This window comes from Alosa sapidissima, chromosome 6, assembly GCF_018492685.1.
Source record: "Alosa sapidissima isolate fAloSap1 chromosome 6, fAloSap1.pri, whole genome shotgun sequence".
In the NCBI taxonomy this organism is placed as follows: Eukaryota; Metazoa; Chordata; class Actinopteri; order Clupeiformes; family Clupeidae; genus Alosa; species Alosa sapidissima.
Genome location: NC_055962.1, coordinates 10,246,271 through 10,318,359, shown reverse-complemented (window position 1 = coordinate 10,318,359; position 72,089 = coordinate 10,246,271). Strand labels below are relative to the sequence as shown.

The following is a 72,089-nucleotide window of genomic DNA, read 5'->3' as shown; positions in this document are numbered from 1 at the left end:
GTTTTTGGAACCTTTTTCCTGGATCTTCTGAGAGTTGCCCTGGACTTTATTTGACTGGATCTTTTGTGCTTTTTGTCTGTTTTTGGAACTTTTTTCCTGGATCTTCTGAGTTGTCTTTGGACTTTAACAACAGTACAACTGTTCACCTGTTATACTGTCATTTGTGGTGTTTTCTACTGACTGGGATCTTCAATAAAACCTGCTTGATTGCATTTGGTCTGCGTTTGGGTCTTGGTCTGCAATCCGTAATACACCTGGGCCCTAGCCACCTGCCACAAACAGGGAAAGAGAAGCAGCACAGGCATCCAAGGCCAGGGTCGTTACAATATATACATATGGTCTACATTTTTTTGTGTTTTATTGTACACTCTCACATCTGTACTTGTGTTGGTATGTACTACAGCAGTGCCCTCTGAAGCAGATAAATGCCGTTTTAAATATTACAGCAAGCATATTCTACCTAGAGCCATAAAACCAGAGATGGCAAAAGTACTCACTTCCCGTACTCAAGTAGAAGTACAAATACTTGTGTTAAAAAATACTCTGGTAAAAGTAGAAGTACTGATTTAACTTCTTTCCTCAAGTAAAAGTAACAAAGTACAGGCTTGGAAATTTACTTAAAGTATAAAAGTAAAAGTAGTCTTGTGAATGACAACCATTTTTTATGCAACGGTACCTGGACCACACAATTAGGCTACTAGAGTGCAAGAGTGCAAGCTTCTCTCTTTTAAATTTTATCATTGTAACCCCCCCCCCCACACACACACACACACACACACACATTGCACCACCTACTTCAGAGGGCAGTGTGTTCTTTTGGCCTACCATCAAATGCTGGACATCTTTAGAAAGCTAAGATCCTGTAGTTTCTTATGAAGCACTGGCACAAAGTTACAGAGCCTAGAATATTGTTTTTTCTTTCTGCCGGATAACAAGCATATCTGAACTAACCACATTTCAGCCCTCTAGGTCACTTGATATGATTTTAGAAACACAACTGAGCCCTAGCACCAGGTATAGAATGACTACACAAAATGGAATAATTACACAAATTACACTATTTTTGCATTTTCTTAGTTGGCTTCATGGGTGTGTATAAGATGGACTATACATCTGCACAACTAATATTGGATAAAACAACATGAATATTTAATTCCTATGGATTCCTGTGAATATTTCAAGACCAGGAATGTAGTGGTAAAATAAGCGGTGGGTGAACTATGAATTCTGTGATCACGAGGTGGACTGCTCCATGTGGCATCAGATTTTTTGAAAAGGCATTCAGAACTCGTTTGATGATGGTGGAGGTTATTGTCCAATGTTTATAACAAAAGTGACATTAAGTGGTTCATAGAGTGTTGATGAGTGCACATATTGTTATATTATTGTGGATAATACAGTGTGATTTTTAAATGTTAACAGTTGTAATTGGTGAACAAACTCTTTTGAGAGGTGGATAAACTCTAATAAGAGGTGGATAAATTATTTCTGAAATTTCAGAGGTGGGTAAACTTTTAGGCCTACTTGTGTGTAGCCACAACTACATCCCTGTTCAAGACCCAATGCTGCATCTACTTATTGCTAAGGATATAGGCTACACTGCAGCTAGAAGGGAAGCACTAAAGGCGAGGAGAGGAGGAGGGCATTTTTGACTAAATTTAATTGAGACATAGCCTACTACTATGTGCTAATGTTAACGTTACTGCCATCAAGCTGCAATGATTTGCCGCAAATGAATGCCACCCAAATCTGTCGAGTCATCTTGTAGTGGTGCGTCAAGTACAACGTATAGCCTATTCCCATCCACTATTGATGACACGAAAAATAATAACAGTAACTCATTAACTATTTGAAACTAAAGCAACGAGTAGAAAGTACTGATATTCGTGTTAAAATGTAAGGAGTAAAAGTAAAAAGTCCCCAGAAAAAAAATAAGGGTAAGGCTATTTGCACCCCTGGTACAATTAGCAGTGTATGCTATTCGTACCCTGGTGCAATAAGAAGTGAATTCTATTCGTACCCCGGTGCACACAGCAATGTGTCCTATTAGTACCCTGTCTGGTACAAATATCACTGTATGCTATTCGTACCCCGGTGCACACAGCAATGTGTTCTATTAGTACCTCGTCTGGTACAAATATTACCATATATTTAAATACAAATATAATGTACTCTGAATAAGGTATGCTGTTTGCATCAATGTATAGTTAGAAGTGGATGCTATTCATACCCTGGTGTATATAGTACTGTATGCTATTTACACCCTGGTGAATGAACTAGCTACTGTATGCCTGAGATGCACAGTAGAGAGACAACCGTATTGTTTGGATAAGAAGCTGAGAATAAGATAAGAAGTCCTGCCAGCACGGAAACTCATGAACAAAGCTATGTAGCCTACAATACCATATGTTAAGGTAAAGCATTACATAGAGGCAAGTAAACCTAAAAAAAAATTCTGTGGATTGACTGTAGGTCGGAAAGGTGGAAAGATGAAGGCTATAACTTTTTTGTTTTATTTTACCATGATTGTGTTTGAAGATGATCATGTGTGGTAGTTTCAACATTAACATGACTTGATATCACTTGTTAGCATGATATTAATAATAATACATAAATAAATGTTTAACTTTGATGACTTTGAAGGTGAAGGAAGTGTGAGAAGAATTTCTATGTGAACCATCTACGAGTTACAAGATTCAGTTCGATGGCTAACGTCACAAAGTTAAGTGCGAGTCTGCGCAGTACGATGGTAAGCCAACTGAAAAAAACTAATCTTTAGGCCATCTGATGTACAGTATAGGCTACCCTAGGCCTTCTCGTGTTCAAGGGATTTCCAGAGAATGTCTAATACGGGGAGAACTGCCACTCTCGGAAAACTTCCGGTTTCTGAACTGGTTGCAGTTCCTTCTGTGGTTCCACATGAGGGCGCTCGTCCACGAGTGCAGAATGCATGGAGGTCTATGGAGCTGTACCCCTCAAAATCCACTTTTCTCGGGATATAATTTTTTTTCAAGTAATTTGAGTATTGTATTCGAAAGGGGAGGCAAAGAAAATACACTTGGTTGAGTATTATATTTTTTAAAGTCACTTAATTGTTCTAAAAAGCCTTTAAAATGTGTCAATGACGTCATTCATTAGCACAATGCTAGCGTGTTATGTGCAACAACGACCCAACCTGTAAGAAATCAAAAGGACATAAGTACTCGTTCATTCAACTTTTGACCTATAACCCATGTTGAAGTTATACAAACTACAATCAAATCTGAGATTTGTAAACGACAATCAGGTGAAAGAGACAAATTTAGCCGTCTAGCTCCATTGACTCCCATTCATTCTGCACTCATGGCGATCGCCCCCAGTGGAACTCTGGTGGAACTGCATCCAAAATTCGGTACAATGGGACTTAATACGGAGTGGCAAGGCTCTCCGTAGACGGGCTCTGGGATTTCTTTGACAGTTGCAAAGGGAAAAATGTGAGGATAGTCTTGTGCCCAGTGTACAAGTACGACGTTCCAACCACTCAGGTCTTCGTCAGATAGGCCTACCATTACCTGTTGCAATATATCTGTGTGCATTCCTACATTGCGTCCATTTCTTTGATAACATGATTTTCTACCACGTAACAATAAGCCGCTATTTTTACTCAACATGTAGCCTACGGTGATAATATGCTGTGGGCTTTAATTAGCGCATTTCGGGTAGCCTATCCATCATCTGGGCAATAATTATTGAACAAATTGCAGTCTACATGCCATGACAAATATTACCAGTAGTACTGACCGAACATGAAATAGATTGTTTACAAGTTATGGTAATGATATTCCGGCGTGAACGTTGCGCTTTCATCACATTAGCACCCTATGATTAGGCTACAGCAGCTCGTGATGTCTCATCAAAATTAATGACCTCGTTATGTCTCGTCAAAATTCATTGATGAAGGAAGGTTCGCTTTATCCCAGAGAACCATAGGCCTACTCGTTTCACTTAGGCTAGACTAAAACAAAAGAGAAGAACTTGGCACTAACCATGTAGTCGTGTTTTCTATAGCATATTCGTTAACCTGTCGTTCTTTGAACTCTTTAAAAGTGTTGGGATATGTCTGCGAGGTGTTTAGCCATGCGTAGCCTAGGCTACAGCTTATAAATGACTTTCACACATATTTTACAAACGGGCCTCTGTGTACCTGATGACTTACCTTCACTATATTCCCGATGTATCCCATATAGTTCCAGATTTCACTTCACCTTTTGTTTTATCCACAAGGCAGAGGACTGTCGGCAAAGAACTTTGTGGATGATAGCTGCCACTCACTCACTCAGAGATGCCTGCTTGACACGCCCTCTTGCCTAGATGCGTGCAAGGAGCAGAGAGCAGCAGTTCACACAGACGCATGAACGTTATTATTTTATACTAAAGTAATCGTTTTACTAAAGTATCGATTCTAAAAACGTCGGAAATCGTATCGTTTTTTGCGTGAAGGCATCGTGATACCTTTTTGGTATCGATACACCGTGCAACACTAGTCCCGTCGGGCTCGGGTCGGGTAGCCACACTCTAATGGACACACACATCCACACTGAAAATGCTGTGAACTACCTGTTCAGAGTAGCCTAACTGCAGCTCACAGTCTGGCAACTGCACCATGTGGTCAGTCTCCTCTAAAATGAACTTCTAACATACAGTACATTCCCTACTCATAAAGTGCAATACACCAACTGGCCTCATACTGCACTATTCTACAAATGTCCATATATTATTGTGATCTCCACAACACAATGATTTCCTCATGACATCACCCAAATAGCTGACTTGAGTCACCTATTGTGTGCATACTCTTGTATTACTTGGGCCTCTTGTGTCATGTACGGTAGCCTACTCTTTTTTGCACTACGTATATTACTCCGGTATGACCTTATTATCTTACATCAAATCTTAGATATGAAAAATGTATCTTACTGTGTCCTGTATGTAAATATGTACATTTTCTGTATGATATTCTATGCAAAATGACCAATGTAGTGCGGGTATTTATGTTAACCAGTGTGTACATTATGTGTTTGGGTGGTGGGTAGCCTATGTCAGGTTCTTGGTTAAGTGTGGTCTCTCCCACCCCCACCATGTGTGCTGTGAGCTTTAAAAACATAAAAGGGCTGTGTTGTTGTTACTGTATGTATGTATCTGACTTGTTAAATAAACGGTAGAGAGCGAATCAACAATCATGGTGTGATCATTTGATACCCACGTCACAGTATGTTGCGTATTTGTACTGCTGGATAGATACCAATGGTCGGAAGCTAATTCCTTCTCTGTGTCAACATACTGTACTGATTCTGATTCTGAAAACTTTTTTCAGGCCATAAATTAATACGTTGTTCATATCTACCTATAGAGATAGCACCCCTTTTGCGGTCGCGACCTATTGGTTTTTAATGTACAAAAAGACGCAAACAGCAAAATAAAGAGAGTATTCGCCTTATTCACACGGCGGCCATTGTTTAAACCAAAACGAGGCTACAGGGGACACTTACTATATAATTAATGCAACCTACAGGTGAATGCATAGATCATAACAATCCTATGGGTTGTGTACCCTGTAGCCTCGTTTTAGCCGCCAATGGCCACCATGTGAATAAGGCGAATTGAGAGTGTTCTTGATTGAGATTGAGTTTTCCTGATGAACAAAAATATATTTTAGTACCATCCCTGACCATTGCTGATTAGCCATTGCTGTTCTTTTCTACTGCAGCAATATTGTAGAAAGGCTTTAACTTACACTCTTATTTAATTACTTCAGGCCAAAAGTGTTTAAAGGGGAGATTTTTTTCTTGTTAATATGCAAATCAACACAAGTAAAATCTATAAAATCAAGTTTGCAAGACTTCCAATTTCCTCATCAAAGTAACGAATCAGAACATTCATTGTTCATATTTCCATTTGTTGCCTCATCCGCATTTAATGAAAATATGGTAATTTTGAGTTTTACAGACAACTCAGTTTTCCAATGAGCAGCAATACTGTGTGTGCTCATGCAGGCGGTCTGCACATTTGATAACGACAATCTGGAGAGGGCGCTTTTGTCTTCAGCAACAGATTGTATAAGGTTGACAAGAGGTTGCGATATGGTGAGGGACAGGTCGTGTTGCGCTATGAAAGAACATGCATAGCCTACTTTCTAAACGTAAAAACGGTCAGTAGATAAACGTAGCTGTTGTGGTGGCTAGTTGCACCAGGTGGGGAAGATGTCCTGAAATGCACGAACGTTAATCTTATGGCGGTCTTCTGATTGGTGGCGTACTAAAACGTTTTCCTATTGCATCCATAAACAATTTTCTTGCAGCAAACCGCGCAAAAGCAAACCCCTGGCACTTTAATTTCTTTACACCATGGCTTGTTTGTTCTCCCCCATTTCCAACAGCCGCCCATCTCCATTTATTTTTTAACTTTTGACACCTGCCTTCCTTTAGCAACAACGCATCCATGACAGCTAGTGGCCTTGCCAAATAGACACACACAAATTACACTAATATGCAAGGTTCTGGTAGGCCTACTGGTTATGGTTTTGTGCTATAAATTAATAATATTTTATAGCAAAGTTTTAAGTTGACTATTTTAATTGCATGGTTATTTTTTGTCAACATACACTCACAACCTACTGTCGTTAAAAGTGAGGCCTAAGCAAAATAGGCTACAAGGCTGTCTGTGCGTCACAAACACGACTGACCCCCTTACTAAACAGTTTGCGATGATGACAATATTATTATTATTTTATGTTAACACACTCAGTCAAAACCTTCCGTTCCGTTCAAGTCATAGGTGACACCCAAAATGAATGACCTCCCCTGACAAGAGTTCGCGATAGTAAGAAATTGTCTACATTGATGCACGGAAAGAACACAGCCTACGCTTCTTTTCCGAATTCGCACATAGAGCTCACAATATCATATCCAAAAAAGTTAAACGCAACCTCATCAGCTGTCTCAACTGTGTCACTATAATCCAACTTTTAGACCGTTATTAGTCCTCCATACGTGTTCTTTTTTTAAGCAAACGCCCCAGGCCAATGAGACAAGCGTGTAGCTACAACATAAACAAAGCGAAACTCATGGCTGACGTAGGCTATCTTCTTGAGCGGTCACTGATTGAGACACAGAAAGTTCTCAAGAACACTATTAGGTCTTTAAACATTTACCATCACACACATTAATTCATCGGACCTAATATTTGTAGTTGGAAAGAAGGAAAAGAAAAGGTGATAGTCTCCCCCCCCCCCCCCTCTTATTTTTTTTTCTCATCGGATCTGCCTCGATCTCAAATATGACATTTCTAAAAATCAAATTGACGGAAATCCGTCGTATGACGGAAAACTTTAATCCTTGAATAATCCAATAATCTAAAACTGTTGCTGAAACATGTGCCACAGTTACTTCCTCTTCAATGGTAACAAATAGGCTAATGTTTTGGTAAAGGTTTAAGTAGGCTGTCCTATTTAGCAGAACTCATCCACAAGTGAAAAGTCAACTAAGGCCACGTACATCCAACACTGGTCAACTGTAGATGCTGGACAGCTGGAAAAGTCAATAGGAAATATAGAGTCTGTATACCAGATATTGCCCCCCAAAAAATCCATGTTGAATGTTGTACTACTTTGCAGTGGTTCATACAGTAGATAGTAAAACAATTCAGGAGCAATATTTGGCGGGCAGGCTCGATCCTTTTAAACCCAACCACAGCCATTACCTTTACTGGCCTAGTTGTGGTACTCTGATCCCAAGCACTAAGCTAGAATAGTTTATAGTTTAGAATTTATAGTTTAAGTTTATCATAATAATTGTGACAAGAGGGGTACCCCAGGGGTCTGTGTTGGGCCCTCTGTTGTTTATTATCTACCTCCTCCCACTTGGCACTATCCTCCGACAACATGGTGTTCAATTTCACTGCTATGCTGACGACACCCAGCTCTACTTATCTACAAAACCTACTGCCACTCTTCCTCCAGCTGCAATTACTGCCTGCCTGCATGACATAAACTTGTGGATGACACAAAACTACCTGAAGCTGAATAGCAGTAAGACTGAGCTCTTAGTGGTTGGCTCCAAATCAGCTTTTGCTAAGATGGAACCTTTCACCCTTTGTATAGATGGCAGCACCATCCCTTGCTCCAACCCGGTCAAGAGCCTTGGTGTCATACTGGACAACACACTTTCATTTAGTGCGCACATAAAGTCTCGAAGTGCTTTTTTCCATCTAAGGAACATTGCACGGCTTCGCCCAGCGGTCACCCAGCAGAGTGCAGAAGTCCTTGTAAATGCGTATGTGACATTGCGCCTTGATTACTGTAATTCCGTCTTGTCCGGAATCCCTAACAAGCTACTCCATCGGCTCCAACTAATTCAGAATTCTGCAGCAAGGATTATTATAGGCTCCAAATCCACTAGTCATGTAACACCATTACTGATGCAACTGCACTGGCTTCCAGTTGCCTACAGAATACATTTCAAAGTCCTACTCCTGGCATACAAGGCCCTACACAATTATACCCCCACCTACCTCACTGAACTCCTAGAAGTCTACACTCCTGTCCGCTCACTGAGATCCTCCTCAGCAGGCCTACTGCATGTCCCTAATGTGAACCTCAGCACCCAGGGAGAGAGGGCTTTCAGCTACATAGCCCCCAAGCTGTGGAATTCACTGCCAGACTACATGAGACATTGTGACTCAATTACTGACTTTAAAAGCACACTTAAAACATATCTCTTTAAGATGGCTTATGGACTGACTGAGTGACTGACTGATTTTTACTTTTTTATTTTTACTTTTAATTTATTTTTTTGAGATGACTATAATTTTACAACCTTTTTGTTTTTGTTTATTTGTGAAGTGACCTTGGGTGACATGAAAGGCGCTCTAAATAAAATGTATTATTATTATTATTATTATTATTATTATTATAAAAACATGTCCAGCAGGCCCAAAGGCATTTCCAGCATGCCCCAAAACAGGAGACATTGACTTGAGAGAGTAGCAGCTGAGAGAGTAGCAAGTTTGTGTTTGGACACTCAATTGGTTTATATTTAGGTTCTAGGTTTTTTTCTTTCAAGGTTTTATATTTTCCCTTCAGATATTTCTCTAGTTCCTCGATTTTGTTATCAAAATGTTCATCTCAAAATAGCCTAATTCTTGGTACAAGCGAAAGTAGGCTGTTGTATTTCGCAGAACTCAACCAAAACCACTAACTGTGCTGACCTTGTAGTGGCACTCTGATCCCAGGTACAAGTTTTTAGAAATATGCTGTCATGCTGGAACACCAGAAGATTTACAGGATCTACCTTCATCGTGCCCTGGAGCAAGGCACTTAATCACAAGTTGTTCCAAGGAGATTGTCCCAGGTAAATGACAATTAATGATTTGTAATGGTGTATCTTAAAGCTGATGTGTTCAGGCAGGAAAATAAGCCACCAGAGGGAGCTCTGTATGAACACTCCAGGCTCTGACCTGTACCGGCATTGGGGCCAATCTCAATTCTCTGTTTTACCCCTTCCCCTATCCCTTCATCTTACCCCTAGCCCTTGTCCCTCGAAACCGAGTGGCAAGACATAGGGGTGAAGAATATTCCCCTTGGAAATGAGATACCACTAGCCAACCATAAGGGAGAGCTGGATGATTGAAACACTTGAATTAACGTAATTTACAGAGATCGTACCACACTGAAAGCTAATATTTTGTCACTAGCAACCTGTCTTCTGTCAAATAAGCTATAATTGCATTTTCAGCTCGGAATAAAACCGTTCAGGAATTATTTCAACAACAGCTGAACGTGCCTATGTTCGTTCGCAGCCTACCTTGGTCCGGGTGAATGAAACAGGGATAGGGGACAAAATAAACATGCAGTTTGCTATGTAAACATCCCACAACTCCTTTGATATTTTACAATAATATCCAAATGGTCGTTACTTGACATCAGAAGCAATCGCTACCTGCGAAAACTAAGGGGAAGGGGTAAAATACAGAATTGAGATTGGCCCTAAATTCACAAGGTCCACTTTGAACATGTCTCTCGTTCTGTGAAATCTACAGTATGTTGCCCTAACACTTTTTTTTTTTAAAGCTTATGTAAAATGAAAGTTTTTTTTTTTTTCAATTCAATGAAATTAACATGAAAAAAAAAATGTGAATTAATGTGAAAAAATTCAGTTCCTACTCAGACATGTGAACTTAACATTTTGGCTATGCAGAATGTGGGGAGGAGTTCTAGGACCTAGAAGACTCCCTAAAGCATACTTGTATACTATAGCATGGCATAAGCAACACAGTACTTATAGTACTTGTATACAGTACTATAGCATGACATAAGCAACACAGCTGCTTTTTCACAAACAGTAACCGGGCAAGGAAGGTTACGTTTCAAGGAAGGTTACGTCTTACCAGGAAGCAATCATGCTTATATCAACCTCCAAATCAGACTCAGTCTCAGTCCAGGGCCTTTCCAAGGACATGGACCGACTCCAACACACTTCCGGGAGCAACGGGATATTCCTTTGTGACGTGATCTTTTCCGTCCCTTCGACTCTCCAGAAAACCCCATCACTAAAGCACTGGGTCAGTAGAGCAGCTTTGTTTTCAAGAAAGAGGACAGTCAGCCCATATAAAAAAAATCAATTGTATAACCATCCAATTTTCTTTTGTTTTTTTTTCAAAATTTTAACTATGACATACACTGTAAAAAAAACTCTGTGTTTACTTCAAAAAACAAGTCAACACATTTCACTAGCTTTTTTGAGTAATTTCAACTTGACAGTGAAGAACTCAAATAATCAAGTTAAATCAACAAATGCTCCCAACTTGAAATATCTAGTAATGCAAACTTAGTATTGTGAGTAAGGTGGACTTACATTAGGTTGGCAACTCAAAAATTCAAGTTGAATCAAAAGTTCTTCCAACTTAAAAACACAAGTCAACACATTTCACTAGCTTTTTTGAGTAAGTTGTACTTGACAGTAAAGAACTTAAATAATCAAGTTGAATCAACAAATGCTCCCAACTTGAAAATATTAATTCCAACTAATACATTGACTCTAACCAAAAACAAGTCTAAATAACAACTCAAAAATCCAAATAGATCAAACAATGTTTTTATTTTTAGCCAGTTTGAACACCCCTGACCTACAGTACCCTCCAGAATTATTGGCACCTCTGCTAACGCTGACTAAAAAGAGGAATATTAAATCATCTTTTAGAAATTGATCTTAATGCCTTAAGTTAAAAAATGAGGGAAATATCCAACATTTAATCCAACAAGAATAATGTATCATAAATAAATAAATGTTTTTCCTTAAAATACAGGGGTCATAAGTATTGGCACCCCATGTCATGCAGGAGTCCGCATAGGTAGGCCAGTGCAGATGGCAGATCCTTGATGTCCTGTAGAACAACAGTCTCTTCCAGGACGATGGCGATATTGGTGACAGTGTCCGGTGCTTTCATGGCGAGGTCGTCTTCAATGACGGTCAAGATTCCAATTTTCATGCCTCTAGTCCTCCTCAGCATCTGCATCCTTGGTGGAAAAGCACAGAACTACATCACTAAATTTGCAAAAAAATAAATTAAAAGACAATGGTTCTCCACACGTGTGCCTTTTAGCGACCATCTGGTGCAACCAGGCCAGGACAGAAAATGTAAAGAGAAGGAGAGGAATGCTGGTGCAGCTCAGATGTCTTCTTAATTCTTTTTTTACTTAAGGCGAGACACTACAGGTGAATAGGGTAAAAATTTTAACTAGCAGATATCACTATGAAACTTTCCCAGTAGATAACTTACATTAATATGAGAAAATAATGTATTACAAGTTTTCTGTAATTTAGTGTTTACATATGCAAATTAGGCAGTATCTAATTAAATAATTTGCATACATTTTAAAACACGTTGAGTTCATCATTAACTGGTGCACCTACTGCATTTTCGAGTTCCCTAATTGTGAAGTGTTTGTGCTTCCTACTTTTGTGTGTCACAAAGTTTTGTACATTGCCAATGCTATGGTCGCAGCCTACAAATGGACAAGTTATAACTTCACCACGACGTAAATATCCTCCAAGATGTTTAAAAAAGTCCACTGCACTACAATCACATTAGAATGTACACTATTGACAACTGAATGTAGTTTCGACCTGAGGTGATTTGTCTTTTGCATGGTACCGTGCCAAATTAAATTTTAATGTAAGCTTACCTTAAGTCTTAAAGATGCACATGCACTTGGGGTGAAGGCAGAGCCAGTTTTTTCCCTGGTGACCGTGATGAAGCCTGTAATGGGTCAGGAGGGTGAGAAAATGGACACTCCTTACATTGCATTGCAACAGAAGAGTCTGCAACAACAAACAAGAGTAGAAAATTATTTATTTTTTTATATAGGTTTGTAGTGCAGTGGACTTTTTTAAACATCTTGGAGGACATTTACATGGTGATGAAGCTATAACTTGTCCATTTGTTGGCTCTGATCAAGCATTTTTTAAGGGACCGCGATCGGCGAATGTGGGGTTGCCATTGTTTTATGTGCCTGCATTCTATTGACATATGTTGCATTAAAAATTACATTGCCATTTAATTTTTTTCAACCTATATGCAGCGCCTCCGCAAATCGAGTGGCAGCAGTTGCAAGACATTGCTAAAAACTTTGGGCGGGAGTGAGGTTTAATCAGGGGTTTAGCTTACTCCACAGTGAGCTAGCTATCCTCGCTGGCATCCAATACAAAGGTCTTTCTATAAAGGTGAATATTTTAGGAACATACATGTTTTCGGCAAAACAGGGAAATAGCTAACCAGATAATTATACTGATAATTGAACTGTAGCAGCTACGGCTATCACTAGTTGTGGAATTAAGCCACTAAGATTAGCTAGCAGGCTAGCTTAGCCTAATAGCCACTATTTCAACAACACCACACTATTTCCAAGAACGTTCCTTGCTGACATCCATTTTACACAAAATTGTTCCTGAAAGTGAATGTTTTAGGAACATCCTTGTTCAGCATTACCGGTTATGTCTTCCCAGAACATTGCAAGCTTCTACCATTCAGAGTCATAGACATCACTAACGTTAGCTAGTGATAGCTGCTAACGGAATGTGGGCAGTCAGATCAGCTTAGCTAAAGCAACACGACACCGAGAAAGACTGACTATCATAACAATTGGATATTGGATAAAACTAAATGCCTTACTTACCTTTGACAATGCTGTTGTCATTTGCTCCACGCTGCATACAGGTAGGGAAGGTGACTGGCTTCTGTCCTCCTGACAAATTCAAGCTGCAGCCCACAGGTCGCCTTGATACGTTAGGAAACAATGCGCTTGTGCCAACTTCACTAAGAAGTTCAGTGAACTTTGGGAAACTTATCTCTTATAGATAGAGAAGTTTCCCAAAGTTCACTGAACTTCTTAGTGAGTGTGGGGCTATATTTAAGGCTGTAGGTTACACTGATTTTAGAAAAGCTGTAAAACCCCCCTTAGCTGTTCTAAAATCTGTGTAACCTACGGACTCGAGGGGCTCATTGCTTAATATTGCTTGCTCACACTGCAATACCCTTCACCCTCTACATGCATGTATCAATGTACCCTCCCTCTGTCAGGCTTGACCGCATAGACCAGCGTTTCTCAAACTGTGGGTCGCACATGCCAGGTGGGGCGCGAACTGACGTGAAAAACAAGAGTTTATTTCTTTATTTTATCTGTAGCCTGGGCCCAGGTAGCACCCGATGCGCAATGGACGCACTCTGTTATTCACAGGGAAGGGCTCGTGTCAAGGCAGCTTAGTTAGTTACGACCTACATGAGATTTTGAACGTTGTAGTGAGAGTGGTGAATTTCATCAAAACCCGGCCCTTAAAAGCGTGTCTATTCTCCGCACTTTGCGAAGAGATGGTAGCTGACCAAAAGGCTGTACTGTTTCACAGCGAGGCAAGGTGGCTTTCCCGAAGTAAAGTGCTGTCGCGCGTGTTTGAGCTCGCCTCTTCTTGGAGGAATAGCGCATGTTTCAATCTGCAAGCACGTTCACTAATGAACATTTCTTGACGAAGCTGGCCTATCTTAGCGATATATTTGATATCTTAGCGATACTTTTGAGTTAAATGTCCAGTTACAAGGCAAAGACAAGCACCTACCTCACCTAGCAAATAAGATTACTGCATTCACCAAAAAAACTTGAGTATGGGACAGGCGCCTCGATCGCGACAGTATTATGCCTTTGATATTTCTGAGTGAAATAGCAAAACGTCTGATTGGGAGGCACTCTTGTGATCCCATGTATTAAACAGTAGGCCTACATCACATCCCTGCAAGTTTATTTCAAAAATATTTCCCAACCAGCAGTGCTCAGTATGACTGGATTATGGATCCATTTAATGCAGCATGTTGGTATTTCATTGAATATATTGTAGGCCTACAATGCTGTAAAATGGCCTATAGGCTACTTCCTAATATGTTGCTGGAAAACAGAAATATGTGTGTTATGTATTTATTTATTATTATATCTGCAGCACCAGCTGGTTTTAACTCTGTTGAAGAGGATATATTTAGAACTTGTCATTATTTCAATAAATTTGACAATTTTAAGCTTGACCGGTATACCACTTTCTTAGAGCGATGAGGGACAGGTGGGGCTCGATAATGCCCCCCTTGATCAAAGTGGGGAATGAAAGAAAAAGTTTGAGAACCACTGGCATAGACGAAGTAATGGAAGGAGGGGGGAGCCATAGTACAAGTGTTCAAGACAACATTCGTGTCCAGTGCTCAAGTGTTCTGACCTATAGGCCTATTCAAATCCTATCTGAGGTAATTTCCTGATCCAATTTGTTATCTCTCCCACACATTTCCCCCACATGTCATGTCCAATTCTCCTCTGTCCTGTCAGTAAAGACAAGAAAACGAATACTTCTGTTTAGTATATGACACTATCATCATATCCTGTCATTTGCAATTCATGACTCACTTTATGGCCCAGTCCAGCCCAAGTCCAGAACCCCCCCCCCCCCCCCCCCAAGCGCGCCGGAAGCACCGGTGCAGGGGGTGCGAACGCACTTTTCGGGAGTGAAAAAAAAAGGGCAGTTGTTGACCACAACACCGACACGGCATCGCATTGATTAGAGCAGTGGTTCCCAAATGGGGGTACGTGAAATTGTAACCCTTCGAAGCCGATGCAAAGTGCGTCAAAAAACACACCCTTTCTTCTCTGTTACATTGCTCCGCAACTGTTCATAGCAGCGAGAAGCCTTTATCCTGTGACAGAGCAGCAGTAGGGCTTTCCAACGAGACCACGCACTTGTCTGTACGTTAAAGTATGAAGATAAAAAAAAAACATGAAATTAAATCAAATTGCATCATATTTACAGTCTCTGCGTTCACCTGCGCACCCACTCTCGTTTGAATTACTCGCGAACCCGTGAACGCATAGATATGGCAAGCATATCAGATGAAAGAGGGGACACAGGGCTATCCATTGGTACCAAGTATGTCGATCCTTCTGGCTTGTGACAACAGACAAAGTGACTGCAAAATAATAACGTCATGTACAAAAACCAACTGCACACCCATTACTCTCGTTTGAATTACTCGCGGACCTGTCATCGGATAGATAGCCTATACCACGCATGTCAGATGAAAGAGGAGACACAGAGCTATCATTTGATACCAAGTACATCCTTCTGGGTTATAAAACAGACGAAGTGACAGCAAAATAATAACTTCATATAGCTCGACTTACCTAACGTTTTTCTCGTATTTTCTCGTATATTTCTCGTTTTCTTTTGGTATATCAAGGCCCACATTGCATCCCGATTTGTTCGACAAAGAAACACCTTTTTTGCCTTTACTTCATGGCAATGCAGTAAAAAGTTGTAGAGAATCACGAGTGCAGACAGGCACACACGTAAACTCGGGTCAGATCAGTTCGTGTTACAAGTATGGAGCGCAGAAAGGTCATTTTTAATCACTAATTAATGTATAACATGATTACAGTCAAACACAAAGGGAACAGGCACAGTTGGGTAACTGATTCTAGTGTCGTTTTCTTACGGGGATAAACAGTGACAGGTTACCTTTTACGCTAACCTTCAAAATGTAGCAAGTAGGTTACGTGCAGATCTTTTCATCACAGTCATTAACAAGGCTTGGCTGCGTGCACAGGACAGAAAATGGAGATTGTGATTATTATTATTGTAGACTATAGACTACCTCCTTTATTCCTTGAATGGAAATCCAGGTTATGCTGGTGTGTCTGTGTCTGTCAATATCAGGCGCAGTTTATTTTAGCAGATTATTCATTTAGAACTTGTAGCCTAGACTAAATCACTCTGTGCGTAAAAAGACGCTACTTGCAGTCCAATCAGCTTGAATGAAACCACAGCACCTAACCACGCACCTTAAAAATTATTATTAGACTATCTTATATCGTAATATCCCACGTGAAAACGTGCGTGAATAGTTGGCCTCTGGAATTTTCAAAATGGTCTCGGGGAACCCAGCCCGAAACCAGATTTGTCTTTCTTTTTCTTTGCACCCCCACTTTCAAACTCGTTCCGGCGCCGCTGCCCCCCCCCCCCCCCCCCCCCAACACACACACACACACACACACTCCCGCCCATACACACACACACACTCCCGCCCACCCTTAATTTACTCACAAATGTGGTGTCAACTGATAATATTGGCAGGCATGAGTCACTCAGAGTTTTTTTTGAAGTCAGAACTGTAAAGCGTCAACAATGCAGGGGAATTCACCACCCCCTGTGGTGCACCAGTGCTACTGGCCACAGTAGTGTCAGCCGAGCAGTCCCTCAGTCCGATAAACCGTAGGTGGAGGTGTGCAAGGGGTCTACTATTTTCACACAAAGCTGGTGACCTCAATTAAGTGAGAGTTTCAAGAGGCAAACTGCAGATAACTGTGCGAATGATGTGTGGACGACAAACAGTCAGTCAGAGGAGAGTGTGGTTGAAGACATTTCACTGAGCCACAGTACAACAGGAGTGTTGATGTCCCAAACAATATGTAGCTCCAATGCCCATGGGGACCCAGGTCTGAGTCCAGCCTGTGGTCATTTCCTAAACCCACACGCCAGCTGTCCTTTCTTTGTCTACTCCCACTGATTTCCTGTCTACTGCTAGCCTGGCCTTGCCTTCCACGTACTTCCGCTCGATTTTCATCTCCCTCCACGACTCCGTCTGGGATTCCGGCCATTGGCCTCGCTCGCAACAAACAATTCGACCCCGAGCCAATCAGCGAGCAGGAGGCGGGAGTTGTGAGAGACGACGTTGAGATTCTGTGCTGTGTTTGAATTGTAGTCTTCGAGGAGTTGGCAATGGCGGAAGTTAATGAAGCAAATCAGTCTGTGCTAGCTATACGCTTCCAAATATTCAGGAATTTAAGTCCGAACAAAAGGAGTGTTTAACACATTTTATTTCGGGCAAAGATGTTGTGTACCTACTCCCTACGGGATTTGGGAAAAGTTTGATTCCCTCCCCTTATCAATCGCTAACCTATCTGAACCCCTAAATATTCCCTCCCGGACACCTCCCCCCAATCAAAACACATCAGAACTCATTGACACATTACACAGGAGGGAGAGGGAGACACAAACACTCTCGCGCACACACACGCACACGCTGGGAAAACAGAAGACACAGGGGAACACAGTGGCCTCAATATTAAATTACAGCATGTGCGGCAGACCCGGTAGCCTATGAACGAAGCGGCGTGTTTTCAATGATCACATCTAGCTTTGACAATTGTGATGATATTGTAGCGCCAAGACTATTTGCGTATTTTCCCCTGTGTTGTTTTGATTGGGGGGAGGTGTTCTACCAGCAGCGGTGCACACCAGGGAGCGAGAGTTCCCCATCAAAGACTGCTGCAGCACAGGCACGATGTATGGTGCACAGGCACAACATACAGAGGTCCGTCCTACTGCAGAGGGGACAGCGGTGAGGCAAGCCGAGAGCCCCCTGAGTGTGGCCAGTGTTCAGGCAGGCTACACACCTATCGTGTCCTATCTATTGTGGGGATAGCTCACCTATCGTGCCCTATGTGGGGATAGCTCATCTATCGTGCCCCATCTATTGTGGGGATAGCTCACCTATCGTGCCCTATCTATTGTGGGGATAGCTCATCTACAGTATCATGCCTTATCTATTGTGGGGATAGCTCACCTATCATGCCCTATCTATTGAGGGCAGCCGTGGCCTACTGGTTAGCGCTTCGGACTTGTAACCGGAGGGTTGCCGGTGCAAACCCTGACCAGTAGGCACGGCTGAAGTGCCCTTGAGCAAGGCACCTAACCCCTCACTGCTCCCCGAGCGCCGCTGTTGTTGCAGGCAGCTCACTGCGCCGGGATTAGTGTGTGCTTCACCTCACTGTGTGTTCACTGTGTGCCGAGTGTGTTTCACTAATTCACGGATTGGGATAAATGCAGACCAAATTTCCCTCACGGGATCAAAAGAGTATATGCTTATACTTATTGTGGGGATAGCTCACCTATCGTGCCCTATCTATTATGGTGATAGCTCACCTATCGTGCCCTATCTATTATGGGGATAGCCGGCAGGAGTTGTTAGGATGGTAATCCGCAACCATACTCACCAGTCACTTGGAACATTCACTGCCTGTACATAGGCTTGAATACTTCCAATAGCCTTGAAAATGGCTTTTTGAAAATTGTAGGAAATGTGTTACACTGCATCACATATAACACATACACAGTAACATCACAAATGAAGCAGAGGATCCCTCTACTGCATAGCTGTCAACATTGAGCTTTGAAAATAAGGGAGATTTCCCGGGTTTCTCACGCAGAATACTGGAAAATGTCAACATTCGTCCCCCAACGTTTGAAGGGTTGCAGTTTTAGTCCGTTTCGCAATTGCAAGGTCGTGCATTGGTCAGCTAAACAATACAACAAAGTAGCCTACTTTATTTACGCCTAACAACAGCCTATATTAATTTGGTCAACTTTATACAGCCCTAACAAGGCTAAAGTTCTGTAATCGATGCCCTTGTGCGCTGCCATTCTCTCTCCTGTGCAAACAAAATGTGTGCGTTCCAAGTAGCCTAGTGCGTAATTCTTCTTCATAAAGTTGAACAAATGCATTTGGTTATTTTAAAGAAAAATATAAATAGCCTGTCATGCAGTTTATGGGCTACAGTGCAGAGTTGGGAAGTTATTGTAGGCCAACTTGGAGTGAATATACAAACGGGGAATTCTTTCTCTACTCGTAGCGGACTCTGAGTAGCCTGGTAGGCCGATACACACAGTGCGTGCAGCCGTACACTATGCAGGTGCCACTGAATCGTGCTCTCACGACAACCACGCTGTCATCTTAAATAGTCTCACTGTCACCTTCAAGCAAGCAAAATGATGCTTTGAAAACATCTGTTTTGCTGGAAGGGCAAGGGGGTATCAACAGAGACTGACAAGTCCGATGGTAGAGCTAATGTTATGATATTATATAATATAAATATTAAAACGGGAAGACAAGTAAAAATATGTGAGAAACCCGGAAAAAACGGGAGGGTTGACAGCTATGCTCTACTGGTTTGTACTGTATAAGACTGCAGGGATGGATTACTGCACGGGCCTACCGGGCCCAGGCCCAGGGGCCCAAGGGGTCAGGGGGCCCTGAAGCCCAAGCCTTTGCATGCCTCAATATCAACAAATCAGGATGTAGGCTATGAATCTGATTGAATTTAGTATTGGCCATCCCCAAAATGCACCAGAATACAGGAAATCACATCAAACAAATTACATTTTTTCTGGGGGAGGACCACCAAACCCCCCCCTCCCACATATACGACAATAAGTGGAGGGCCCTTAATACATCTGGGCCCAGGGGCCCGAAAGTTCATAATCCGCCCAGCCTATAGCAAATCATACTCATACTCCATTTTGTGTGTCATATATTTAAGGGCATGTTCAACTGATGCGTCTGGTTTGGGGCAGTTCCAGCTTTATGGATGTGACAGTGACTCATATTGGTAAACAATATGTCGTAGAGCATAGAAAAGATTAGTATCAGTGAATTCATTTGCATCATTTTTAATGTAACCTCTGTCCTCTGAATACTGACAAATCCTCAAATTTCATATAATAATTTACATCCTAAGAATACATGGCATTTTATCAGCGTTATGGACATGACATGATGTGGAACTACTGAAATAGTAATTAGGTAGGTTGGGGCCCTCCTACTACAACCGCTGGTAGGGGCCCCCAAGCAGCTGCCTACCTATGCCTCTACAGTATTCTAAGACCGCCACTGTAAACACACACCCACACGCATGTACACAAACACACACACATGCACATGCAATTGTGTATTAGCTACAGAGGATTTGACACTTCAAATGCTGACTCATTGTGTTGAAAACCTGTAGAGCATCACATTTCAAATTGAACTGTGTTAAACAGATGTGAACGGCAGACTGCTATGTTAACTCCAGCTGCAAAGTCAGCCATCCTCACCAGCTAACGTGATAATCCAGTTACTGTACATCAACAGTATGACAATTACAGGAAGATAATTGCTCGATCACTGGAGGTAATGCTTAGGCCTTCCTGTGGTTTTGATCAGCCTAATCTCTGAAATGTCATTTGGAAACACTAAGGTGAAATGTAGTGAAACTGGCATGCCACCAGAACAGACGTTTATCGGCTATGAGATAAAATAAAGTCTCCACTTCTGTGAATTCATTGATATAAATCAGATTTGTACAGAAACTTTGGGCATTGTCGCATCAACACTGTATGTGTAGCATAAACTTTTCCTATAAAACGTTATGGATGTGACATGGCCATGGAACTTGTTGACTTATAAACAAGAGCCTTACAAACTTAAGGAGCTGTGCTCTTAAGGCAAGTTGAGCATACACATTGCTCTACCATTCCCTTGTCAATCTGGAATTTGTCAAATGATAACAATTTGAGTCAACAAACCTTGAGTCCATTTATCCCTTATTTAAATATGTATAATATAGAAACACACCATATGCACACCATATTTGTGATGTAAAAGAGTGTAATTTTCCATCAAATTCAATCAGAACAGTTACAAACAATAAAATAAAGACCTAAATGAACATTTTAACAACAATTCTATTTGTTTGTGCACAACTTTTTTTTTCCATGGTAAGGATGACCTTTGCATGGAAATGTCCTTTGCTACATAACTTGTGGGGTCATGGTTATGCTATTACTGTAAAGTATTTTAAACAAGTGGCAACTCATACTCATATAAACTCAACATTTTTGTCTAATGTAAGGAAGGGCATGCACAACTGGTGTGTCTGTGTTTTGCTGAATAGGCCTAATATATAAAAAAAAAAATATATATATATATATATATATATATATATATATGTGTGTGTGTGTGTGTGTGTTGTGTGTGTGTGTGTGTGTGTGTGTGTGTGTGTGTATGTGTGTTTTAAATACAGTTAACTGATAAATAATTGACCTAAATCATACAGTAATTTATATATTAATTTAGATCTCACTTTAAAAAATGTCAGTATTACGTCTCTCCATGTTTTTTTATCTATCCATTCTTTGAGTTTACCAAATACTTAAATAGTAAATGATATAATTTATCCTGACACAACTGAATATAATTTCTTGTCGGAAATTCGGTGGAAATTTGCTAGGTCTGTCAGTGGGCTATTTTGAGTTTTGTGAAACAGCACCTACAGATAACCACAGAAGCCAGCTTGATATGGGGCAGGAAGTCAGCATTGCATCTCACCAGTGTCACTCAGCCAAGGTGCAACACAACTAATAACAACATATCAGCCTGCGAAAGTATGCAGAGTCACTTTACAGTGTTGTACAAACAACACAAATACAAAACACAAAAACCTCACACGTGAGGGAGAAATCGCAGATAAGCCGGTGCTTCATACTGAACTGTATGTCAACACTGAATCTTTTTTTTATTCAGTAGATTCATGGTTACCTGACATTACATTATCAAAGTTATCAAAGTTACATCAAAGTTATTATCAAAGTAATATCACTTTGCGATGAGCCAGGTTAAAGCTCTTGGCTGTTTTAGAATCGTAAGGGGATCATGATAAATGGAGAACGCATAAAGTAACTCAACTCAAAGCAAGCTGCATTTCAGCGCTGATGGAAAACTACCAGAAACTGAGGTGAAGTGACTCCTAGAGTCATGGGAAATGTTAAGCATGCACAGGTAAATATAGAACGTGTTCTAATTACACGTGAACTCCACTGCCCCCGCCTGTGACCGCAGGACAGGTCATTTTCATGTTTCCTGCTAGCACCCATGTGCCATTTCCCATAATGGAATTTCCAGTATTTTATGCTCTCTGAAAAGGTGTAAAATCAAAAAGTGGCCTTTGTTAGCTCTGTTAGCGACTAAAATTACTCAAACTGTTTACATATGGTTGCTATGAAGAAAAAGATGATATAGAAATGCCTTATCTGTGATGCTGTCACCTGCGCTATTCCATAACTGCTTAAGAGGTATACTTTTGTGTGAAAACTGGACATGATATCATTTGTCATTTAACATATCCATTAAACATATCCATCAAAATGAAATACTTTGACATGTTTGTGTGATTTAGTCTATATGCAGTCTGTGTCTCACCTGCCGGTCCTATTGCTCTGAGCCACACTGTGTGAAGTAAACCATACTATATAGTAAACCATAAACCATACCATAGAGCACTAGTGCCAGTGAGGTGTCTTTTCTGAGGTAAATCACAAACTCTGCTTGTGGAATGAATCAGAAGCCATGCATGTTCTGTTCTTCTGACAAGTTCTTTGTCTGAACTTTTCTCACAAGTCTGTTCCATCAGAGGCCTGCTTTTCCTCATACACAGCACCTGATCAGTCAGCATTAGTCATTAACATGCATGACTGCAACTTAACATTAACTATGCATGCATTAGTCAATATGATCACCCAGACAAAGCCATGCCTAAAATCAAGTCTTTAGCACCTAATAAACTGGCAGACAAGCACATTTATTGACATGAGTACTCAGCAAAGTCATGCACGGGATTTGTCTGATACTTTCTCACGACACACCACACATATTTTGCTTGTGCACTGAGTGGGGTAGACGGCACTTTCAGAATGTATCAACACTGAATCACTTTTTTTTAAATAAGCAGCATGCAAGCATGGTGATGGTTACCAAATGTATTTTCTCAGCTATTGTCAACTACAGTCAGCTAAATACTTTGTCTAGTAGCCTCTGCATCATACACAGTCATGTCAATAGTTTGTAATGTGCAACGTTTTGGAGGATGCAAGCTTGGGTTGGGGGCTGATGTGCAGGATGTCACAGAACTGAGACCACAAACCACAGCGAAGCGCACAGTGTTCTTTTTTTTCTTTTTTTTCTTTTGGTCATGTTCCATGATTAGGTCAGCGTGCAGGCAAGCCTACTGCATGCAGTGGGTGGACCCACCTTAACTCATTTCTAGATCTGAATTAAAGGACATCATAAGCCATTGTCACAGGTATTGTCATATCATTTCGCCTGTCCAGACTAAAACTCGACCATGAAGGACTACAAGCTTACCGTAGCCTGCATCCTGCTCTTCACATTTTGCACTGTGGTGCTTAGTCAAAGTGAGTGAGTCCCTTGATCTTATCTACCCAGCCTTACTTGCTGATTGTCACTTAAACCGCAGGATAATTGCTAGTCTCTTCCAATTAATGCGACAAATTCTATGAACCAATTCTATTAATAGGACTGGCACTTATCCATTTGATCTAGTATTTCACTTAAACCTGCATTAAATGCTGCACTACGTTTTGCTAGTTTAATGGATGTACTGTATGACTCATCTTCTGCATGATATGTGTAATGTAATGTAATTGTTTAATTATTATCATTTCATCATTACAGATGGTATTTTTCCAGAGAAATGTTGTTTTAGGTACTACAACAAACCCATTCCTCCTAGAAGTGTTAAGCGTATCCTGGCAACCTCCCCTCAATGCATCAAGTCAGGGTTCCTGTAAGTGTCTTTAACTACTTTCTATGTGTTTGCTGTCTGCATATATCACTGTGGAATCATTCAGCCAGTGCTTCTGGGTTTCAGTCATGTCTTGTTGCAACGTTCCATTCTAGGGTCATCACAAAGAAACGAGGACTGCCACTGTGTGTCAACCCAGACGACCCAACGGTCAGCAAACTGATGTCTCAATTCTACTTTCCTGACGCTCAGTATCCCTGATGCTCAACCCAACAAATAATATCAGTGCTTTAAGTCCTTATAGACACTGTGCCTGAATTTAGGTGTGGAGCAGGCTGCTTATTTGAAAATAGATGATTATATATGAAGACGTTGAATGACTTGCATTAAGCACTAGATATCATATTATATATGAAGACGTAGAAATATACCTTAATAATAATAATAATATAAGCACTGGATATCATATTAAGCTTCGTCATATACCTTATAGCTCATGGCCAGCCAAATTCCTGCATGACTTTTGCCTTTCATGTAGTTTTTTATTTCCTTCTGATTTCATTTCTCTGTTTTTATTTCATTACATCTTTCATTCTCTTTATATGTTTTAGACATTTGTATCCACTTCTTTCAATAAATACGAGATTCCCACTGTTTTTGTGAACTGATTGATTTTGCATCACAGGGTTTCATGACTTTCAGAGTTTGCAATTTGATTGAGGGCTGATCAGGTTGCCTACTCACCTGAAGCAGGGTTTGCGGACAACATTGAAAAGGCTGGTTTGTGGGTGTTAGCCGCCTTTCTCTCACAAGATGAATATTAGTCATTCTAAGTCATTCGCAGAGGCGTCTTGAGCTGCAGTTGTACATTGTGTTGTAGCAGCTCGGCACCTTGTTGCCCCCTTGTCAATTCAACACACACATCAATTGTCAACACACTGAGTACACATTTAGTGCTAAAGCAGTACCCAGATTATTATTATTTAAAAAAAGGTTTTGTGGTCGTGTATGGTACAACAGAGTTACATAAAAGGTGTTCGAGGCGTGCTTTGACAATGACATTCTCCATTGCAGACGTCTATGGCAAGCCAATTGAGCATTTATTCAGATATCTTGATATCAGGCATAATTGTCATGTACATGCAAGCCATTTCTGTCCACTAGTTAACTAGTGAGCCATTTCTGTGTGAACTAGTTAACTAGTGACAGCCAAAATGCTCACTAGTTAACTAGTAAGGCCCAAATTCTCTCTAGTTAACTAGTTCATATGTTTCATATCTTACTAGTTAACTAGTAATGCTCAGCATGTTCACTAGTTAACTAGTGGACACTGAAATGTGCACTAGTTAACTAGTTTAAAGACTTCTATATTTTACTAGTCAACTAGTAAGGTACAAAAATGTTTACTAGCTGACTACTGAATGTCAAATTCCCACTTGTTAACTTCTATGTAATTTGGCCAGCCGCTTGATCTTCTGATCTTGATATCAGGCCAACATGCAAGCCATTTTTGTCAACTAGTTAACTAGTGAGCCATGTTTGTGCACACTAGTTAACTAGTGACAGGATAAATGCCCACTATTTAAACACATATTAGCTTCACTAGTTAACTAGTGAGAGCCAGAAATGTCCACTAGTTAACTAGTAAAGGCCAAAATGCATACCAGTCAGCTAGTTGAAGGCTTTTGGGTCTCACTAGTTAACTAGTGACAGCCAAAAATGTGCACATGTTTACTACTGAATGTGCACATGTTAACTCCTCACTAGCTAACTAGTTGGAGTAGGTCAATGTCACTAGTTAACTAGTGAACCATAAATGGCTTACTAGCTAGCTAGGTGATGGCAGCAGGCTCACTAGTTAACTAGTTGATGCATCCTTTGTCCACTAGTTAACTAGTGAGGTCATAAATGTATACTAGTAAACTAGTTGAAGCCTAAATTCACACTAGTCAACTAGTGGCGCAGAATTCAAATTAGGAGGCAGAGAACTCTGGAAATTGAGGCTTTCTATTGGCTTCCTATGTCCAAATAGAACATGACAACCAATCACAGCGCAAAATTTCACAAAATCCCACCCACAACATTTGCATGTGGCACACAAGTTAACATGCTGGCCAAAGGAACTTTAACTAGTGGCTTCAATGTGACACTTACATGTAAACTAGTGAAGGCAGAACTGCTCACTAGTTAACTAGTGAAGACACAAATGCCCACTAGTTAACTACTGAGGTCTAAAAAGTGTCACTAGTTTACTAGTGTGCACCAAAACACCCACTAGTGAACTAGTGATGGCAATTTCCATTTGACTAGTTAACTAGTGAGGTGCAAAAAGTGTCACTAGTTTACTAGTGTGCCCCAAAATGCCCACTAGTTAACTAGTGAAGGCCATTTCAGCCCCAACTAGTGAGATGCCAAAATGGTCACTTGTTAACATGTAAAAACCAAAATACCCACTAGTTTACTAGTGAGGGTGTTGTGGGCCTTACTAGTTAACTAGTGGCATGTCTATTTTGTTCACTAGTTAACTAGTTACACCTAAAAAGAGAAACAAGCTGACCGTTTTTGTCCACTAGTTAACTAGTGGAACAATTGAAGTCTCACTAGTTTGCATGTGTGGCAGTGAAGCAGCTCACTAGTTAACTAGTGCCTGAAACAGCTATTATGCAAATTCTAATGAGAGGGTGGGTAGAAGACTCCTATTGGGTATTATGTAAGAATCCCACCCAGTCTAAATGTAAATTTACTGTTCATAGCCTCGCGATCAGGTCCTGATGGGTGCCCCTAGTGGCTAAAGTGACACACTGCTCTGCAACGGTACTTCAGTATAGATAGTAAAGCAGATCCTGCAGTATGCAGTATCTCATATTCTGTCAAAATGGTTTTTAATAATAACAGGGAAACCCCATGCTTTAACAAGTGAGCTCTTAGTGATCCACACCAAAGATTCAAGAGATCGATTTTAATATTATTTTTTGTTTATTGTTGCTAGGCAACCACAGACATAAATGTATCCATTCAGTCACGCTTTTCTGATTAATAACTGAAAAACAAAAGATTGTACACATTAACTGCACATGGTTTCAAAAGTAATTAAAAGCTCAAGAAAAAAACTTGTTACACTTCTAAGGAATTGAACCCTGGTCTCCCACATGATGTCCTGCTGCTTAACCACTTGAGCTAGTCTTGCCACATCAGCAATTCTATCATCAATATTCATGTTACTGAAACGTTTTGTTGCTAGGCAACCATATACAAATGCCTCCAGTTTTATCGTGATTTTCAGACTAATAACTGAAAAACTAAAGATTGTAGACATTAACTGAACAAAGATTACAGCAATACACCACAACGTTGTCACTAGACATGTTATCAAAACATATTTTTATGCTCAAACGATCTTAGTTTATAAAAGTTTGCTCTTAGAACAGCCTGGACGAAGTCAGCCATGTTTTCTAGGTTTCTGAGTCCTAAATGGACCAATCAAAATCCTTGTTCCACCTTCTTCATTTGCATGCAAGTGCGACATTGCGCACTAGTTAACTAGTGGCCAATGTTACGTCCCACTAGTTAAAGAGGCCCTATGCAACAATTTTAGCAAAAATTACCTTAATTATGCAGGTTGATAGTCGTTATGATGGTTCTACAACACTTTTTGGGTCGTTTGGTGGGTGCTTCGTCTCCCCCTAGTGCTTCTCCGCGGAAAAAACGAATATGCAACTTTCTGGTCGCGGTCCGAACACATCCGGATGTAACTCGGCGGAAATACTCGAAAATGTAGTCAGATTGTAGTTTCTAAGAAGACTGCAAAACGGACTCCGACTTGGCTTTTTTGTTGTTGAAATTGTAAGTAGCCTACCCTTGGGTGAACTTCGTTTTTGTAATGTGATTTGATAGTCTCTTGAATAATGTGTTTGCTCGACCGTTTTATTGTGAGCCCTATGTGTTTAGCTTGGTTTATTGATGGCTAGCTTGCTAGCTAGTGGGGGTTTAGAGTAGCAGTCACTTGCTACCGAAGCTGCAGGGGGAGCTATGTCGTGAAAAATGCGAGCCCAAATCAGGCGAAAAGCCAGAAACAGCGAAGGAATAACCAGACCTGCATAGGGCTTCTTTAACTAGTTGCACAAAATGCCAGCTAGTCAGGGGGAAAACTTGCAAAAACTAGTTGAACCCCTTAAAAAAAAATAGTATTTGAGGTTTTTGCATTTTTGGCATCCTTAGGGCATGTACTCAACATTTCTTGATGATAACATCAAATTTAGGCAGTGGCAAATTTTTTATTGGCATATTTCCAAAATGGCCGCCGCTGGAGATGCTGAAAACCAAAAAAAAAATCATATTTCAGGGTCTAATAGATCAATTTTGATGGTTTTGATATCAAACTATAGGTTTTCTGGGGTGGTTAGTTCATTTATGAGGTAATTGAAAAGGTCAGAGGTTAGGTTCATATTTTAATTGTCAGGGTGATGGTCAATTTGGGTCCAAAATCCAATAAAAAGCCATTATAGTAGAGGTCCTGCATGGGTAAGATTTGTATGCACTTCATTTTGCGGAGAATATCTCAACTGTTATAGACTAATATGACCCCACTGAACAACATGGGATGTGTGCCAAAATCTCTACCCGGGACGAAAATCCTGAAAATGACCACAACAGATGACACTATTATCACACTACAGGTGAATGGGACTTTTTTCCCCCTTTATAGATATAACATAACAATTGTTCTGGCTCATCCGCAACTCAGGAGTGAAAAGATCAATATTACCACTTCATGATATCTGCATAGCGCTCACACATTGTCTCCCAGCACTACATGTGCTGACTGGGTGTGATACAACCAGCAAAATATCAACCAAACTTGCAGCTCTGAACACTGTCCACAAACCAGACAACTATTTTCTGGTTCTCAATGTCACCTGTCCACAGCTAACAGAGTGCAACACAAATGGCAGAAACATTCTTGGTCAAATGTCTCAAACCATCAACGGACATGGAGACATTTGACGACCTGCGCATTGCTGCGTTCGATAGTAATGCCTTTAAGATGGACTTTGAGAGGGCCGCTTGCACCTCAACTAATGCAAGAACACATATATAAAAAGAGCCTATTCAACAGCAGCTTTGGGTCCAAACACCATGTACAGACACCACCTTGATCTTAAATGCAGATGCTTATGGTTTTGTAAGAAAGGGGAGTTTATTAGTCCCTGAGATTGTAATCTCAAAACCTTAAAGGTTTACCAGATCCCTGCTCGTGTGGCAAGTGTGCACACAAGAATAGGTGTCCCTGTCGGGTAGCTGGTATCCGTTGTTGCAAGTACTGCAAATGCATCACCATCCCCATACCTAGACTCTGTTGTGAAAGTTTTACCTTGCAACACAGGGAATAAACCTGTTGTTTTATATTTTTCACTTTAACGTTCCAATGATAATAGCAAGGTTGGATATAAACTTATTTTTTGCCCCCAGGCAACATTGTACCATTGCAGAATGAAGATCAACATTTTACAGATATGAAGTTATAATAATACAAATGATCATAGGAAATCATCAAAATCACTGTTATGTACCAGTTAAAAACTCCATAAATCTCCCCAAACATTCTCCGGTACGGTATACACACACAACCACACACACATATCCATGAGTTTGCACACTTACAGTACACCCATGCATACTCATGTATGCATACTGATGCACACTCATGCAAGTTTCATGCAGGTTACCTGCACCTGACTTGGGGCTACAGGGTACAGGGTAGCAAGTCTGCAGCTTCACTGCAACATAAAAAAGCCATGGATGTTGGTATGATAGTCAGGGCACATACTCAACCATATTGATGACATTTTATAAAACTTCATGAAGCACACTCATGCACTTCACATATACAGGTGCTTCCCTAGTTAGAATATTTGGTATGGCCATATGCAAGTCCGTTATGGTTCAATGTTGCCTCAGGGCAACATGCGTTTTTTTGTAATTTCCTATGACACCTACATTGATATGTTGATGAAAAGTTGTTGATAATACACCGGTAAATTAATATATAATTGAATATTCCATAGAAAATGCTTGGGGTCATTTTTCACCCCACGTATGGAAAGTGTGGTACTGATACAAAAAATGCAATTACTTAAAATATACCAATTAGATACAAATCCAAATGGCCTCATGTCAAAGACAACCTATTTGAGGAATATATGGAAGATTAAACGATAACTATTTAAACTGACCAAGATATTGCAAAAAAACAACCGCTGGGATCATTTTTGACCCCACTTATGCATCCCTTGTTTGTATACAATACATTTTTCATCTAATACAGCACAAAACACAATTAAAAATATCAAACCAGAATTATAGCTGCACTTTACCGACATTGAGGATTAAAAACATTACACTCCGGATGACATCTCAATATCTTATCTGAAACCAATATCTGCTACCAGACGAAAGAAGACATACTGTATCCCTGACTAACTTGCTTCAGAAGACAGCTGGTTGAAAGTCCCGACCAAAGAATCACTTGTAAGCTAACTTACAATAACAACGTCTACAACAAACAACATTTCATACAGAAAAGCTGAAAAGCTGAAAAACGAGACCATGAGTTGGATAAAAAAAAACTGTTTACCTTTATTGAGGCAATGGGACAGGCCTATGTACTGTATGTACAGATCCATGTTGCCTGTCTAAAAAAGCGTATTACTGTCACAGGTGCTACTAGTGAAGGGAATCGTTTAATTTTAGGAATGGTTCATATAGATTTTTGCAACTGGTGATTTTTTACTTGCTAGGATGAATGAATACAAAACAACCTGTTTCCAATTTTTTTCTTCATTTTCAGTGCCAAAATTCAAGATGGCGGACAATATGCAGAAAAATAATATAAAGGCTTAAAGTGGTCAACTTTTTGATAAATATACCCTAATAAGGTAGACAAGTGAGATACAGACTATTTTCAAAAGATGTATTGCATCATTTGCCAAGAAATTTGGAGAAAAAATGGAAAGAAAAAAAAAATCTTGTTTCATTATTGAAGAGATCAACAAAACATTGTCATTGTCACTCAAGTACTTATCCTCACTGTCACTATCTTTTTAATATTGGTGCACATCTCCTCAGAGCCTTCACACCTGCAAAGTTGTGTGAATGGTAAGTTGTTACTCTTGCAAGAACACCTTCTACTGCATTGGCTGGTAAGACAACAGCACTTCACAAGCTCCACAACAGCCTCTGGTGCTGGTGGAAGTTTTGACAGAACAGGAGCCCATTACCCATCAATAATTTGCCTTCATCCCAGTGATAGTGAGTCAAGAATATTTTAAGTTGAGATATAGTCCTCTGTCATCTAAAATAAAATAGTAATTATCTAACATATGGTAATTTATTGGATGACCTTGCCGCTGACCTTGAGAATGTACCTCTGACCTTTTCAGTTACCTCATAAATGAACTAACCACCCCAGAAAACCTATAGTTTGATATCAAAACCATAAAAATTGATCTATTAGACCCTGAAATATGATTTTTTTGGTTTTCAGCGTCTCCAGTGGCGGCCATTTTGGAAATATGCCAATAAAACATTTGCCACCGCCTAAATTTGATGTTATCATCAAGAAATGTTGACTACATGCCCTAAGGATGCCAAAAATGCAAAAACCTCAAATACTATTTTTTTTAAGGGGTTCAACTACATTTCCTCCTGACTAAGCCGTTTGTGTATTTATTCAAATTCCACTAGTTTACTAGTGTGAAGGGCATTTTTCTCCTGCTAGTTCATTATGGACAGTGTTTTGTCCTCACTAGCTAACATGTAAGGCTCAAAATGCCCTCTATAAGCTAGTGAAAGGCATTAATAACACATAGTAACACATAATAACACATAGAACACATAGGCTACTACTGGCCAAATCCTCTCCAGTTGTTAGAATTGGACCCTGGGCGTTTGGGAACAGCTGAGGGAGGAGGCTACTTGAAACTGTGAGTTTCGGTCGGTGTGAGCGAGCGGACTTTCAGTTGACAGTAATTAACACCCTTTTGAACAATCTAAGCTGTGCGAACGTCAGAGGGCGGTCTACGCTGATGCATCATTAGTGAGACAGGAGGACAGCTGCATGCAATTCCTAGCAGAATAAAAATAGTGGCTGCCGCTAAAGCGGCAGCATAAGCGGCAGCCCTCGTTTCAGCCAGCCTCATTTAAGACGGACACGGTCAAGACAAGCAAGTTTACCTGTGCAAGTTCACCGAGCACAGGCACCGACAAAGGCAAAATGTGCCGTTCCACCATATCTGTTATCACCGGCCATTGCAGAAAACGGCATCATGCCAAAAGGGGCAGAAATGTCAAAAGGGGCAGAAATCCCCTTCACCTCCAGGAACTTAAACGGTCCTCACCGACAGAAACCTCCTTCTCCATGGGCTTGTGGAACTGTCAATCCGCAGTCAACAAAACCGACTTCATAGCTGGCTATGCCAACCACCTTTCATTGGAACTCCTTGCTCTCACTGAGACTTGGATCAAACCAGAGAACACTGCCACCCCGGCTGTACTCTCCACTAACCTTACACTATCCCACACCCCTCGTCTATCTGGACGAGGAGGCGGGACGGGCCTGCTGATCTCCAACAAATGGAAATTCACCCCGCTACTGCCTTCAAACAAATATGTCTCATTCGAATTCCATGCCATCACAGTGATCGCCCCAGCAAAACTCTACGTGCTGGTCATCTACCGCCCTCCAGGCCAACTAGGCGACTTTATTGACGAACTTGACACTCTGCTATCCTCCATCCCTGAGCATGACTGTCCGCTTCTTGTTCTCGGTGATATGAACATCCACTTAGATGCCCCAGGCTCAGCGGACTTTTTGGCCCTGGTCCACTCCTTTGACCTCGAACTGGTTCAAAGCCCACCGACTCACAAAGCTGGCAAAGAGCTTGACTTGATCTTCACTCGGAACTGCAGCACAGACACCCTCATGGTGACGCCTCTCCATCTTTCTGACCACTTCTTCATCCAGTTCAACGTCAGCCTGTCAGAACAGCCTCCGGCTCCTCAGCCGATGGTCACGTTCCGCCGCAACATCCGGAACCTGTCTCCAACGCACTTCTCCTCTGTGGTTGCCTCCGGTCTACCTCCACTCAACACCTTCTCCTCTCTGGAGGTTAATGAAGCCACTGACTCGCTCTGCTCCACACTGACCTCGTGTCTAGACGAGCTGTGCCCTCTTACCACAAGGCCAGCTCGATCAAAACATTCTCATCCATGGCTAAATGATACCCTCCGATCGCAGCGCACCAAACTCAGAGCCGCGGAGAGGAAATGGCACAAATCCAAACTAGCTGACGACCTCAAAAACTACCAGACACTCCTGACCTCCTTCTCAGCCAGCATCACTGCTGCTAAGACTGCTTTCTACCATGACAAAATCAACAGCGCTACAGACACTCGAAAACTTTTCTCAACCTTCAAATCGCTACTCAACCCTCAGCTGCCTCCTCCTCCATCCAGCCTTACTGCAGATACCCTCGCCTCATTTTTTACAAACAAAGTGGCGGCAATCAGCAGTCAATTCTCTACATGCCCACTCAACGCATCTGACTCAGATACCGCACTCCTACAACCTCTAGGGACTGCTGGAATATCTTTTTCAGCATTCACGCCTCTTTCCGAGAGTGAAGTGTCCAGACTCCTGACATGCAGCCGTCCTACCACATGCTCGCTGGACCCTATACCTACGAGCCTACTTCAGTCCATCAGCCCGACCATCGCTCCAGCTATCACACATGTGATCAATGCCTCGCTAACCTCCAGCACATTTCCAACAGCATTCAAAATGGCCCGGGTAACACCGTTACTTAAGAAAGCTTCTCTCAACCCTGCTCAAGTCGAGAACTACCGCCCTGTCTCACTACTGCCTTTCCTATCCAAAGGCATTGAACGAGCAGTCTCCAAACAGGTCTCTGACTTCCTTTCACAGAACAACCTTCTGGATCCAAATCAGTCTGGGTTCAAAAGCGGCCACTCTACCGAAACGGCTCTGCTGTCTGTAACAGAAGCCTTAAAAGAAGCCAGGGCGACTGCTCGGTCATCAGTACTCATTCTGCTTGACTTATCGGCTGCCTTTGACACGGTTAATCACCGTATCCTTCTCTCTATACTCGCTGACATGGGAATCTCCGGGTCTGCTCTCTCCTGGTTTGAATCCTACCTCACAGGACGCTCGTTTAACGTATCATGGCTTGGTCAGCTATCCGCACCTCACCATCTCACCACAGGGGTCCCCCAGGGCTCAGTGCTGGGCCCCCTCCTCTTTGCTATCTACACCACCTCCTTGGGACAGATTATCCGTTCGCACGGCTTCTCATACCACTGCTATGCAGACGACACACAGCTCTATCTGTCCTTTCCACCTGACGACCCCCTGGTTTCAGCACGGATCTCGGATTGCCTTTCAGACATAGCTACATGGATGAAGGCACACCACCTCCAGCTGAACCTCTCAAAGACTGAACTGCTGGTCATCCCAGCTAAACCTACCATACACCACGACATCAACATCAAATTTGACTCCCTGTCTGTTTCACCGACCAGGACTGCAAGAAATCTAGGAGTTGTTCTTGACAACCAACTAAACTTCTCAGATCATGTTGCCTCAGTCGCCCGGTCATGCTGTTTCGCACTCTACAACATACGGAAAATCAGGACTTACTTGACTCAAGATGCTACCCAACTTCTGGTTCAGGCAATAGTCATCTCACGACTCGACTACTGCAATGCCCTCCTGACAGGTCTCCCAGCCTGCGCAGTGAAACCACTTCAGATGATCCAGAACGCGGCGGCGCGCCTGGTCTACAACCAACCCAAAAGGGCACATGTTACCCCGCTGCTCATCCAGCTACACTGGCTACCTATGGCGGCCCACATCAAATTCAAGTCTCTAACGCTTGCCTACAAAGTAGTCTCCGGTTCTGCTCCCACCTACTTGAATGCCCTCATACAGACTTACACTACCTCCAGACCGCTGCGCTCCTCTGACGAACGACGTCTAGCTCTACCACCGGTACGCTCAAGCCAATCCAAACTTTTCTCATCTGTTGTTCCTCGTTGGTGGAACACACTGCCAGTTCCTACAAGGGCAGGGACATCCTTTTCCACTTTCAAAAAACTCCTGAAGACCCAGCTCTTTAGAGAACATCTACTCTCATAGCAACACTTACAACAAGTCTTACTGATCCTAGCACTCACCAGCCGTTTTAAACTGACAAGTAACTGTTAAAAACAGCACTCACCGACGCACTTATTCTTACTGTACTCTAATGTTTTTTTAAACTGTCCTAAAATTGTGAGAATTGTTCTAAAACTTACTGTTTACCATGTTGTTAGTCGCTTTGGTTAAAAAGCGTCAGCCAAATGTAATGTAATGTAATGTAATAATGCAGATATGCTCACTAGTTAACTAGTGAGCATATCCTGTTCCATTTCTAGTAAACTAGTAAGGCCATACATGTCAACTAGTTAACTAGTGAAGGCCAATTTGTCACTAGTTAACTAGTAAGAGTACCTTTTGCATTACTAGTGAACTAGATAGCTCCAAAAACAGCCACTAGTGTGTGTCTTGTGCGTTGCTTGTGCGCACTAGTTAACTAGTGAGCTGCTTCACTGCCACACATGCAAACTAGTAAGACTTAAATTGTTCCACTAGTTAACTAGTGGACAAAAACGGTCAGCTTGTTTATGTTTTTAGGTGTAACTAGTTAACTAGTGAACAAAATATGCATGGCACTAGTTAACTAATAAGGCCAACAACACCCTCACTAGTAAACTAGTGGGTATTTTGGCCTTTACATGTTAACAAGTGACAATTTTGGCATCTCACTAGTTAACTATTGGGGCTGAAATGGCCTTTACTAGTTAACTAGTGGGCATTTTGGGGCACACTAGTAAACTAGTGACACTTTTTGCACCTCACTAGTTAACTAGTTGAATGGAAATTGCCATCACTAATTCACTAGTGGGTGTTTTGGTGCACACTAGTAAACTAGTGACACTTTTTAGACCTCACTAGTTAACTAGTGGGCATTTGTGTCTTCACTAGTTAACTAGTGAGCAGTTCTGCCTTCACTAGTTTACATGTAAGTGTCACACTGAAGCCACTAGTTTACTAGCTAGAGTACCTTTGGCCAGCATGTTAACTTGTGTGCCACATGCAAATGTTGTGGGTGGGTTTTCGTGAAATTCTGTACTGTGATTGGTTGTCATGTTCTATTTGGACATAGGGAGCCAATAGAAAGCCTCAATTTCCAGAATTCTCCGCCTCCTAATTTGAATTCTGCGCCACTAGTTGACTAGTGTGAATTTAGTCTTGAACTAGTTTACTAGTATACATTTATGACCTCACTAGTTAACTAGTTTGGACAAATGATGCATCAACTAGTTAACTAGTGAGCCTACTGCCATCACCTAGCTAGCTAGTAAGCCATTTATGGTTCACTAGTTAACTAGTGACATTGACCTACTGCAACTAGTTAACTAGTGATGTGTTTTGCCTTCAGTAGTAAACATGTGCACATTTTTGTCTGTCACTAGTTAACTAGTGAGACCCAAAAGCCTTCAACTAGCTGACTGGTATGCATTTTGGCCTTTACTAGTTAAAGATGCCATGTGTAAGAATTGAGGTAAAAATATCCAAAAAATGAGCTACATGCATCAAAAGAATGAGAAAAAATAAGGGCGATGGTGTCATTGAAAAAATGACAAGGTATAGTGCTGCAGAGATATCAACCTGAATTAGCATGCTAAATTACTAGCCACAGCCCGACAGGTGTCATAATACCAGTTTTAGCCATGGGAGGCGGTATGCGGGCAACATAACTGCCAGTTTGGCGGACATTACACATGGCACCTTTAACTAGTAGACATTTCTGGCTCTCACTAGTTAACTAGTGAAGCTAAAATGTGTTGACTAGTTAACTAGTGAGCCTTTTGGCTCCCACTAGTTAACTAGTGTGCATATTTTGGCCCTCACTAGTTCACACAAACATGGCTCACTAGTTAACTAGTTGACAAAAATGGCTTACATGTACATGACAATTATGCCTGATATCAAGATATTAGAATAAATGCTCAATCGGCTTGCCATAGCAGTGTATCATCATGAGTTTGAAGCCATTATTTTATGGCAAAACATTAATTTTATAATGTTCCTAGTTGTTGTCCATGGCATGCATTCCTTCAAACACATTCCCTCAGTGATCAAGGTAATTATGTTTATAATTTAGTTTACTACACTGCATATTAGTTTTGCCTATTTACTGTACATCATCTTCACCTTTATTTTTGAAAGATAAATTTGCTATGAGCTGCAGGATACACTAACCACAGCATGCACTTGCTCTTCTCAACATGGCCTGGAGCTCAGTTTAATTTCACTTTGACTGTTGTTTACAGACTTTTGTCATCTTTTGTTATTTCACAAATGACTCATGTCATTTATGATGTATTATGTTTCATCTTAGCTTTGATAGCACAGTATGAAAGGATTTCCAAAGAAGATTCATGCTATTAACTAGTGGTACAACCACGACACCTTATCCTATTGAATTTGAAAGTGTTAACACTTGAAGCGCATTTCTATGTAGGTCATCTAACCACTTCAATATGGTTATGGTTATGGTTATGGAATTTAGCAGACGCTTTTGTCCAAAGCAACGTACAAATAACAACAATACAAAGTTTAATTTAACAGTAAACAATTTAACTACATTAAAGAGAATAGCAATAATAAACAACAGTGCTCAATCAATAGCCTAATGAAAATAAATAAATACTATAATATACAAACCATAAATGCTTAATAAACTAAGTGCATGTTGAACAGATATGCCTTTAGACCCCTCTTGAAAGACCCAAAACTATCACTGGAACAGAGAGCACTGGGCAAGTCATTCCACCAACAAGGAACCACTGAGGAAAAAAGTCTTGAATTTGACCTAGCATTTATGGCTGGTCGACACAACAGACGCTCATTAAAAGACCGCCGTGGATGGTTGGGGATATATATCTTGATCACTGAATTAAGATAGCAGGGAGCAGATTCAGGCAGTGTCCTATATACGACGGAGTATTAGGGACACACATGAAGAAAACACATATTTTTGCCATGATGAAATTAAACTCCACATGTCGACTCTAAAGTCGACATGTCGACATTAAACTTGACATTTCGAGAATAAAGTTGAAATGTCATGTTGACTTTAATCTCGATGTGTCGACTTTAAATACAATTTAAACATACAGTTTAAGCTATGTACACTTCCCACAACTCCAATATTTGACAACCATGAATGGTAGGCCTACTTCAAATAGATGTTACTTCAGATCATTGCTGCTACAGTACGTCTTGGTGAATGTCCTCATTGCCGTCATCGTGAAGCGCGTATATCTTGCGGTTATGGAAATACCATGCACATAGGTACATGTTTCCAATGATATACTGTTTCTATAATACAAAATGTTATTTCATTATGTTTTTACATGGGTAAGGCCACCGCACATTCAAATAAGTGCCCTTCATGACCCACAGGCCGTCAGTCTCCATATGCTAACATGGCAAAACCCATCTTTCTAAAACTGCTTTTCCATGTCTCACCTGCATAAAATATAGTATAAACACAGATATGTGTGCATTCTTAGAATACATGGGGCTGCCTGGTCGGGGCAACAGCATTTGTCCCTCCATAGACATTCAGGCTGTTTTGCATCCATTACAAACAAACATGCAATGTGAAAGTCTGGGATTGGGGAGATCATTTACTGTAGTAGTCTAGGCAGGAAGTCGAACCTTAAGATGAAAAACAGTCTTTAACTAAAATAAATAAATAAACCGCTAATGAAGTTTACTTTTGACCATCAAATTTATCGCCTATAACTCAAGGACGGGGTGATAAAAGGACGTAACAGGAAAGTATTTGGCTGAGCAACGGAGGTTCATATGTTCTGTTTTGTCTAAATGATGTCTGTCTATCGTTGTTGTACTCAAAGAAAACTGGAATGAATCGTTTGTCCCCCTTTTCAATCATCCCAGGTTGTAGGCTACCCTTTGGAGTGGTCGCTCTCCAAAGTAATTCTGATGGACATGTCAAGATGAAATGTCGAGATTAAAGTCAATATGATATGACAACTTTATTCTTAAAATCTCGAGTTTAATGTCGACACGTCGAGATTAAAGTCGACATGATATTTCAACTTTATTCTCGAAATGTCGAGTTTAATGTTGACATGTCTCGTCATGGCAAAAATATATTTTTTTCTTCATGATTGGCCCTAATACTCCGTCATACCTATAGGCCAAAGTGAGAGATTTAAATTTAATTCTGGCCACTAGGTAATTAACACTGAAAATGTGTATACACACACTTTTTTTTTTTTCAAAACAAAACAAAAACAACTGTTCATAGATAGCAAATTAAAGGGAAACATGGCAGGATTTCCCCCTCTGCTGGAGAAATTGTGCAGTATGCTATTTCAAACTGTGGAAAAAGGTAACGATAAAGCACATGGATTTGTTTACAAGCTATCAAAACGGTTAGCATAAGTTCGGCAGACAATGTGGATGTTACAAGGTAAGAAACACGATTTAAAACGAGTTTCTTGTTTCTCACTTCTCTTTCCGGGACGGTAGTCTCAATGTTGCAAGGTTGGTTTTCCGCCTGGGGACGCTAGGGGCAGCGGGAAAAGCCACCATTTTCACCGGAACAGGTCATTTAACCATCCAAATGATTTCTAAACGGGTTTATTACGTTGAAATAGTTGCCAAGTCCCCCTTTAACAGGTATATTAATTATATTACAAACTATATGACCTAATTGTGCAGTCTTGATTTGATATTGCAATTCAGTCTTCATTTGCTATACCTAATAGAAGCCAACAGCAGCCCTGATCACAGCCAGCTGTAGGATAGATGACCCTGATCTCTCTCAGTACATGTGCAAAAACAATCCAGTTTACATGCTAAGTGAACAGAACCCTTCAGCGTTTTGAACATTCTAACAACATCCCACAACTATGTAAGGTTTACTAGAACGTTATAAAGTCCAACTGTAATCAGAGTGTTTGATTACTGTACATCATAGACTGTACAGTCTATGGATTACATGGTCATGTCAAGTCAAGTTAATTTATTTACATGACAAATTTAATCTGAGTGAAAAAAGTACTCCAGGTTATCTTCTCCGATTTTCTAAAATTGGAGTTCAATCTGAGAACTCTGTTTGTTTGCATGTAACCGCACTGAATGTGTGAATTAGTGCCTGGATTTAACAGCTCAGCTGTGTTGTATCAATAAGGCAATATAAGTGATGTTATAAAGTTATTTGTAGATCTTGGCAATACCCTTTGATACTATATTACGTGACCAGGCAAGATTCAGACGCTGACTTGTGACAAAATAAGGAGACTTTCATGTGCTACAATGTTTCCGTCTTGAGGAGGGGGAGAAACAGGAAGCACACACACACACACACACACACACACTCTAACAGACACACACACACTCTAACAGACACACACACACACACACACACACACACACACACATACAGACACACACACACACCTTGAAATTTCCCTCTCCCCCAACCCACAACCACGAACCCCTCCTCTTCCTCCCCCTCTTCCTCCCCCTCCTCCACCACCCCTTGAAGTCACTTCTTCCCTAATGGCAGGAAAAGTGTTTTTTTTTGTTGTTGCATATAGTGGAAAGTGGGCTGGCCTAAGCGGTAGTATAAACCACAAGACAGCAAAGGCCATCAGTCAATCTGTGAACTTCTAGACACCTGAAGAAATCTGAGGACATCTGAAGATATGAAGATGAAACTGTCCTGTGTTGTTGCTGTTGCTGTCCTTGTTCTGGCCCTCTGCTCCCAGGGACAAAGCCAGTGTAAGTTTGACTTTTTTTCTTTTCTTTTTCTTAATTGTTCATAACTGTATCAGTATGTTTAGCTATGGAAACAGATTATAAATTGATAAATTGAGCAAAACACTGTTACCATTTAAAATTGTGTAGTATATTTTCAAATTGCAGAAATGTGGTGGTGTGTTCATGATTTCAGAAAGCAATAATCCATATGACACCATGGAGTAGATTCACCTTTCGCTACAAAACAAAACCCCTCAATTTCAGCCCTTATAAATGCCTTACTTTTGACCTTAAAACCCTTCTATAATTAAGTAGTTTTTAAGTAAAAATGTGCATTTATTAAGGGTCGATTAAAGAGAAAACCTACTGAATTTACCCCCCCCCCCCCCTTAATCAAGGAATCCCTGAATTAACACCTTAAAATGACATTTTAAGATATACTTAAATTATCCTTAATTATTAATCTCAAGAAATAAAGCGAACCCCTGACTTGACACCTAGATTAAGGGGTCACACCTTAACATGGCATTTAAGGTCAAATTAAGGCCCTGTTTAACAAATTAAGGACCACTTAATTTAAATTAAGTGGTTTTGGTATGTTTTCAGGGGCAATTTAAGTTAAATTTTAGTACATTACATTTCATAGTGTTTGTGCGTGTGTGTATATTTATTTGTATGTTACTGTGCACACTCATGTCTGTGTCCTTACATGTTTAGTCTTTCAATTGACTAACAATCTCAAATTCTATTTTAGCAAGCTTTGGACCAGATAAATGCTGTTTTAGTTATTACAGCAAGCCAATTCCTCCTAGAGCCATAAAAGGCTACAACCGTACTAACCCCAGTTGCACCAAACAGGCAGTGATGTAAGTATTTCTCACCCTACTTCCACTTACTTTTTCATTTTGTTGATGTTTGTTTGGTTCTCATACTGTTTTTGATTTTTTTTTTTCTCTAAGCCTCATCACTGTGAAAGGCAAAGAATTGTGCGCCAACCCAGAGGTCAAGGAAGTCCAGGAGATTATGGACAGAGTGGACGACCTGTTTGGTACCCCGGCACCCATCCATTCCCGTTAACACGTGACCACAGACGACGTCCACCAGCCCTGCGCTCCTTTCTGAGATGTCCATGTACACTGCACCTCAGAGTCACAGTGAATGTAACAACCTGTAACTCAGTTGCTTTGTTTTGCACAAAAATACTATTCTGCATTTTCTCCTTCATATTTCTGTAAGAGGGCCCTTTCAATATAAGGCCTATAGATAAATAAGTTTGAGTAATAAACCTGAGAATCACACTTCTGTACAATATTACTCTGACCAGGTTTTAATAAATGTATTTTGGCTACATACTGTATCTCAGTTGCTGTGCTTAATTCCTTGTGTTACATTTACATTTATTTATTTATTTAGCAGACACTTTTAATCCAAAGTGATTTATGTCAATTATATTACAAGGGATTACACTGTCTCCAAAGCAAATTGGGGTTAAAGGTGCAGTCAGGGATTTCGTAGGAAGTAGCGTTTGTTTGTGTTTATGTTTACATTTATTAGCAGATGCTTTTGTGCAAATTTCTTTTTTATATATTTTAACCCAGGACGAAACAAAACATCTCACCCCTATCTTCAATCTTTCGTGAGTTTTCGTGTTGTTTAGGGGACGTGCGAGTTTTCGGAGCCTGGGCTGCCTACAGAGATCAGGTTTTATTTACAGTGTACTCACGGAATGGGCATCCAGCAGTTGTGAGGAGATGATTGCTGAATGTGGCAAACAATGGTATGGGCTTGAAAGTGCGTAAAATCCCTGACTGCACCTTTAAGTGCCTTGCTCAAGGGCACAACCAAACCTGGAAGCCAGGAATTGAACCCACAACTTTTCATGCTACTGCATGCTAGCCCAGCTCCTTAACCACTACGTTACCATCGCCTTGCCAAAATGTTAATTTATTTAGCAGATGGTTTTATCCAAAGTGACTTACAACAATTATATTACAAGGGCCATTGTCCCCAGAACAACCTGGGGTTAAGTACCTTATAATAATAATAATAATAATAAAGCTTTATTTGTATAGCACCTTTCATACACAGAATGCAGCTCAAAGTGCTTTACATTTGAAGCATGTAACACAATAATAGTCAGTCAGTCATTATCAATCACTTTTCTTTGCTGTTTATGTTATACTCAGCAACATATCAAAAATATAGAAAATGACGTCATAAGACTGGCAGCCTTAACCCTCTTACCCCCCACAAGCACGCCATATGGCAACTGTGGCAAGGAAAAACTCCCATATTCCAGGAAGAAACCTTGAGCAGAACCTGACTTAATAGGGGGAGCCCATCTGCTTCTGGCTGGCTGCGCCCTCCAATAGTAGCAGATGTAGAATAATCTGAAAATGTAGTCTACAGGATAAGATGAGTTAACTAAAAGCTTTCCTGTACAGGTATGTTTTCAGATCTTTTTTAAAAATATTTACTGAACTCGCCTGCTTGATGTACAGAGGCAGGGTGTTCCATAGTTTGGGGGCATAATAGATAAACGCAGCTTCTCCACTTTGTTTGTGGAGCACTTTGGGTACGATTAAAAGATTAGAATTGGATGATCTAAGTTTCCTTTGTGGTTGATAAGATATTAAAAGCTCAGAGATATATGAAGGTGCTATGCCATTCAGAGCTTTGTAAGTAATTAACATAACCTTAAAATCAATTCTATAGGAAATAGGGAGCCAGTGCAGTTCAGCCAACACAGGGGTGATGTGTTCTCTCTTCTTAGTCTTAGTTAAAAGTCTAGCCGCAGAGTTCTGTATGAGTGCCAATTTCTTTAGATGTTTTTTGGGAAGACCAGTGAAAAGTGCATTGCAGTAGTCTAACCTGCTAGTGATAAAGGCGTGAATTAGTTTTTCTGCATCTTGTTGAGTTAAAAAGGGCCGCACTTTGGCAATGTTTCTCAAGTGGAAATAGGCTGTCTGAGTAACTTTACTGATATGGGGCTTAAAACTTAACTCTGCATCTAAGATGACACCGAGGCTTGTTACTTTTGGTTTGACCTGGTGTGCCAAGTTCCCCAGATTACTAAGAATAATATCTCGCTTTAGTTTTGGTCCAACCAGAAGTACCTCTGTTTTGTCATCATTTAGTTTCAAAAAGTTTTTGCTCATCCACTGATTAATGGAGGTTAGGCATGCAGTGAGGGAGCAAAGGCCATCTGGGTTAGTTGGCTCCACAGAAAGATACAATTGGGTATCATCTGCGTAGCTGTGGAAGTTTACATTATGCTGACTTATGACGTTTCCCAATGGAAGCATATATAGAGAAAATAGCAGGGGACCAAGGCAGCTCCCCTGGGCCACACCAAAAGGCAAGTCATGTTTTTCAGATACATGATCTCCTAGACTGATATACAAATCTCTGCCAGTAATGTAGGTTTGAAACCAGTTTAGGGCATTATCAGAGAGACCCACCCACTTCGCAAGGCGGTGAATTAGGATACTATGATCAATGGTGTCAAATGCCGCACTCAAATCCAGAAGAATAAGGATTGAGACTTTGTTTGAGTCGGTAGCTAGTCTGAGATCATTGACTATCTTTACTAGAGCCGTTTCTGTGCTGTGATTTGATCTAAAACCTGATTGGAATTTTTCAAGGATACTGTTTTCGTTGAGGAAGGTATTTAACTGATTACAAACAACTTTTTCAAGTACTTTGCTCAAAAACGATAGATTTGATATAGGCCTGTATTTGCTCAGATTGGTATGGTCAAGATTTGACTTTTTAAGTAAAGGTTTCACAACAGCGGTTTTAAAAGCAGTTGGAAATATACCTGTTTCTAATGAGGTATTTATTACCTTGAGAAAAAAGGGAGCTAAGCCATCATATACTTTTTTGAGGAATGTAGTAGGGATTGGATCTAAAACACATGTTGAGGAGCCGGTTTGAGTTATAATTTTACCAAGCTCAGATTGAGTAATAGTGCTAAAGGACCTTAATTTTGGGGGGCTGTTTTTGGGTGTACTATCAAACATATTACTTGTGTTACCAATAGCCTCCCTTATAGAAATGACTTTGTTTTTGAAGAAGTCTGCAAATTCTTCGCATCTTAGAGAGGATGCCTGACTGAGTGTATCAAAAGGTGTTTGATGCAATAGCCTATCAATGGTAGAGAACAACACCCTAGAGTTTCCACTGTTTTCAGCAATTACCTTAGAGAAGTGGTTCCTCCTCTCATTCCGAATAGCTCTATTATAATTTGCAATTTTTTCTTTTAGAATGGCACGGTGAACCTGTAACTTAGTTTTTCTCCATGTTCTCTCAGCTTTCCTACATGATCTTTTTAGATCATGGATATTTTCGTTCATCCAAGGTGTCAGTTTGCTACAGGGCCTTTTTTTAGTCTTTAAGGGTGCCACTCTGTTTTCCTTGCTCAACGGCACAATGGTGGCAGCCAGGAATCAAACCCACAACTTTTTCTGACTACGGCATGCTAGCCTAGGGTGACCAGACATCCCAGTTTAACCAGGACAGTCCCGATTTAACCGGGACAGTCCCGATTTTGAGATGCGTGTCCCGAGTCCCGACAAAAGCCTGTCAGGACACTAAAATGTCCCGGTTTACACCAACCAATATTAAAGTGTCCCGGTTGTCAGAGATGACATACCAACATGGTCTTATTATAGCCCATTAACTAAACCCATGTAGAGAGACTGTAGCCTAAAGCCTAAGACTGTAGCCCTAAGCAGTCAATCGTAGCAGTCTGCATAATCTTTGCAATCAACATTACAATGTATCCGTAAACATTGTTGCAATGCCTCTTCATAGCTGCCTCGTTTTAACGGTTAGGCTACGCTACGAAACGTCATCATTCTCAAAATGACTGAGTTGAATCATGCATGTCTGAATAACAGGTGAACAATGTTTAGGAGACAAACAAAGAACTTGTGCTTTTAATAACAATATTTAATACATTTTCTCGGGGGTGACACCCCCGAAACCCCTATAACTTTTGGGAAAAAATGTCTGTGTCTGTCTGAGCTGCAGCATGTTCACATTAAACGCAGTCACGCACAAAGTGTCCCAGTTTTAGTTCTGACAAATCTGGTCACCCTATGCTAGCCCAGTCTTTAACCACTACGCTACCACTGCCCTGTTCACTCCTATATGTCTTTCATGTAGTGATACACACGTACTGTAGGTAACATAAGGCGACGGAAGAAAAATAAAAAATTTGGAGGACACATCAGCAATGGTGGAGAGCAGTTGTTAGAAACTGCTCAATATTTAGCGTACATGTGTGTCTCCTACACACACACACACACACACACACACAGCACAACATCTGGGGTGTTAGTGATGTTACAAAACACATCATCAGAGCTTTTGAAAAAGTCTGGTATTACGTGCGTGTTTGTACATACAGTAGGCATAATTCTTCGTAAACATGACCTAAACAGAACTGGCAAGATCAGCAATACAGTCATGGCGTGCTGTGTAGAGTCCTTTGTACATATTACAACCACTTACTGTACAATATGGGCAACTAATTCAAGGTGGTTAGAGGATGCATTATGCAGTGTGGATGGTGATTTTCAGGATCTGGTTGGTAGCACCTGTAGTCTGGCAAGTCAAAGAGACACACAGACACAGACACACACACACACACACACACACACACATACAAGCATACAAACTGTTACTCAACACTTTGCCTCATGCCCTGACATTTTCCCCATCATCCACAACCACCAACCCCGCATAGGAGAGAGTGGGCCGTCTTAAGCGGTAGTATAAGCCACATGACAGCAAAGGCCATCAGTCAATGTGTGAACCTCTAGACACCTGCATCACCTCTAAAGACACTGGACCAGATGAATGCTGTTTTAATTACTACAGCAAACCTGTTCCTCCCAAAGCCATAAAAGAATATAAAATGACCCATCAAAGCTGCCCCAAAAAGGGAGTGATGTGAGTATTTTTTCTCCTCTAATAGGTCTTCCCAATTAAATTACTTTACATAACGTTATATCCTCACACTGTTCTTCTTTCTTTTTTAAAGTTTCATCACTATAAAGAATAAGACGATGTGTGTCAACCCGGAACTCGAGGAGATCAAGAATATTATGGACACACTGCTGTTTGGTACTGAAGTCACCAGTTCTCATTAATGTGTGACCACCAGTGAGCTCCCTGCTACACATGACTCCTCCGTGAGATGTCAGTGTATACTGCACCTCAGAGTTACAGTGGATATAATAGCCTTTAATTCAGCTGCTTTGTTTTACCAAAAAATATTCTGTATTTTCTCCTTTGCATTTCTGGAATAGTACCCTTTCAAGATGAGACCTATAGATAATAAGCTTGAGTAATAGACCTGAGAATCACTCTTCTGTACAATATTACTCTGGCCAGGTTTTAATAAATGTATTTTGGCTTCATATCTCAGTTTCTGTGCTTAATTCATTGTCACTAGTTTTAACCAACTTCATTATTTGTCAGTACAGGCAAAGCCATTAGGTGCTACTACTGCACAGCTATTTGCAGCTATTTCCTGTATGTGAGAGAGGAGCATTTTGCTGCTGAGCTTTTGCTTGTGGCTGTGGTTTGTGGTTCTAACTCTGAGTGTAGATAAAGTAGTGTGAAGCCAAACAGACCTAGTAAAATTCATCAGAACTGATGAAAAACAAAATTGTTTTCCTGATGTGGGTTTGTAACCACATGAAAATAGGCTCTTAACATACATTTTCACTCTTGCATGTATCTATTTTGTTTATGACTGATAGAGCCCGTTAGAGTCTGCCCAGACCTATGGCCCAGACTCAGAAGCTACTGTACATCCACAATGTTACATCTTCTGTCCAAGTGTGTGAGTTAAGGTTGATGTATCAGAGATGGTTGATGAATTATCTCTGTTATGATATAAAATGTTAACGTAATTTCGATCTCTTTGTATGTCTGGGCATGTGAAGAAATTGACAATAAAGCAGACTTTTGACTTTGAAAATGCATCCATTTTTGTCAATGTATGCAAAATTCCCTGTTCTGTAATAGCAAGTTATTTGCTAGTTTTGGATTAAAATACCATAATGGGCTTCCTAAGCAAGTACCCATGAAAATGATAGAGAACAAGGTTTGTTTTTTAATATACATATGTATGTATATTATTACTGTTGTTATTATACTCCTCTTTATTTCTTTTCTCTTTTGTATATGTATGTTTGTTTAAAAAAAAAAAAAAATGCCGGACATACATGTAAACATCCAAAAAAAATGTTTTAAAAACAAGGTTTTCACAGGGATCTCGTTGCTTTGATAGTTCATTTTTACAGAGGTGAGGAGGCGCACTGGTATCTCCCTTCCTGCTGCTCACAGAGAGAAGTGCTGACACATCAAGGCACCACGGTCTCTTAGACCTTTTCCACCAAGAGAGAACCAACTCCGTTGTGGTACATGCTCCAGATGTTTAAATGTTTAAAGCATTTCAACCAAAAACAATTTGGTTTGGAACCTGAAAAGTTAGTCGGTTAGCTGGCACCAGAAAATAACTGTTTTTTTTCCCTGTGAAACTGGAGTGGGCGTGTCATTCTGCAGTTGTACACGCAGCAACCTCTGTCGATGACGCATCCTTGGTTCTGTTCAAAGTTGGTAGATAGCACCAAGATTCATAGCACTCTGAATGGAACCGGTTCTCTGTTGGCCCGGAAAATAAACCCCCCAGGCAACTTTTTATTATATACAACACTTATTTATTTGGCTGACACCTTTGTCCAAAGTGACTTACAGAGGTCAGTTATTACATGGCCTGTCCCCCCGGAGCAACTTGAGGTTAAGTGCCTTGCTCAAGTGCCCAATGGTGGTAGCCGACAACCAGACCACAACTTCTCTTTTCTGCTGCATGTTAGCCCAGCTGTGTAGCCAATACACTACCACTGCTCTATGCCTTTTATTCAAACTCAACCTTAGACACTGGTACAGCATGGCAGACACACAGTGGGCAAGGGTGTCACATCATGCACCGAAACTTGGACACTAGGAGAATGATTCATAACATAAAGACATAAAGAATTTTTAACGGGGACAAAGGCTGAAAAATAGGCCTTAATGACCCACTGCCCCAGAGCGAGATGTGTTTCAGGCGTGTGTTCTACACAGGATGAGCGGTCGCTTTAACCATATAACATAACACAAACAAGTGCTGTAGAATTTTGATATATAGATAGATAGATAGATACTTTATTGATCCCCGGTGGAAATTCAATTCATTCATATTTTCTGATGTGTGCTGTACACTATCATCATCATCATCATCACCATCATCATCAACGACTCAGGGTCTATTCAGAAAACACAAAAATAGTCCGTAATAACACGCTGCCCCATAGAGATTCAAACTGTGGTTCACACCTGTGTCTCACACCACCTGAGTGGCTGCTCTAACCTCTTAACCCTCCTATTGTGTTCGTTTTATGTTTACTAGTTTTGTGTTCCCGGTCAAAAATGACCACTGCATTATAACTTGTTATAAATCCAGAGTAACAACACACATATTATTATGTAATGTTGTGATAGACCTTTGTATCAACTTGTGTTCTATTGGATATAACCAGTTTTGTACTTCCATTTGCTATTTATGGCCTGCAGGCCTCACTGACCTGAGCTCATGCAAGTCAGATAGGGGAAGATTCTATTGGGAAAAGGTTCCAGTGGGGGCTGGCATAGGGGGAGTGAGGGTGTGTTTGTGTGTGTGTTTTAATGTACAGAAGCACATACTGTATGCAGTCCATCTGATCAATAAGTATGTGCCTAGACTCAATTTTATACATTGACCATTTTCTCACCCATTCATTTCTAATGGCCGGTCATTTTTGACCGGAAATACACATGGGTGTTCTTAAGTTAAATAAAACACTCAAATTGTTATAAAATTATCAAAATTTGTTTTGTGTGTTCAGATGCCCTGTATTCAAGTCAATGAGCCTCATGATGGTCAGAATAAGTTAACAATATTTTTGAGAGAAAAGAATTGTCAATCAGTCACATTTGACCGCGAACAAAACAGGAGGGTTAACATGTGCACTTATATGAAAGATAATCAATGTGGCAACAGCTGTATCCTTGTGATAAAATTTATTATAGTGATATACATTTCATAGTTCAAGTTTTTCTGGTTTTTGCTTTGATGTCTCACTCATACTGTCTTACTCATACTTACTGGTATCAATACTTGTTGTTATACTAACTTACAGTATGTGTTACTTACAGTACACCATATCTTAACTCTTGTAAGGTGTTCGGGTCTGTGGCGATTGTTGTCTTTCCGCACCTGCTATTCACACATAAAGTTACAAAATTGTTACATTTCAAGCATTTACACTGTTCTGATTACAGTAGGTTCTAAGACATAAGCATATTTTTTTTTTACCTTGTTTATAACTGAATTACCTCATTTTCTCACAAAAAACGAAAATCCTTAATGTGATCTCACAGGAGTAAATGGCAAGTATGAACCATAAATGATGTCTATATCATTATTAGTTGACCTAAAGTAAACATCTGATACAATTTTTTACAGAAATTGTTATAGCTGTATTAATTTAAAAGCATAATAATGTGGTGGGTTTATCAGACTCGGGAATGTTGGCTGAGTAACACAAATATGAACACCTTACAAGGGTTAAAGTTTGTAAAGTTTGGAGTAAAATAACCCTGGAAATACATATCTATGAAAGACAGATGTAGGTCACCCAACCACTTCCTCAAGGGCTTTAAAAAAATGAGTGTGCACTTTTTTCATTGCAAAAATGTATGTTTGTAGATAATATCATAGTGCCACTATTTATACATACAGTGCAATATATGGCCTAAACAGTGTAGTACTTTGCTAGGATGTAGTATACATGAGGTACTGAACCCTGATAGCAGTGATCAGTGAAATAGATTGACCTGTCCCAATGTTTTAGATCCTGTCTGGACTCCAAAGCTGTGCTGTGTTGTGCTGTGTCTGTGAGGTGGGCATAGACAGTATATGGCCATTTCCAAATAGAAGAACTAGGTAGAAACTAGGTAGAAACAGGAAACTGGGCTGCTATGCAGGCACACATACACACCAGCACACTAACACACGTACAGTATACACACACACACACACACACACACACACACACACACACACACACACACACACACACACACACACACACACATACAAACTCCCTCTCACACACGCAAACACACATACATACATACAGTACACACTAACACACACATACACACGCACTGTCTCTTTCTCTCCTCACACACACACACACATGCACTAATACACAAAACCACACACACACACACACACACACACACACACTCCACAAACAGGCACACACGGAGTAACACGCACACTCTAACACACAAACACACTCTCTCTCTCTCTCTCTCTCTCTCTCTCTCTCTCTCTCTCTCTCTCTCTCTCTCTTTCTTCTTACACACAAATGCTAACACACCAACACTGTTTGGCCCCATTGTATCACCCTCCAATACCTCAACTATCCACCACCCCCCCCTCCCCCTCCACCACCTACTGTATAGTAATGTTGATGATGTAGTCTTTCTAATGGGCAGGGAAAGTTCATTCTCTCCAAAGTGGGCTGTCCTACACACTAGCCTCTTCTGCCACAAGCTGTGTTCAAAAAGCCCCAGACAGTCAGTGTGTGACACACTTCTGGACACCTGCATCACCTCTGAGGACATCTGAAGACGTGAAGATGAAACTGTCCTGTGTTGTTGCTGTTGCTGTCCTTGTTCTGGCCCTCTGCTCCCAGGGACAAAGCCAGAGTAAGTTTGACATTATTATTTTTTTCTAAGCTGTACATAATTGTTCATAATTGTGTTAGTTATACTACGGGAGCAGCCATGGCCTACTGGTTAGCGCTTCGGACTTGTAACCGGAGGGTTGCCGGTTTAAAACCCCGACCAGTAGGAATGGCTGAAGTGCCCTTGAGCAAGGCACCTAACCCCTCACTGCTCCCCGAGCGGCGCTGTTGTTGCAGGCAGCTCACTGCGTCAGGATTAATGTGTGCTTCACCTCAGTGTGTTCACTGTGTGCTGAGTGTGTTTCACTAATTCACGGATACATGCAGAGACCAAATTTCCCTCACGGGATCAAAAGAGTATCCTGTATATACTTATACTAGTATGTATAGCTATGGAAACAGAATATAAATTGAATTTAAAAAAAAAACTGTCTTCTTTTCTAATTGTGTAGTATGCTTTCAAATTGCAGAAATGTGGTGGTGTGTTCATGATTTATGAAAGCAATAATCAATATGACACTAAGCAGTTGATTCACCTCTGCATGTGTGTGTGTGTTACTGTGTATGTTCACGTCTTTGCTTGTATTGGCATATACAGCATACATTTAGTCTTCTGACTGCCTAATAACACTCACATTTTATTTCAGATGTTGATGGACCGGATAAATGCTGTTTTAAATATTACAGCAAGCCAATTCCACCTAAAGCCATAATACGGTACTATCTTACTCACCCCAGCTGCACCACAAAGGCAGTGATGTAAGTATTTCTCACTTTACTAACAGCCCTACAGTACTTACCAATTAAGTTACTTTTTCATTTTGTTGATGTTTGTTTGGTTCTCATACTGTTCTTGATTTTTTTTAAGCCTCATCACAAGGAAGGGCAAAGAAGTGTGCGCCAACCCAGAGGTCCAGCAAGTCCAGGACATTATGGAGAAACTAGACGACCTGTTTGGTACCCCGGCCCCCACCGATTCTCCTTAACTTGATGCAAAAGTTAAAGTAGCTGTGTCTCAACGTTGCTTGGCAACCATTCAAATAGATGAAATGCTGTGCCTTTATTTTATGAAATTCTGCCAGAAAAGCAATTAGCCACTGAATTTAGAACAGCTGGGTTTAAGGCTAAGTTCTAAATTCAGTGTAACCTACGGCCTCTCGGGGTTTATTGCTTAACTACTCTGCACCTCAGAGTTACAGTGAATGTAACAACCTTTAATTCAGCTGCTTTATTTTGCACAAACATACTCTGTCTTTTCTGCTTTCGTATTTCTGGAAGAGTATCTGTTCAAGATGAGCCGTATAGATAAAAAAGCTATTTTTGTCCCATGTAGCAATGCACACTTGGCATATATGATGCGTAGCTCATACTGTAATTGACAGGGCGATGAAAGAAACACAACAATAAAGTTGGAGGACACATTAGCAATGACTGTAGAGTAGTTGTTAGAAATTCCTAGCTTGGAAATTCGCCAGATAATCTAGCCTACAACAGTGGTTCTCAAATGGGGGTACGTGAAGGCACTCCAGGGGGAACGTGAGATTTTAAAATATAAATGTTTTAAATGGTTCATTTTATAGTTTTAAATGGTTATATGGTCACTGTTTTCACTACATTAGTTTGAATCATTTGCAATAAATTTAGTCAAGGATTATTAAAATTTAAAATGTTCAAAATAGTTTTTTTTTTCCAAATGTTTGAATTTTGTATGTGTTTACCAGTTCCAAAGTTTAATCAATTATACACTGATGGCACAGTGCTCTGTTTTAAGTCTTTTTTCTAAACTAAAAATGCTTTGCGCTGGTTAGGGGGTACTTGGCTAAAAAAATATTTCACAGGGGGTACATCACTGAAAAAAGGTTGAGAACTACTGGCCTACAACACAATATCTAGCTGCCACTGAGAAATAAATGGTAAAATTTATCAGCCACTCAATAGTAAATCATTATTCTGTACCTGAAATCTCCCAGTCACCTCCATACTTTGCCAGCATTTGTCTGGTGCTACTTTCTCTCCCTGGTGTCTCCCAGTTCGACAATGACCACAGGATGGATTGCTGTCATATAAATAATTACATGTCACTACACCTAGACTACTACTGCACAGCTATTTGAAGCCAGTGGCGGACTGGCCGTCTATTTGAAGCCAGTGGCGGACTGGCCGTCTGGATTCTGGGCACATGCCAGAAAGGGTCGCTCGTCAAATGGGCCACTCAGAATGTTGGCCACTCAGAATGTTGGTTTAAGTAACTTTCTGTCAGCATGGCACAGAAATTCACGCACACTTTATGTACACACAGGCCTTACTAAACATTTCCCAACGTCATCCATCAGAATTATCACCTCAATCTGGTAGACAATTAATTTAAACTAATTTAAACTTTTAGATTTTATCGTAACATGACGGCTGACTGCTACTTATCCCATTCGCCTATCCTTTAGGCCTACATCACGGTCATGTGTTAGGGCCGTGTGTTGTTGCAAATGCCAGGGCCGTTTTTTGATCCCAGTCTGCCACTGTTTGCAGCTATTTCCTGTATGTGAGAGAGGAGCATTTTGCTGCTGAGCTTTTGCTTGTGGCTGTGGTTTGTGGTTCTAACTCTGAGTGTAGATAGAGTAGTGGGAAGCCAAACAGACCTGGGGCCTATTGCACAAAACTAGGATAAGGGATTAAGCCGGGATATCTTGGTTATCCTGGCTCAATTTATCCGTGATCCAGTTGCACAAAAGCGGGATAGGGGGCAGCAGGATATGTTATGGTATAAATCACCATGGCGATTTATTCTGTGGAGCTAGCCTGCTTCAGACCAGGCTAAGTTCCAGGATCTATTTAATATCATCCCTTATCTCAGTCAGCAGTCACCACAAACGGACACCAATAGTTATTCCACTGCCCACTACACATTGTTATCACATATACCTAGACCCACTGTCATTATTTAAACGTTTGTGATCATTAATTAACTTTTACATATCGCCATTCCTGACCTGTCATGCGACAATGTGACGTCACGGGAGTGCCTAACCATTTTGCGTGTGGTGGTCGCGGCACTAGTTGCAATATTCTCCTAAACAGAGGTGTTGCTGTTTGTTGCTGTTGTGAAAAGGCTATCGCTACCTACTTCACACCGTAGAAGAAGCAATGAAGCCACTCTAGTTGCCATGGTGAATCAGTGAATCTGTGATCGGTGGCGGGGTCTATTTGAGGGAGCCGTGAGTGCGCACTTATCCAGGATAGGTTTCACCTGGCTTGATGAATCCGTGTCTGCTCATCCTGGCTTGCTCGTTGTGCAACCAATTAAGCCTGTGCGCTCTTGTTTTGGATTCATTGAGCGCAGCTCAGTAACTTATCCCGGATGTCTTAATTCTGCTTTTGTGCAATAGGCCCCTGGTGAGAACCTGTAGTTCCGAGTTTGCTGAAGTACCGTTGTCCACTGCGTGTGGAGGAGGAGGGGCACGGCCACAGTTCTTCACAGTTGACAAACGAGCAGGGAATTAGGGATGCTAGTGTAGCAGGGTACTGTACAGTAAGCAGGTCCTGCTCTCCCGCCCAGTCATTAGCCCTTTCACTGATATATTGGCAGCCAGGTGCTTCCCGTGCGAGCGCTCCTGCCTTTTTCCACTTCCGGAGACCTGATCATGGTGTTGTCGGTGAAATGCACTAGTTTGGCTAAGTAACTGGCGTCACCTCATCGCTGTTTTGCGTTAAGGAGTTGCGGCCGCTGGGCGACGTGATTTGTTCAGTTCGGAACAGGGCCGGTCCCTTGTTAAGATTATATTCTGTGCAGCACGAAGATAAACTCCTGCATTCTGATGCTCGTTATGATTATATTCTGTGCAGCACGAAGGTAAGCTCCTGCATTCTGATGCTTGCCTACGGTGTAGACCCACGCGCATTTTTTATCACATAATTATATGGACTAACTATACCATTTGTATTTTTATACGACACATTTTTATCATCGAAGAAGATTGGCCATTGGTGCATTGCCCGCAGTCACCTAAGGGCTGCTGTTTTGTCTCTGGATGTTTCTTTTTTTGTGCAGTAATTGTATTTTGTGTCTTGTTATTTGTTTGTCTCAGTTCTGTTTGACAAGAAACAGGGGGCCTTAACGGGTGACTAACAGTCTTAAAGCTGCAGTTGGCAAGTCTGACAGATTGAGGGGACTTAGCCAAAATATTGAATGTTTTCAACTCTCATGCCCCTCCCCCACTACCACCAAGCACCCTCTCATTGAGTTTGTGCTCGTCAGTGCACCCCAGATAAGACTGCACCAGACTGTGATTGACAGTCAGATCTCACACAGCCCTGCTCTGATTGGACCAGAAGAACCGGGAGCTGTGGATTTTTGCCAAACAAATAACAGGCTCTAGGTGGAGGTAGAAGTGCAGGTTTTTTTCTAAAACCGACTGATTTATGTTGTTCTGTTGGGGCATAGTGTTGGTTTCAGTGAATATGCAAAACGTCATGCCAACTGCAGCTTTAAAGTGGGGGAGTCTTGCATAAGCCTACTAGTTTCCCTGGTTTCACCTTGTGTGTCTGACGTGAATTTTCGTCATATGTTGCAGTGCGAGTGTGAGTTGTGTGTCATAACTTGTTTGCAGTGCAGTGTAAATTGCATGATCAATCTCTCTCTCTCTCTCTCTCTCTCTCTGTTCCACCAGTGATCAAGTCCCTGTCTTGTCTATTATGTCATGTTAAATCATGTAGCTCCATTTTTATAATAACTATATATATTTTTCTAAAAGCACGTCTCTGCCCTGCATGTGTCGAACCTGTGTTGCCAATTAGCAAGGTTAATGTGAATTGGTGACTGTTACTTCCTAGTGGTAACAAATACCCTAGGTGGCGTAGTCAGCTACAACTTTCCCCTTTTGAATCTGCCACATTTTGGCGTACTGTCGGCAGGATTACACTTCATTAAGGTAGAGACGTGTAGGCTATTCTGTTTTTTTCTTTTGGGGGCTTTGTGTGTGTGGTTGATGAGACAGGAGAGACGAAACAGCAGCCTTTGCTTCAGGTACCCCAAACCATCTGGGAGGTAGGTCAGGTTAGTATGTTCTGTGAATGTTGCCCCCCCCTCCCAATCCCTCTCCCCATTTTGTACAGCGTGTGGCTCACTGCAGCGTTGTAGCCAGGGTAGCTTCCCACCTAGATGCCTAGGCCTGGCCTTAGCGAGGCCTGGTCAAAGATTGTTAAGGTGGAGCAAGATATTTCATCAGGAGCCAAAGATATTTCATCAGGAGCCACTTCCGGGAACCCGGATCGCACAAGGGGGGGTCGAAATCCCCCTTAATGCAGAGCAGAGGCGGCGACTGCTCCATTTAAGTCTATGGCCATAGCTCAGAATTTCACCACATACTAAGATCTTGGTTCTATACAGTTAAGAATGTGAATTTTGGGCATGTTTTCATGATCCTCAAACCTTTCTAAACATTTAAATGACCTTTTTAGCATTTTCGAGCATTCCAGTCTGGAGAAAACTGACCTTATATCAGGTGTGCGCCAGTTATTTATTGCACTGCTTTTGGCCTGTTGCAACGTACGCTCATCAATACGTCATCGACACGCCTCTTCATACAGACACGATTCGATCCCCATTTTGTGCCCATAGACATGAACTACAACGAAGTATCTTGCTCCGCCTTAACAATCTTTGGCCTGGTGTCATTGCCTTTCTGGTCCCCCCTCACCTCCCCATTTTGTACAGCGTGTGGCTCACTGCAGCGTTGTAGCCAGGGTAGCTTCCCACCTAGATGCCTTTGGGTCATGGGTCGCCATGAGGGCGATAGCCATTAGCGGGGCCTGGTGTCGTTGCCTTCCTGGCGAGATATGTTTCAGGCATGTGTTCTTCACAGGATGAGTGGTCGCTTTAACCACATAACACATACAAGCGCTGTAGAATTTTTATATTTATTCTGATGTGTGCTGTACACTCATCATTATTATCATCATCATCATCATCGACTCAGGGCAGGGCTGTAGTCAAAAGTGGTTTGAGTGTCCAAGACAAGACCAAGTCCAAAACGAGGCTGAAAAAACTCATTCTTAACACCACTTACCTATGTATGTAATTGTTTTCTGAACTACTTCTTTTTACACTGTTAGGTTATACTTCTTCACATAAAAGATGAGTTCTGTAATGCCAAGACACAGCCACAATGGGTGGATTTTGAATAAATTAAACATTTATTTTGTCTGATCATGGTCAGATAATCAATGATTTCTAATTTAGAAAAATAGATTTATTTTAAGCCCACCCTGGACCAAGTAGAACATCTTGCAAGATCAGTGGCCGAGGCCAAGACAAGTCTGAGTCCAAATACCAGCGAGTACAAGACAAGTCCGAGACCATAAAAAAAATGTCTTGAGTCCGGACTCAAGACCAAGACCGGATTTGAGTACTACAGCCCTGACGCAGGGTCCATTCAGAAAACACAGACAAGACAGACATAACATACACCATGCATTAAAAAGGAAAAGAAATAAAGAGAACTACTGTATAAAAGCAAGTGCGAATCACACTGTTCGCACACACTTTTCGGTAACACTTTACTTGACAGTATCGACATAAGAGTGACATGACACTGTCATGACACATGAACTCTAACCTTAACCCTAATCCTAATCTCTAACCCTAATCCTAACCCTAACCTTAACCCTAACCTAACCCTAACCCTATCTTGTTATGACAAAAACCAAATAACACTTAATGACAAGCGTTATGTCATAAACGTTTATGACTTGTTTATGACACATTCATGAGAGTCATGTCAATCTTATGTCAATACTGTCAAGTAAAGTGTAACCCAATTTTCTTTGCTTTTCATTGTTTTACCATTTACAATAAATTACTTTATTACCGATCCTGATTCACCTGTCAAGCTTTATTTGAGTTCAAAGAATCCAACAGCACCCAAATGAAAGGTAAGCAATGTGGCAAGTGTTTGTAAGATCCTTGTGATAAAATATATTACAGTGATATACAGTACGTATGGTTATGTGGGTCAAGCATTTCAATTTTGTGCTTTGATGTCTCACTCATACTCATAATACTTGTATGTGCATACTTATGTGTTACACCATATTTGTAAAGCTGGGAGTAAAATAACCCTAGAAATACTATGAAAGACAGATGTAGGTCACCTAACCACTTGTTAAGGGCTTTCATTGCAGAAATGTATGTTTGTAGATAATATCATAGTGCCAATATTTATGCATACTGTGCAATATATTGCTGAAACAGTGTAGTACTGTTGGTATGATGTGGTATACGATGTATGAGGTACTGAACCCTGATAGCAGTGATCAGTGAAATAGATATGACCCTGACCTGTCCCAATGTTTTAGATCCTGTCTGGATTCCAAAGATGTGCTGTGTTGTGCTGTGTCATCGAGATGGACATAGATAGTATATGGCCATTTCCAGTTCTCATGGACTAAACATGGTACATCATGGCGTGACCAAGCAAGGACACATGATGTGTGGCAGAAGGTGATTTCCATGTGCTGCTGTGTTTCCGTCTTGTAGTTGTGTCGACGAAGAGCTGCGTCAAAGATGAGGAGGGGGTAGAAACAGGAAGCTGGGCTGCACATGCAGACACATGTGCATGTGCGCACACACACACACACACACACACACTAGCACACAAAAACACACATACACACACTAGCACACAAACACACACACACTAGCACACAAACACTCACACTAGCACACAAACACACACACACACACACATACATACAAACACATACAGTACACATAACACATACATACACACACAAACTCTCTCTCACACACACACAAACTCTCTCTCACACACACACACAGACATACACACACACAAACACACAAACTCTCTCACACAAGCTTTGCCTCTTGCCCAAAAATCCTCTGATGTGTCAACCCTGCCCCCCACCCCCCCACCCCGGCCCCCCTCCAAGTGGTACTGATGATGGAGTCTTTCTAATGGGCAGGGAAAGTTCATTCTCTGCAAAGTGGAAAGTGGGCTGTCCTACACACTAGCCTCTTCTGACACAAGCTGTGTTCAAAAAGCCCCAGACAGTGTGTGACACACTTCTGGACACCTGCATCCCCTCTGAGGACATCTGAAGACGTGAAGATGAAACTGTCCTGTGTTGTTACTGTTGCTGTCCTTGTTCTGGCCCTCTGCTCCCAGGGACAAAGCCAGCGTAAGTTGGCAAATATTTTATTTTTCTAAATTGTTCAGAACTTGTGTTTAGCTAAACTATTATAAATTGATCAACACAATACTGTTTACATTTATAAATGTGTAGTATATTTGCATAAATGTGTGCTCATGATTTCAGAAAGCAAAAATCCATTTGCGTGTGTGAATATATTTCTTTGTGTGTTACTGTGCACGCTCATAGTCTGTACATGTACAGCATACATGTAGTCTTCTAATTGTCTAACAAACTGAAATTCTATTGTAGCGGCTGCTGGTCCAGATAAATGTTGTTTTAATTATTATGGCAAGACGATTCCAGTTAGAGCCATAAAAGAATATAAAGTCACCCACCCCAGCTGCCCCAAACGTGCTGTGATGTGAGTGTTTTTAACTTTGCTATCAGCATTTCCTGTGTTTTCTTATTATTTTTTCATTTTTTGATACTTACTTTGTCTTTATGTTGCTCTTGATTTTCTTTAAGCCTCATCACTATGAAGGGCAAAGAACTGTGCGCCAACCCAGAGGCCAAGCAAGTCCAGGACATTATGGATAAACTGGACGACCTGTTTGGTACCCCAGCCCCCACTAGATCTCCTTAGCATGTGACCACAGACCAGCCCTAAGCTCCTTGCTATGCTCACCTCCGCCCTGAGACATCAGTGTACACACCAGCTCAAAAGAGTTACAGCGAATGTAACAACCTGTAACTCAAATGCTTTGTTTTGCACAAAAATACTCTTTTTTAATTGCTGGGCAGCACAGCAAGACCTGCACATTAGTAAGCTTGTAGAAACTTCTGTATTCCTCTTCAGCTTATATTAATAAATCTATTTTACAATATCTTTGGCCTTTGTGGATTCCTTTTGGATTTCTGTTTATTCATAATCATGTGATGCATGCTGAGGTGATACAGGACAGGTGCCAAAGGTAATGCATATTTTAATTGTTGGGACAAAGGAAGAAACATTTTTCCAAACATACATTAAAGTACTGAAAATGAAAATTTTAATCACTATAGCTTGAACCAGCGACCTCTTTATCTGTCTGTATCGTGCTATTTCTGCACAGCTGCATTTCCTGTTAGTAGAGCACTTTGCTGTTCATTCGCACAGAGTGGTTTGTGGTTATAACTGGGTATTGTGGGTGTACATAGTGTGAAGCCAAAGAGATCATTTAAAAAGCTTATCAGAGCTTATGACAAAAACTATGTTTGTGATGTGGGATTTTACAAACCATGTGAAGAAAAAGATTCTCACTCCTGCCTGTATGTGTTTTATTTTCAACAGGTACTAATCAAAGTATTTGTGACCGAGAGAGATTACTTTTAGAATGCTCTCAAGTTGAGAAGCACATCTACACTTCCTTTAGGTCACAAGAAAGTCACACAACATCACAAGTGTTTGAAAAAGCACAATAAAGATTATCATGGTGTGAGGAATCACATAGGTTTCACCAGGGCATCAATAGCAATATTAGGTGCGTGCTCAGAGCGAATGTGACACTGCACTAATAAATTATTTCGATGCACGGCCACCTGCACACTGTCTTTTAGGTCAGACACACCATTACACTCACCCAATCAACTTGCCCTGTAGACGGGCAGTAGCGCCCTCTAGAGCAGCGGTCCCCAACTACCGGGCCGAGGGACATTCCTAACCGGGCCGTAGCCTACGACATGAGTTTAAAAAAAAAATGCATGCAAACTAAATAAACTCAATTTAATTCGCAATAATGTCACATTCGCAATAATACCCACTGACGATGGTGAGCCAGATACCTCAAAGAAAAAGAAGGGGTCATTCAATACGAAATATGACGAGTCATATTTAAAATATGGTTTCGCAGAGACCGGTGACTCGCATGCACCAAGTCCTTTATGTGTGGTATTTGGCGATAAGTTGTCAAACGAAGCAATGAAACCATCAAAGCTAATTCGACATCTAGAGTCCAAGCAACCTACACTTAAAGACAAACCCCTTGAGTTTTTTGAGCGTAAGAAACGCGAGCAAGAAGGACAAAAAACTAGTGCGTAAAGCAACCACATCGGTGAACGTGGCTGCGCTAAAAGCCTCATACTGTAGTGGCTAGTCGGATTGTAAGAAGCCCTTTACTATTGGGGAAGAGTTAATTCTGCCTGCTGCTAAAGACATGTGCAATGAACTCATTGGGGAGGCTGCAGCTAAAAAATAGCTCAGGTACCGCTTTCTGCAAGCACTGTCCATAGACGAATTGATGATATGTCAGAGGATATTGAGGCACAGTTGTTAGAGAGGGTGAATGGGTCACCGTGGTACGCTATCCAAGTTGATTGGTTGCAGGTCACTGGCCAGAGAGAGTTGCGAGAGCCGCTGCAGAGATTTCTTACAGAAAAAAAGTCACCGTTAGCTGCATATTTTAGTGATGAGGACTGGGTGTCAAAACTCGCTTACCTATGTGACATATTCGGGTCGCTTAATGACCTCAACTTGTCACTCCAGGGGAGAATGACGACTGTATTTAAACTGGCAGATAAAGTCGCTGCATTTAAAGCCAAGCTTGATTTGCGGGGACGACGAGTGGATCGGGGTGTATTTGATATGTTCCAAACAGTAGTGGGGGTTTTGGGAGAGACTGAGGCAGGGCCCTCTCTCTCGCAGCTGGTGCGCGATCACCTTGTTGCGCTTTCAAATGAGTTTGAGCGTTACTTCTCATCCTCCAAAGATCCACGGCAAACCAATGAGTGGGTCCGCAACCCATTTGTCAATATCCCGAATAGTCCTAACTTGTCAGCGCAGGAGGAAGATCGAAATTGCAAATGACGGTGGTCTTAAGACTGTGTAGGCTATGAGGAAACCTCTCTGGCGGGTTTTTGGATGAAACCCAAAGCAGAATATCCCGAGATAGCCGTAAAAGCGCTGAAAACGTTGCTACAATTTCCCACCACGTATCTATGCGAGGCCGGGTTTTCGGCAATGACTGCAACTACTGTAAGACCAAATTGCGCAATCGACTGGACATTTCAAACACACTGAGGGCGTCACTGTCTTCCATCACCCCCAGATGAAACCTTCTTGTTGCAGGGAAACAAGCACAGGGCTCCCACTATATTCGTAATGCACGTTTAGTTCCCATGTTTTGTTACCATATTTTGTTAAGCATGTTCACCACACATGATAGATGTAGCTTCAAGTTGTTAAATTTTCATAGTTCATATTGTTAAATTTTCACTTCTTCAAGTTCACGTTTTTCACATTTTTAAGAGTTCGTTACCTTCACTGTTCATACAAGTGGAGCTACTGTAGTTCTTTTCAAGTAATGCATGCACAACACATATGGAACATGGAACCCCCCCCCCGTCCATGAAAAAAAAATGGGAATCAAACCGGTCCATGGTACATAAAAGGTTGGGGACCCCTGCTCTAGAGGCTCAGAGGTGCAGGAGCTGAGTTCCCATAGCTGCTCCACAGAAATTCAGAGCCCGTTTCCACCGATGATTTAAGGTTTATTATTTTTGTTTATTTTTTTTGCTGAATATTTATTGATCTGCATTCTCATCTCTCCAACAAAAACCTACATACATATCTTATAGTTTTTTTTCTGAATGCTTAAACGCTAACCGTGATTCTTATAGCACAATTTCTAAAACTATTAATGTAACAAAACCACTCACTGAGTTTGCAAAACTAAAAGCACAAACACTGCTTTGCACTCAGTTTGCAATTTTGTAACACACACTTTGCAAAACTGTAGGTACAATCCACAATCCACTGCACAGTACTCTTTTTGCAGAACTGTAAACATAACTCTGCTTTACACTCAATATCCAAATGATCAACACACTCCTAGCAAAACTATACACATGTATGCCTATTATTTACACTATTTTGCCAACTGTCTGGCATACTGTCACATCATGAAAACTGTTTTAGATAATTAGTTCATTCTGCAATCAGCCTAAGCAGTGTAAATAAGCCACAGGTAGGCTGTCCGTGTGGAGTACAATGGAGGGAGCAGGAAGAGTAAGAAGAGTGAGAATTAGAGGAGGCCTAGGAAGAGGACGTGGAGGTGTAGAAGTAGGAGGAAGAGGAGGAGGAAGAGGACGTGGAGGTGAAGAAGGAGGAGGAAGAGGACGCGGAGGTGAAGAAGCGAGAGGGAGAGGAAAACAAGGACAAGGAGGTGAAGCTAGAGGAAGAAGACAAGGAGGAGCAAGAGGAAGATGAGGAGGAGGAAGAGGAAGAGTAAGAAGAGTAAGGAATAGCCCTTTTAAAGGCAACAAAAATCAGGTTTCATGTCAGGCCTGCGGCATTCCAGAATATATTTTCCCCGGTGCCTTGGACTAGAGGACATTGCATGTGATGTAGACACAATTTTGAGAGATACGACACGTTATAGACTGATTTTTTTTTTCTCAGTAAAATTGCTATTTTGTGTTTTGACTTGGAAAAACACACTTGTGTTTGTTTTGATGTGTGTAAATAAACACCAATACTTGAAGTTTGGATCCCTGTATGTTTACAGAACTATGACAAAAGTATGACCTCAAACTGACATAGCCTACCTTGTGCATAGAGAAAGCAAAAGCCAGGTGTGTTTTTTATTCATACCATCAGTGTGTAGTTGGCATATTGTGTGCTTATTATTGTGATGGCTTGTGTTTACTGTTTGATACACCATTTGTATGAAGGTGTGAAGAGTTAAGCAAGGTGTGTTCGCTTTTGCAAGAGAACTACAATGTTTTGCTGATTTGGTGAAAGGTGTGTAGAGTTTTGCAAAAATAGCCAATAGTTACAAAAAATGTGCTTAAGCAATCAGAAAATATAATTTACACTGCTCTCTGTTGTATCACCTTTGACTTTGACCAGATGTCCTCTAAGTGACACTGTTTCCTACTGTATACCTACAGAAATTAGTGCTACTTGAAAATGGACAAATCCAGCAGCATTGCTTGACAAAGAAATCTAAGATGATAATAATATGTGTTACTATGGATTTCTAACAAGTCTTAATGCAAAACTAGTAAACATGAAACAAACACAACAGGACAGGAGGGCTAATAGCCAGCATATATCCATCCCTTCTATGCATCTCTTGCTGCATCCAGATACAAATCCATGGTCTGACGCTATAATGGAAGAGGCTAATAGATCTTAAGACATTATGCAGTGTTTTTGTAAAGTAGTTTTTATTGTGCACTTCCCTAACCAATAGCAGGAGGAATTTAAGTATCCATTACAATTGCAGAGAATGAAAACTGTCTTAGTGCAAAGCATCAAGCTTCCTCCACCTGCTGTAAAGTGGCATACAATGTTGACCTTTGACCCCATGACTGTGAGCACTGTAGCATTGATAATGAGTAAATATTTAAATGCGGTTCAAAATCCCTAATCATGTGTAGGAAGTAGCCCGCTTTCGAACAATATTTAATCATGAACCCATGCGACCCTGATCTTTGACACCTGTGACTTTGAGTAAGTGAGTAAGTATACCAGGTCTGATTAAGATCCTTCAATCTGAAAGGGACATATCGTACACCGTGCTGTACAAACTTGTGCTCATTAACATCCAAAAATATGCCCTAGATTATTTTTAGACTGGATATCCTCTTTACTGCAACATCACAGAATTGGGAAAGGCATGTGCTGTTCACTGCCTTGCAGATTGTGAAATGATAACGAGAGCATCAAAAGGTCTAACCTCAAATGGCATATATGTCATTTACACCAAAAAAAAAAACAAAAAAAACTGCCATTTCCCCTTTCCCATGGCAAAAATAAATGTTTGTAGATAGCATTTTAAAAAGTATACTACTAATTGTTTAGCACTATTGATGTCCCAGTACAATCTGTATCCACCAATATTTCTGAATCACAGCCAATTGTGGGATAGATATCCTGCTCATCTATCAGCAGAGTGTCAGATTGACTCAAAATGAGTCATGAGACTCTTATATGTCCATTTACCGTTCTTCCAGAATAAACCTGACACACTACTGTGTAATCAAGCAAGTTAAAAACAATAAATAAATATAAATATATAAATTAATGGAGAATTCCGGTGTGACCTAAAGTGTGTTGAAACATGATACCGAGTGTGAACGTATGTCTCATAGGTCATCTCGGCTTGTCCCCTGCACTCTGAAATCTGGCGCTACTTAGCCGATGCTACCAACAGCTTTTTCAATGGGGGTGCCTCGGCATCGGCCTAGCCATGTTAATAAATCACTGTTTTACACCATTTATGAGGCTCCAGTAGCAGCAACTGGAATCCATGCATTTCCAGAGAATTATTTTTGGAATCTGATCCCTTACTATGGACCCTTTCATCAATAAAAACAAAAACAATGCTTGAACGTTCTATTTGGGCCCCAATCTACTAATCTGTTGCTGTCCTTGTTCTGGCGCTCTGCTCCCAGGGACAAAGCCAGCGTAAGTTTGGCAGACTGCATCATTATTATTTTTTCTCTGAAAATACATTGCATTGAGATACATTGCATTCTGAGATTGAGATTGAGATTCAAGCGAGTGGGAGAGAGTGGTGGGGTATGATCGGGAAATGACTGTGGGCTGGATTCACCAGCGTCCCTGTGGGCGCTTGGACCTGAATGTGATATAGACATTGCAGCCGCTTGCGGTTTTTGTTTTTTATTTTCTTTTAACAAAGTAAAATTCTCTTTTAGATGCTAATGGACCAGATAAATGCTGTTTTAAATATTACAGCTAGGATATTCCACATAAAGCCATAAGAAAGTATAAATTCACCAGTTCCAGCTGCCCCCAACAGGCAGTTCTGTGAGTATTTCTCCTTTTGCTAACAGCACTTCCCACTTAAGTTTCTTTACATCTTTTTGAGGTTTGTTTCACCCTTATTCTCTTTTTTTAAAGGCTCACCACAAAAAAGGGCAAAGAGCTGTGTGCCGACCCGAACGCCAAGCAGGTCAAGGGCATTATGAAAAAACTGGACTGGAATGTTGGAAAATGAATGTTCTAAAGAATATCTGGGTTCATGGAATTTAACATAGAATTTTAGAAACCTTAAATTGTAAACAGAGCCTTATAGATATCTATATGGCTCTGATTGTAAATCTTATGTTAGAATGTTCAAAAACCCACACCTGTTCTCATTAATCACCAGCTCTCATTAATGCATCGCTGAGGACCTTCAGCACAATCTTATGCACAACTCTTCTATGTCAATGTGTACTCCGACTCAAAAGAGTTAGTCTACAGAATGTAACAACCTGTAAGCCAAAACACGTCCGTGAATTTAAGGATTTTAACCGCAAGCTGTGAAGTTACATGCAGGTCTCTTTTACGGAGGAAACCCATGCTAAAATAAAACTCTGTAGTCACGAATTTGATCGTGTTGGTATGAATATATGTTGTAGTATGTGATTCCTACAGTGTAAAAAAATATACTAACGTCTTAGAAACGTTGTAAAATTATTGAAATAGATTCTAGAATTCTAGAAAATTCTAAAAAAAAAATGTTTAGAATTTTAACCAGATTCTAATAAATCCATTTTGCTACGCTGTTTCGGTGCATCATTTTCTCATTTCTTTGTCAGTGAACCACATCAAGACAAGACTATAACTAAGATTCTAAGAAATCTAAGAATTCCTCTCCTGTCGTATGTTATTCTGACAATATTTCAATTCAATTTCTACTTTTTTATTATTGTTTTTCGTGTAGCAATGTACCTTTAGGTGGCCAAAGATCACTTAGATCACATCATTAATGAAGCTGTTAACAAATACTAGTACAAATACTGCAGCACAACTTGAACATCAACCCAACGTAATTTTTTTGCTTGTTTAGTTTTCCGTAAACAATACATTTCAACCATTAAACAACAGCATGTATTGCTATTGTATAGTCAATTACTTATCTAACAGGTAGCTAGTTTTAACCAGCTATTTTTTTAATCTGCATGTAGGCCTACTAGACGCTATATCTGAAAAGCTCAATTTCCTGTTACAAGAGCACTTTTCTGCATATGTGCTCTTTTCTGTGGTGTGTGGTCATAACTGGGTGTGGATAGTGTGAAGCCAAACAGATGCTTCAAAAAGCACATCAGAGTTTATGAAATATACATGTATATTTGTGATGTGGGTTTATATAAACTGTGTGATTGTTAGTATACAGCTGACAGAGATGACTATTTGCCTATACCCAGCTATGCTCACATTTGCTCACATAGAAGTAGAATGTCACATGGTTTACAGTTGGTACAGTCATTTTTTTTTTTGAAATTCCTATCATTTGCTACTGGTTGGCAACAGCACACTGTGACCAAACATCTCACTGCAGACATCAAACTACAAAAATCCATTTTATGACACTGACCACACCCCACCACCACCACTATACTAAAAAAAGAATACATAAAATTTGATATTTAAATGTATTGGCCTACTTTGGCCTCATTACTTACATCATACTGTATCCTAACCAGCTACGTTGGATAACATGAAGAAGGAATGACATCTACTTTGACTAACGACTGACTCTGACTTCTTAATGAGAAAGAGATCAACTGAAATACCCAGTACTGTATTTAATTTATAATTTTCATTTCATTTTCATTTTCATTTCATTTCATTTTTGTGTGTTCAGATGCCCTGTGTCATGGAGCCTCATGACAGTCAGAATAGGGCAGCCGTGGCCTACTGGTTAGTACTTCAGACCTGTAACCGGAGGGTTGCCGGTTCGAACCCCGACCAGTAGGCTGAAGTGCCCTTGAGCAAGCCACCTAACCCCTCACTGCTCCCCGAGCGCTGCTGTTAGTGCAGGCAGCTCACTGCGGTGTGTGCTTCACCTCACATGTGTGTACACTGTGTGCTGTGTGTGTTTCACTAATTCACAGATTGGGATAAATGGAGAGACCAAATTCCCCTCATGGGATCAGAAGAGTATATATACTTATACTTAAATTAACAATATGTTTGAGAGAACTCGATCAAATTTTACCACGAACACAACAGGAGGGTTAAAAAAACTCCTTCTCTGACTCCCAGAGTTCCCAGAGTTTGAAATCCTGCCAACTACGCCAAAATGTAGAAAAAAATCTTAAAAGACCAAGCAACGCAGGCATCAGTGAAAAAAAGCTACCATCATTAATAACAATCAGGGATGGAAATCACAACCAGGGACCATGTTAGCAGCAACAAAGTTCCAGCAGCAAATTAAAAGTTCTCTCGGGCAAGGCCCCATCATATAGGCCTACCGGTTCATCACTCATTTACATTGCTTCTAGACAAAACCATTTCATACAGACATATGACAATACATGTACACTTCATGGATAAAAACCATTGACAATCACGCTGTAGTTTTTAGTAGAGAGACAATAGACAAGAATTAAGCACACCCCAATATGCTATTGGAAGCTGCATCACATGATATTACAAGTCAATTCAAATTTATTAAGTTGTAGCCAGGTGTTAAGAAGCACACAACCAACAACACAAGATACAAGTTAAATAGCAATGGAGACATCATTACAATAAAATGTTTTGTTCAGCACATGCAAGGTATGGAGAGTCTCACATTTTTCCCACAACACTCTCCCATGCCTGTTATTTTAAAGAGGACTTATTTCTATAAATGAAAAGACCCTGGAGGGTCACAATACAACATGTTTGTAAGGTATCAGATTGCACTGCTGTCGGTTGTATCACATTGTATTTTACCATAATGTCCTCTAAGGGGTGCCATTTCCTCATATACAACAATTAACCCAGAGAAAACCCTGAGGTCTCGTCTCACATGTCTCATGGTGTTATGTTGGTTAGTCTGGTTGGTTTTAAAATTGTATACAGTAAGTACAGCAAGTAGGCTAGCTATTTTAAAACATTCTGAAAATCATTAGGTTGGCGATGGTAGGTATGCTCATTGTCTCAGGTCCAAAATCCTGCAAAAATACAAGATATGCTTTTGCATTCCTGGGAAGGCCCTAAAATTATACTAAAATACATCTTTTTGCAAGCCAGTTGGCTTTTTAGAGTATATGTTTGGACTTTTTGCTTAATCTAGACAGGACAGTAAAGAATAACAGGAGGTGGAATCAGAAAATGATCAGGGCCATAATGAGGTTCGGACGCTGCAGCCACTGCCCCCAGCCCACCCCATCAGCACTATGTGCTGTTTTGCTTATTGCAAGGTAGTTGTGATGCCTTATGTAGCATGCTAGTGTGCATGACACACTGTTTAAGCAAATCCTCATTACAATAGGCGAGAACAAGCAAACAGACAAGTGCTTGACAGCAAACTCGTTCTTTTGATGGTTCATATTACAGACAGAAGGAGCTGATGTGCTATCACCCATCCTGCTGTTCACAGAACTGACACCTCAGGGCATGGAGGTGAGAAGAGAGCGTTCAAAAATGGACTCCAGTGTATTTTCCAAAGCTTGCTCTCTCATTCGAACGAGACGTAGACACACATACATACAGTACACACACGTGCTGCAGACAAAGATAGTCTAAGTCTAAGCCCTTTTTCAGGAAGAGTAATGTGCTGTACTGTCTTATCTGCCACCTTGGCCAAGTGTCTTGAATCAATCAATCAATCAACTAATTTATTTACATATCTAGCTTATATTACATACAGTATTCTCTTTCTCTCTCTCTCTCATGACACAGACACAGTCAAACAACACTTTCAAACACTGCTATTAAGTTTTAAGTAAGCATTATCATCTGCAAGCATGTTGTAAGCATTTCTCTCTCTCTGCCTCTCTCTCTCTCTTTCTCTCTGTCTCTTGCCAGTGATGGTGTAAATGGGTGTCAACACCTGAGGCACACTGCCTTTGACAGATGGCAGCGTGGCGAGAATAGTTTTGCACGGGGGAAAGAACGTCTAACACAGTCCATAGCTTCAGACTAATGTTGCCGTTTGGCAGGAAAGCCCAGTTCCACCAGAAGGCTCTACACCTTGTTCGTCCATATCATATTCATACCAAGTCTCAGCAGTGCTGACATGGCCACTAGGTGTCACTGTTCTAACTACAGCTCCCCAGATTGAGCTAGGGCACATGCCTGCCCAGTGCAACAGCTAGGGTTTAGTAGTGCCACAGTATTTAATGGCTGTCTTCAAAGGGATACTGAAGGGTCCTGAGGTTTCATTTTATAGCCGATGCATAAAAAATGTGTTGTCTAGTCCCGTGATTTATGGACACACACTATTTATTACACAGGTGTATCCCCCAGAGACAAGAAATACTCTTTTCTGATTGGCTGGTACAGTGGCTATTAATTCTATATAAACTATAGTTTGAATCTTGACCATACTATCCTGAGTAGCTACAGGCCTATATCAAACCTGCCTTTCCTGAGCAAAGTACTTGAAAAAGTTGTTTGTAATCAGCTTAATACAGTACCTTTCTCAACAAAAACTGTTCTCGAAAAATTCCAATCAGGTTTTAGATGAAATCACAGCACAGAAACTTAGCCCTAATAAAAATAGTTAATGATCTCAGACTTGCTGACTTCAAGAAAGTCTTAATTCTTATTCTTCTAGATATGAGTGTGGCATTCGACACCATTGATCATAACATTCTAATTCACTGCCTTGCGAAGTGGTTGGGCCTCTCTGATGTTTTAAACTGGTTTCAAACCTACATTACTGGCATTGATTTTTATGTTAGTCTAGGAGATTGTGTGTCTATAAAACATGACTGGTCTTTTGGTGTGGCCCAGGGGAGCTGTCTTGGTCCTCTGCTTTTTTCCCTATATATGCTTCTGTTAAGAAACATCATAAGTCAGCATAATGTAAACTTCCACAGCTATGCAGATGATACCCAATTATATATTTCTGCCTTTGCTCCCTTATCACATGCTTAACCTCCATGAATCAGTGGATGAGCAACAACTTTTAAAGCTAAATGATGACTAAACAGAGGTCGTTTTGGTTGGACTGAAAGCGAGACACCGTTCTTAGTAATCTTGGGAACCTGGCACACCAGGTCAAAAGTAACCTTAAATACAGAGTTAAGCTTCAAGCCCCATATCAGTAAAGCTACCCAGACAGCACATCTTATTTCCATCTGAGAAACATTACCAAAGCCCTTTTTAACTCAACAACTTACAGAAAAACAAATCCATGCCTTTATCACTAGTAGGTTAGACTACTGCCTGCTGCAGTGCACTTTTTACTCGTCTCCCAAAAAAGCATATAAAGAAATTTGAACTCATACAGAACTCTGCTGCTAGACTTTTAACTAAGAG

The 72,089-nt window shown here is 40.8% G+C and overlaps 3 protein-coding genes and 2 long non-coding RNA genes across 5 annotated transcripts; 4 read left to right on the top strand and 1 right to left on the bottom strand.

Moving 5' to 3' along the window:
- Positions 1-11,039: 11,039 nt before the first annotated feature.
- LOC121711109 lies at positions 11,040-13,564 on the bottom strand. Its single transcript, XR_006032249.1, has 3 exons — positions 13,211-13,564; positions 12,221-12,356; positions 11,040-11,551 (listed from the first exon to the last, which is right to left on the bottom strand). It is a non-coding gene; the product is annotated as an uncharacterized LOC121711109 (long non-coding RNA).
- Positions 13,565-23,433: 9,869 nt separating this feature from the next.
- Positions 23,434-24,631, top strand: LOC121711105. Its single transcript, XR_006032241.1, has 3 exons — positions 23,434-23,627; positions 23,908-24,019; positions 24,133-24,631. It is a non-coding gene; the product is annotated as an uncharacterized LOC121711105 (long non-coding RNA).
- Positions 24,632-40,780: 16,149 nt separating this feature from the next.
- LOC121711102 (C-C motif chemokine 4 homolog) lies at positions 40,781-42,250 on the top strand. Its single transcript, XM_042094433.1, has 3 exons — positions 40,781-40,919; positions 41,653-41,764; positions 41,858-42,250. The coding sequence occupies exons 1-3, from the start codon at positions 40,844-40,846 to the stop codon at positions 41,973-41,975; spliced, it is 306 nt and encodes a 101-aa protein (XP_041950367.1). The 5' UTR covers positions 40,781-40,843; the 3' UTR covers positions 41,976-42,250.
- A 9,280-nt stretch (positions 42,251-51,530) lies between these two features.
- Positions 51,531-52,996, top strand: LOC121711104 (C-C motif chemokine 4 homolog). The gene is made up of 3 exons (XM_042094435.1): positions 51,531-51,713; positions 52,339-52,450; positions 52,560-52,996. Exons 1-3 carry the CDS (start codon positions 51,644-51,646, stop codon positions 52,675-52,677), a joined length of 300 nt encoding a protein of 99 aa, XP_041950369.1. The 5' UTR covers positions 51,531-51,643; the 3' UTR covers positions 52,678-52,996.
- Positions 52,997-59,749: 6,753 nt separating this feature from the next.
- On the top strand, positions 59,750-60,726 carry LOC121711103 (C-C motif chemokine 4 homolog). Its single transcript, XM_042094434.1, has 3 exons — positions 59,750-59,887; positions 60,152-60,263; positions 60,368-60,726. Exons 1-3 carry the CDS (start codon positions 59,818-59,820, stop codon positions 60,483-60,485), a joined length of 300 nt encoding a protein of 99 aa, XP_041950368.1. The 5' UTR covers positions 59,750-59,817; the 3' UTR covers positions 60,486-60,726.
- The last annotated feature ends 11,363 nt before the right edge of the window (positions 60,727-72,089 follow it).

Bases quoted from the DNA above. Each gene is read 5' to 3' on its own strand.
- LOC121711102 (XM_042094433.1), top strand. From the start codon at position 40,844: ATGAAGATGAAACTGTCCTGTGTTGTTGCTGTTGCTGTCCTTGTTCTG. The intron at 40,920-41,652 runs GTAAGTTTGACT...ATTCTATTTTAG, and splicing joins CTCCCAGGGACAAAGCCAGT to CAAGCTTTGGACCAGATAAA. The intron at 41,765-41,857 runs GTAAGTATTTCT...TTTTTCTCTAAG, and splicing joins TGCACCAAACAGGCAGTGAT to CCTCATCACTGTGAAAGGCA.
- LOC121711104 (XM_042094435.1), top strand. From the start codon at position 51,644: ATGAAACTGTCCTGTGTTGTTGCTGTTGCTGTCCTTGTTCTGGCCCTC. The intron at 51,714-52,338 runs GTAAGTTTGACA...ATTTTATTTCAG, and splicing joins CTCCCAGGGACAAAGCCAGA to ATGTTGATGGACCGGATAAA. The intron at 52,451-52,559 runs GTAAGTATTTCT...ATTTTTTTTAAG, and splicing joins TGCACCACAAAGGCAGTGAT to CCTCATCACAAGGAAGGGCA.
- LOC121711103 (XM_042094434.1), top strand. From the start codon at position 59,818: ATGAAACTGTCCTGTGTTGTTACTGTTGCTGTCCTTGTTCTGGCCCTC. The intron at 59,888-60,151 runs GTAAGTTGGCAA...ATTCTATTGTAG, and splicing joins CTCCCAGGGACAAAGCCAGC to CGGCTGCTGGTCCAGATAAA. The intron at 60,264-60,367 runs GTGAGTGTTTTT...ATTTTCTTTAAG, and splicing joins TGCCCCAAACGTGCTGTGAT to CCTCATCACTATGAAGGGCA.